The sequence below is a fragment of the Thamnophis sirtalis genome, unplaced genomic scaffold (genome assembly GCF_051295495.1).
Source record: "Thamnophis sirtalis isolate CommonGarterSnake01/CBP01778 unplaced genomic scaffold, rThaSir2_p1.2 scaffold_1, whole genome shotgun sequence".
Taxonomy (NCBI): Eukaryota; Metazoa; Chordata; class Lepidosauria; order Squamata; family Natricidae; genus Thamnophis; species Thamnophis sirtalis.
The window spans coordinates 169,418,765-169,490,853 of record NW_028261381.1 but is presented as its reverse complement, the minus strand read 5'-3'; the positions used below and the strand labels follow the sequence as shown (position 1 = coordinate 169,490,853).

The window sequence follows — 72,089 nt, the reverse complement described above, 5'->3', positions numbered from 1 at the left end:
ATTTTTGTAATTGTTTCCCTTCCCTTGGCTTTTGTTCAGCCGCCCTGAGTCCCTTCGGGGAATAGGGCGGCCTACAAATTGAATAAATTCCAATTCCAATTGCAATGACATCTCTAAAAAAATGGAAATTTGAGGAAACTCAAGACTTGGAGTCTTCTTTTGTTGGGGGCCTTACTTGGAACCCTGCCACAGGGTTGATTTTCTTTAGAATTGACTGTTTTGGTCATGGTTAGCATGTTTAGTTTTGCCTGGGAAGATCTGGTTAGTATAGATTTATGAGCGAGTTTAAGCCACCAGATCAACCTCAAGGTTAACGTGAAGATCAACTGGAGATGCCTCAAGGACTCACGGCTGAAATCCAGCAGGTTCTTACAGGTTCCGGAGAACCGGTAGCGGAAATTTTGAGTAGTTCAGAGAACCGGCAAAAACCACCTCTGTCTGGCCCCAGAGTGGGGTGGGGATGAGGATTTTGCAATATCCTTCCCCTAGGAGTGGCGAGGAAATGTGGATTTTGTAGTACCCTTCCCCCTGACCAAGCCACACCCACAGAACCGGTAGCAAATTTTTTTGAATTTCACCGCTGCCCAGGATGATCCCTCACCGTGGAGGCTCCGACGCAAGCAACTTCAAAACTGGTTCCATTGCACGTGTTGGCCATATTGCTGGACATGTTGGATGTTACGACATCATCCCTTTCGTGCAAAGAATAGGATGATAAGAAAACCCCATCTTCATGGCTTTCAACAGTGCAGGAAATGCTCGGGAGAATGAAATGAAGATAGCGGTTGGTCTTCTCAACGGGCTGCACTCCAGATGTCTCGGTCTCCAGGCAGGAGATATTTCCTCAAGCTGCAGCAGAATGAGGAAGAGATCGAACCATGAGATAGGAGGAAGCAGACCTAGTCCATTAGTCTCATCCACTCTCGGAGATAGTCCTCATGCAAACCCCCAGGGCTCCGGTTTCAAGTGCTGGTTTATATCTTCCTTTTTTAAAGTTCACTCTGCCAGGTTTTTCCCTTGTTGGGGGGCTGGGTGTCCTTGAGCTTTTGAAAACGGAGATGTTTTCATGGCTGGGGGACCCCAAAGGTTGAACTAAAATAAGTTCAGGCTTTAATGTATTGAAATTTGATGTCACTTTAATTTCACTCCTCTTTTCTCAGCCCAAAGAGGTTAGAAGGTGTAGCAGGACATATGTGTATATGTATGTATATGTATATGTTTGTGTATATATATATATACACACACATGGACACTATGTTTCCCTGAAAATAAGACCAGGTCTTATATTAATTTTTGCTCCAAAAAATGCATTATGTCTTATTTTCCAGTTAGGTTATAATTTTTGGGAGGTACTGAACAGCTGACAATCTTACCCGGGGCTTATTTTGGAGGGGGGCTTATTTTGGGGTGGGGCTTATTTTGGGGTGGGGCTTATTTTGGGGTAGGGGTAGTTACAAACGTCATACCAGCGCTTATTTTCCAGTTGTGTCTTATTTGTGAGGAAACAGGGTATACACACACGTACACGTACACACACACACTGTATGTACCCTGTTTTCCCAAAAATAAGACCTCCCTGGATAATAAGCCCAATCGAGCTTTTGAGCGCATGCACTAAAATAAGTCCTCCCCGAAAATATTGCAACACAGCTCACCGCCTCCTGCACCTCAAAAATAATAAGACCTAATAATAAGACCTCCCCGAAAATAAGGCCAAGCGCTTAAGAAAATACGACCCTGTCTTATTTTTCGGAAACATGGTATGTATGTATATAGGTAGGTAGGTATATGTATAAATGTATGTGTATGTATGTGTATGTGTCTATTTGTGTGTGTCTGTGTTCAGAAAAACAATAAATACAAGCTAATATAAAGGGGGAGGGAGAAGGGGAAGGGGTAAAAGGAAAATGTTAAAAAACTGACACCCCCCCCCCAAAAATACATAACCAACATATATACAAAAAGTGACCTTTGATATTTTTCAGCCCAGAGACAATGACGAAATACAAAGATACAACTAAATTTTGATCATGGTGATGCTGCGAGGATTGTAAGCGTGAAAAATAGTCCTGTCACTTTTTCGGTAACTTTGAACCGTCACTAAACAAATGGTTGTATGCCGAGGACTATCCTTGCAGCCGATGTTTCCTTTCCTCCCGTTCATCAGCTCACCCCTACAGGAAAGGTCCCGAAACGCTTACTGGATCCCCCACAGTGTGATCAAATTGAATAAATAAATTTATTTGATCAAATAAAATGCCATAGCACCAACCATCTTGGATCCCCTTTGATTCCTTTTTATTATTATTTAAGTATAAGTTTAATCTTTATTGTCATTGTACTTAAATGCCACGAAATTGGTTATTTATCTTTTAATATAAGAATTCCATCTTCAATTGAACAGTGTGTCATCCAGGTACAAATATGTTTCTAAAATAATGATCAATATTTACAATGATATTCATTACATTGGCATTAATTTTATAATATTAAAATGGTAACATCAAGCTTAATAATCGTAATATTTTCTTCCCTCTCTAGGATCACCTTTGATTCTTTTTTTAAAAATTATTTAAGTATCAGTCTAATAATCTTTATCATCATTGTACTTAAATACCACGAAATTGGTTGTTTATTTTTTAATATAAGAATTCTATCTTCAATTGAACAGTGTGTCATTCAGGTACAAATATGTTTCTAAAATAATCATCAATATTTACAACAATGTTCATTGCATTAGCATTAATTCTATAATATTGAAATGGTAATATCAAGCATAATAATCATAATATTTGCTTCCCTCTCTAGGATCACTTTGATTCTTGATGGGGGTCTGCTCCCCCCTCCACAAAAAAAAAAGAACAGAAGATGGGAAGTCTGTAGAGATTGTCAGTCCAGGTGACGGTTGGTCCACACAGGTGCTTTTTCAGGAGGCAACTGGACTTTCTTGTTTTTTTTCTTTTGAAGACATTTTGCTTCTCATCCAAGAAGCTTCCTCAGCTCTGACTGGATGGTGGGGAATGAAAGGATTGATACTCCTTGCAGACAGCTGGTCATTTGCATCCTTTTAGAAGGTGGTTGAAGCACTTGCAGATTTATCTGTGTCCTCACCTGTTCAGAGATGGGTTGCTCCTGATTCAGCCCCGTTTGGCTCTGCCCACCCACCCGAATGCTTCTGTGCATGCAAGAGTGCACACAACAGTGGTGGGATTCAGCCAGTTCACACCTATTCGAGAGAACCGCTTGTTAACTTTCTAAGCAGTTCAGAGAAACGGTTATTGGAAGAAATCTCATTTTGTTTTTCCCCACTTGACAGGGCTAACCCTGTAAGGAAGGCAGGAAGGAAACATTCTGGGGTTGTTTCTAGCCTAGTCTTTGTTGCCCTGCTTACAGAAACTGCCTCTCCGGTTAACCCTTGTGACATTATAACAGCTAAGGTGAAGCGCCCATCGACCTGAGTGATGTTGAGTTGGCCATGCCCAACCAGTCATATGACCACCGAGCCATGCCTACCCAGCTGGTCATTAGGACAGAGAACCGGGTGTTAGATTATTTGAATCCCACCACTGGCACACGAGCACAAACAAACCAGTAGTAAACTGTTAGCAACCCACCACTGGTCCAGTTGCCTCCTGAAAAAGCATCTTTGGGACAACCATGACCTGAATGACTGAGAATTTGTCTGAAACGCTATAGGGTTTTCCTGCCTAGGCAGGGGGTTGGACTAGAAGACCTCCAAGGTCCCTTCCGACTCTGCTGTTGTATTATTGTATTATTGTATCATAATATATTCTTGCTTCTTTCCAAATGGTAGACTCTCTACAAAACTTTTACCTATACAATTTGGGATGAACACACCCTTTGAATGGTGAGGGGAGAAGGAATGGAATTCCAGAGGGGAAAATTACAGATTAGAGGAACCAGGAGCACCACTCAGGTGACCCTGAGGACACAGAGAAACCTCTAAGTGCTCCAACAACCCTCTAAAACAGTGGCAGTCAACCTGGTCCCTACCCCTACCGCCCACTAGGGGGCATTCCAGCTTTCATGGTAAGCGGTAGGGGTTTGCTGTAACTCTGCTTTATAAATTTTATAAAGTAAAGTTACTTCCCTACTTTATCAATCACCCTTACTGTGGAACCGGTGGGCGGTTAGAAAATTTTACTACTAGCAGAGATACAAAAGTGGGCAGAAGGTATAAAAAGATTGACTACCCTTGCTCTAAAACAGTGTTTCTCAACCTTGGCAACTTGAAGATGTCCGGACTTCAACTCCCAGAATTCCCCAGCCAGCATTCGCTGGCCTAGAATGCAATGCAATGCAATACAATACAATACAATACAATAACAGAGTTGGAAGGGACCTTGGAGATCTTCTAGTCCAACCCTCAGCTTCAGCAAGAAACCCTACACCACTTCAGACAAATGGTTATCCAATCTCTTCTTAAAAACTTCCAGTGTTGGAGGATTCACAACCTCTGGAGACAAGTTGTTCCACTGGTTAATTGTTCTAACGGTCAGGAAATTTCTCCTTAGTTCTAAGTTGCTTCTCTCCTTGATTAGTTTCCACCCATTGCTTCTTGTCCTGCCCTCAGGTGCTTTGGAGAATAGCTTGGCTCCCTCTTCTTTGTGGCAACCCCTGAGATATTGGGACACTGCTATCATGTCTCCCCTAGTCCTTCTTTTCATTAAACTAGACATACCCAGTTCCTGCAACTGTTCTTCATATGTTTTGGCCTCCAATCTTGTAATTTCATCTTTATTACTCTTCTCTGCACTCTTTCTAGAAAATAACAGAGTTGGAAAGGACCTTGAAAATTGTCTAGTCCAACCCCCTGCTCAGGCAGGAAACTCTACATCACTTCAAACAAATAGTTGTCCAATCCTTCCTTAAAATCCTTCCAATGTTGGAGCACCCACACCTTCTGGAGACAAGTCATCCCGCTGATTAATTGTTCTAACTGTCAGGAAATTTCTCCTTAGCTCTAAGTTGCTTCTCTCCTTGATTAGTTTCCACCCATTGCTTCTTGTTCTACCCTCAGGTGCTTTGGAGAATAGCTTGACTCCCTCTTCTTTGTGGCAACTGCTCAAATATTGATACACAGCTATTATGTCCCCCCCCCCCCAGTCCTTCTTTTCACTAGAGTAGATATAGCCAATTCCTGCAACCGTTCTTCATATGTTTTAGCCTCCAATCTTGTAAGGTCATCTTTATTGCTCTTCTCTGCACTCTTTCTAGGGTCTCTGCATCATTTTTTTATATCAACCAAAATTGGATGCAATATTCATCCAATACCGAGAGAACTAGACCTGCCTTAGTTTCTCATGTGGCAAATCTTGGTCAATTGGATGCTTGGGGCAAGGTTGGACCGTGACCGGTCAAAACTGCGCTCGACTAAGCTGCGCCCGATTAAACCGCGTCGCTGACGTCATCAACAGGGCGACAACAGCCAGCGCGGAGAAAGAAGGGCGCTTTAAATAGCGCTTTGAAAGCAAGCCGATTCAACTTAAGGTATGGGTTAGGTTTAGGGTTAGGTTAAGGGTTAGGGTTAGGTTAAGGGTTAGGATTAGGTTTAGGGTTAGGGTTAGGGTTAGGGTTAGGGTTAGGGTTAGGGTTAGGTTAAGGGTTAGGGTTAGGGTTAGGTTTAGGATTAGGTTTAGGTTTAGGGTTAGGGTTAGGGTTAGGTTAAGAGTTAGGTTTAGGGTTAGGTTTAGGGTTAGGTTAAGGGTTAGGGTTAGGGTTAGGGTTAGGTTTAGGATTAGGTTTAGGGTTAGGGTTAGGGTTAGGGTTAGGATTAGGATTAGGATTAGGTTTAGGGTTAGGTTTAGGATTAGGTTAAGGGTTAGGGTTAGGGTTAGGTTTAGGATTAGGGTTAGGGTTAGGGTTAGGGTTAGGGTTAGGTTAAGGGTTAGGGTTAGGATTAGGATTAGGGTTAGGGTTAGGGTTAGGGTTAGGGTTACGGTTAGGTTAAGGGTTAGGATTAGGTTTAGGGTTAGGTTTAGGGGGGTTAGGTTTAGGTTTAAGCGTTATTTTTAGGTTTAGCGTTTACAGCGTGCTTCTGTCTCCGCGCTGTTGTCTCCAATGCAGCCGAAATGACTCATCCTATTTTGAAAAAAGTCCGATATCGCAAGACCCCGTGGGATAAACTCCTGCGTGCCACAGCTGTCCAGATCAAAGTTCTTGCATCATGAAGGGAGAAGTAGAGGTGGCTTATCTACCCCGATCCTTCCTTGATGAAAATTGTAAATGCAGCTTTGGGGCAGTGGCTTCTTCCTCTTTACCCTAAGCCTTTTAGGGAAGGGGTTACCCAAAGAAACCACACCGGCTAACTGCTTGAATAACTCTCTCGGGCAGTTGTAGCAGACCCCCATCAGGCTACCATCCCGTGGCATGACACACGCCAGCCCCACCCCCCCTCAAAGGATTTGCTGCTATAAGCGTGTTCCAAAAACCGAAGGCGGCTTCCTTTATTTCATTTCTTCATTGGGAAACACGCCGCTTCTTTAAGGCTGAAGAGGCTCACAGATTTGTTCTCCGGGTCTCAAAAGATGGGGAGAGCAAGCTTACAACTCCTGAACCCCTGGCTGGTATTTTGGGTTTTGCTCCAGGCAGGTAAAGCTAACATTTCTTCTCATTAGATTCAGAATATCAGTTATTTTATTCCTTGTATGTATGCGTCTCCCGCCTTTATTCTTATATATCTCCAGGCAATGAACATATCCGATATACCTTCCTCCTCCTATTTCCCTCAGAACAACAATCCTGTGAGGTGGGTTGGGCTGAGAGAGAGAAGGACTTGGCCCAAAGCCACCCAGGCTGGCTTTCGTGACTAAGGCAGGATTTGAACTCAAGGTCTCCCGCTTTCTGGCCTGCTGCCTTTAACCAAACTGTTTTATATTATCTGAACCGTATTGCTAACATTTCATTTAAAAAAAAAAAAAAAATAGATGTGGATTTCAACTTACAAAATTTCCCAGCCAACCCTACTAAAGAACCTATCGGGACCTTGGCTAACATTTCATTTTTAAAAATGAAGAAAACCTGATGGGCTCTTTAGTAGGATTGGCTGGGAAATTTTGTAAGTTGAAATTCACATCTTCCCAACTTTTTCTTAAAGACTTCCAGTGTTGGGGCATTAAACAACTTCTGGAGACAAGCTGTTCCACTGATTAATTGTTCTCACTGTCAGGAAATTTCTCCTCAGTTCTCAGTTGCTTCTCTCCTTGATTAGTTTCCACCCATTGCTTCTTGTTCTACCCTCAGGTGCCTTGGAGAATAGTTTGACTCCCTCTTCTTTGTGGCAACCCCTGAGATATTGGAAGGCTGCTATCATGTCTCCCCTAGTCCTTCTTTTCATTAAACTAGACATACCCAGTTCCTGCAACTGTTCTTCATCTGTTTTAGCCTCCAGTCCCCTAATCCTCTTTGCTGCTCTTCTCTGCACTCTTTCTAGAGTCTCCACATCTTTTCTACATCGTGGTGACCAAAACTGAATGCAGTATTCCAAGTGTGGCCTTACCAAGGCATTATAAAGTGGTATTAACACTTCACATGATTTTGATTCTATCCCTGTTTATGCAGCCTAGAACTGTGTTGGCTTTTTTGGCAGCTGCTGCACACGGCTGGCTCCTATTTAAATGGTTGTCCACTAGGACTCCAACATCCCTCTCACAGTTGCTACTGTTGAGCAAGGTACCACTTTGGAGATTCAGCTTTAGTAATACATTAAAAAAAAAAAACAATTTAGGTTTCCCCACAAATCACAAATTCAACTGTGAGGAAGCCACCTGATGCAATTGCTTAAAAAAATAGTCTTAGATTGCCCAAATAGATGAGTGGTAAACATTTTGATTGTGAGGAGGGATCCATTCTCTTCTGTGCCAAAATATTGCGGGCTTATCTGGAGCATTTTGTACAGGAAGTCCTCAACTGACAAGAATTCGTTCAGTGACTGTTTAAAATTACAAAGGGATTGAAAAAAGTGACTGATCAGCAGATTTTACTCATCCCCCACGGTCAAGGGATCAAAATTCAGGCGCTTATCAACTGGCATGTATTTACGACAGTTGCACTATCCTGGGATGTGATCCCCATTTGTGACCTTCCCAGATGGCTACCGACAAGCAAAGTCAATTGGGGGGGGGGAGCCAGTTTCACTTAACGACTGCACAATCCACTTCACAACTGCAGTGATTTGCTCTATGCAGTATACATTTTTTTTATCAGAACTTTTTTTATTTTTCTTTAAAAAAAAACACAAATATGTCATCATTTGTCAATCATTAAAACATTGAAGTACAATTTTTTTGTGTGTGTGTACCCCTCCCTCCCTCCACCCCCCCACCCCCCCTCCTCCTTCCCCCCCCCCCCCGACTTCCCAGAACCCGTACACGGTATAGAATTTTAACTAACACAGTCTAAAATCTATTGAGAAAAAAGAAATAAAGAAATTAATGACATTCTAGATTGACCTTAGCTTCTTCTTACTGAACTAACTTTAAACAATTTAAATCATTTCTGATCTTAAGCATAGGCTAACTGGAATTTCTTAGTCCCGTATTTATTTTGTGTATAGTCAATCCATTTTTTCCAGTCTCGTTTATATCTCTCATTTGAATGATCTTTGAGATATGCCGATATTTTAGCCATTTCAGCTAAGTTTGTTACTTTCAATGTCCATTCTTGAATTGTAGGCAAGTCTTCCTTCTTCCAATATTGCGCCACCAACAGTCTTGCTGCAGTTATCAGGTGCAGAGTCAAATTGGTCTCTACCACTGTAAAGTCAGTACATATACCTAGTAAAAATCAGCTTTCATATCTTTTCTTAAGTATACAACTATACCATTCTTCTTTTCCATAGCAGAAGCTGCAAAATGTTGACCAAGTTTTGAGTTGATCAAATATTTTTGATCAGTTGACTTGATATGAGTTTCTTGCAAACAAATTACATCGTTCTTAAACTGTTTGAGATAATGAAATATTTTCTTCCTCTTCTGTGGAGAGTTCAGTCCATTGACATTCCATGTTAAAATCTTAGTTGTCATTTTTGGTTGGTTGAAGCATTTTTAGAGCTTCCTGCACGGCCTGTTTAACCTTAGGTCTAGCTCCTCCCATTGCTTCCAGATTTGTTGTTGTAGATCCTTGATCGATGGCCGATGATTGTTGATGCTGTTGCTTTTTAGCTTGTTTCTCCATACGTCTAGTAGTCATGCGGCTAGGTCTTGGTTCCATAGCACCTTGCACTTCTAGAGAAGAAAGATGCTCCATCTTGTCTGATGGTTGTGTAGTTTGCTGTCTATCCTGTCTTTCTTGTGGTCTTTCTCTGGGTCCAGATGGTGCAGGGTGTCCGGCCTTCAATATATTATAATAAAAATCTCGGGCTTTCCATACAGAGTTGAGGCGGTACCTTTGCTTATCAAATGTAAATATGATGCCAAATGGTGCATCCCATCTATACTGTATCTGACGATTTCTGAGTTCTTCGACCAAAAAAGCGTAGTCTCTCCTGGCTCTTAACATTGGAGGTGGTATCTCTTTCAAAACAACCAGGTCTTGACCGCCAATTTGAAGCTTAGTGTTATAAGATGCTTGCAGTACCATATTTCTAAACTCTCTTGTAGTAAAATATATAACGATGTCTCGAGGAAGCTGCTTCTGCTTTGCCAGCCAGGAGTTGACGCGGTAAGCTTTGTCAATTTGCCAGCCTTGATTGGTCCCTGGTCTTCCCATCAGGCGGTCAAAAGCTTCCGATAGGATCTGTTTCAGGTTCTCCTGTTTCTCCTCACGCAGCCCCCTTACTCTTAATGCGAACTCCATTTGTCGGTACTGTATCATAATAATTTCTTTTTCAGCATTTTCCACTTTTTGTTCCACCACCTCTGTTTTCAATGTCAAGTTAGCATTGGCATCATTAAGAACCTCTAAAGTATCTTCCACTCCAGAAATATGTTCTGTTAATACAGTTACAAGACTCAGCATGTCGTCTCTAATTTTATCAACCTTAGCCTCAAATTTCTCATACAACTCCTGTTTAAGTCCTTTTATTTCACTTTTAATTTCATTTTTAATTTCTTCTTTCATTTCTTTTATTTCCTCTTTTCTCTCCTCTCTATTATCTCTAAATTTATCTTCCATTTTAATTGTCTGTGCATTAAGAGCCTCGCTTAGATTACTCAGAAAAAATTCTTTCGTTAACACATCCCCAGCAGGGGGCGTAGGAAGCGGAGGCTGCAGCTTTGTGCCAGGCACTGAGGATGTGCCCCTGGAAGTAGAGGGTGACGACTTCAAGTTAATATTTGGTTTTGAGGCCATTTCAAAATTTATCTGCCTGCAGTTAATAAAACTCTATTGCCTAAATAAGCAGCTTTAAAAAAAGAGGCTTTTATTTTGAAGTTTAAGGCTTGGCAAAACTTTCAGTGAGTAAACATTGTAACAAGACCATTCAGCAGATTCATCACCATTTAACTTCCAAATAAGCAAGGTTAATAAAGGAGTAAAATTCTTCTATTGTGAAACCAAAACAAATGATAAGCAATCTCTTTTGTTTTGAATTCTTTTGAGGATTTGCATTGTCTAGCAAAAAGTGTTCGTTATTACCGGAGAAACCAGGCTGCTCGGCGCCATTTTAGAAGCCTCTGAGTAAATAATTTTTCGGAGGAGAAAAAGAAAAGAAGCTAAAATGTTGATAAGCAATTAATGTCCACAGTGAACGGATCCAGCTCGTGATAAGAATAAATCAAACAAAACTTTGATCAGAGTGGGAGAGACCTACTTTGTCCTGCACAAGGCAGTTTGAAGTTCCCAGCACGGACAGCCGTTCTGCCTTGGGCTAGCCCCCCTTTCCTTGCAAGCACAAAAGCTGCAAAAATCGAAGAGCATTTGCCAGCAAAACAGTTTCTTCTTTCCTTCTTGCCTGAAGGATAAGAAAACCTGATAAGACGTCAGATGGAAGATCCTCTAAACAGGTACGTAGCCAGGAATTCGGAGGCAGCTGATTTTTTGCTGCTTCCACCAGTAGGCTCCTCCCAGGAAGTCCTATGCAGTATACATTTGAGTCAGCACAATCTTTGTTCAAAGTCAATTAGATGATGGAAATAGCAAATTTGGGGCAAATAGCAAATTTGGGGCAATGTTTAGCTTTTTAATGTATGGTTATCCGAGGTGGCGCAGTGGTTAGGGTGCAGCACTGCAGGCTACTTCAGCTGACTGCAGTTCTGTAGTTTGGCTGTTCAAATCTCACCGGCTCAAGGTTGACTCAGCCTTCCATCCTTCCGAGGTGGGTAAAATGAGGACCTGGATTGTTGTTGGGGGCAATATGCTGACTCTGTAAACCACTTAGAGAGGGCTGAAAGCCCTATGAAGCGGTATATAAGTCTAACTGCTATTGCTATTGCTATTATCATAGTCTTCCTGACAAAGGGGAGAGACACTTGGTGGCTGCCGATAAGGAATGTCCCAAAAAATCAAGATGGCTCCAACAATGATATAATAGAAGCTCCGCTTGGTTTTTATGATGGATGCAGCCACCATCTTGAATTTTTTGCCGTACTCTGCAACGCAGCTGGATAATTATTGAATTTCTGCTAGCTTTGAATGTTTATGCTAGGGGTATTCAGGATGTGGGTGTGGGTGGGTGTATGTGTGTGAAAAATCAAGAAGAATTTTGTTGAAAAACAAAAGGAAGGCTTTGATTGTGTAGTCATCAGAGATGGATTCCAGAGGTGGGTTCCTGCCAGTTCTAACCTCTTCTATAGAAGAGATTCCACAAATCTACCATGCCGTTTAGAACCGGTTCCAGCTCCCTCCCCCCCACCAGTCCACACATCATCAAGATGAAGAGCGAGAGGAGGAATTCTGGGAGTTGAAGTCCACAAATCTTAAAGCTGTCAAGTTTGAACACCCCTGGAGTTTTTTTTTTCTAAAGGGTTAGGGGTGCAAGGGTCTTGTAACTTGACAGCTTTAAGACTTGCGTGCTTCAAACGCCAGTTTCTGAGCCAACATTTTGGTTGCTAAGTAAGAGCGTTGTTAAGTGAGTTTCACCACATTTTACAAGTTGGCCACGCCCACCCAGTCACATGGCCGGCAAGCCACTCCCACCCAGTCACATGGCTGGCAAACCACTCCCACAAAGCAGGCTACACCTACAGAAGAGGTTCTAAAAATTTTTGAAACCCACCACTGGTGGATTCCTACTGGTTCGGACTGGTTCAGCCGAGTAGGTAGTAACTCAGTCGGCCACGCCCCTGAACTGGTTCTATCGGCAGTGCCATAGGGGCCGCCATCTTGTTTTTCGCTTCTGCACATGCACAGAAACTGTTTTTTTATTTACTGCGCATGCACTCATAGCACGCATAAAGCATGCAGTGCCCAAAGCACGCCCCTGAGCCAACCAACTATAGAAGAAGCTGGAACCCACCCCTGGCAGTCATAGCTACCATCATGACTTTTCACACAGACACACACCCACCCACCCACCCACACCCACACACAGAGTGTGTGCAATTATTGTCCCCAAAACTGGTCTCTTGCTTGGTATCAAAGCCGATAAGTCACCGGACACAAGGTGTGATGTAGAATTATACTTTTATTTTGGTACCAAGATATAAGGACCCCGGTTTGAAAAGCTAACCAAGGGCCAAGACTAGTATCTTACAGCAGTTTTTATGGTCAAGGGATGGTCGCGTCCAACCCTTTGCCCTTCCCCTAATAATGCATGCATAACAGATAATATTGATTGGTTATTTGGATGTCACACACACACACACACCAAACCCTTATGCTTGTTATGTTAAATAGCTAAATAGCTTACAGTTTGGGTTGGTGGGGGGTGTTTTCTTATAAGCAAGCTATTCTTGTTCCTAACATCCTGGCTAGTGGTTTTAAGCTGCAAATTTCTGTCTTGCTGTTAATATGCAGCCCCCCCCCCTTTCTATTGCAGAGCAGAATAAAAGAACTAAGAGTTTTATCTGAGGCAGCTACCCGGGAAACCCCCCCCCCCTCTTCAGTGAGAGACAGGAAAGGAGCAAAGTTCTTAATTGTCAAGGCAAAGAAATGAAGACAAGAGAAAATGTTTTATCAGGATTCATATTCCTCACTCTCATGTCCATTCCATCCAGACCTGGGTCTTATCGCCACATATGACCCTTCCTCTGATCTCCAGGGCCTCATCTGGATATACATTCCATCATCTGATCCTTCATAATGACTTCAATGAGGAAAAAAGCCATCAATTCTAGACAGGACATTTGCCCCCCCCCCTTTTTACAACCCTTTCATCCCTTTATTTGGGATGGGGGTTGGGTCAATTGAATAGAGCTGAGCATTTATCGGCTGGATGCCCTTCCTGATGTCTACGTCTAGTTCACAGCAGATGTTTTCTCTTTGGGCCCTGATAGAGAAACATCTGTCGCTGCCTAGGATTGAACTCTCCAACACTCCTTGTGGGAAGTGAGCATCTTCACTTCTAGGCCACTGCGCCACTCAGACAGGACACGAAAATAATATTTATATAATGAAGCAATATTTCTAATCTTTTTTTTTTCAAAAAAAAAATTTTTAAATTATTTTTGAACATTAAAAAAAAAAAAATACAAAAATTCTCATCCATTACATACAGCATGTTGTTTCGTTACCAGTATTTTTGCATCCATATTCTCAATTACATTTACAATCACAGATTTTCCATCTAATATAACTAAATACCTCACTTTCATTGTACAACGTATATTCAATTACAATTAATATTTTTTTTCTTTTCAATAAACCTAATTCCCTTACATTCTTGATAGTCTGTTTAATAACAAGATACCTTCATGTAATCACTTATCCCATTCTGAATATTTTTACAATATAAAAAGGATTTACCATCTATTTATATTTGTATATCACTGTTTTCAATTATGTCTAATCTCACCGATCATCTAGCAATATTTCTAATCTTGATGCATTCAGATCATAGCAATGTGAACTAAATATGGCAATAGCAATAGCACCTAGACAGATACCGCTTCACGGTGCATTACAGCCCTCTTTAAGCGGTTTACAGGGTCAGCCTATTGACTCCCCACAACCTGGGTCCCCATTTTACAGACTTAGAGAAGGATAGAAAACGGAGTCAACTTTGAGCCTGGTGAGACACAAACTGCCGAAATGCTGGCAGTCGGCAGTCAATAATATTAATCTACACAATACTGCATTCTAATCACTGCACCACCATGGCTCTAGACAGGACATGTTTTCTTCTTATGACTGTTTAATCCCTTTATTTGGAGACTAAGTACCGTATTTTCTGGCATATAAGACAACTTTTTAACACCCCCCCCAAAATATTTCAAAAATCATCTTATACGCCGGGTATAAGAAAGGCCATACCAAAAAAAAAAAAAAAAAAAGCAACGCCAGCAAGCAAAAAGCCGTACCGCCACCAGCGCTGACGCCGGCCTTTCAATCGATAACCTCGGCGCTCCTTGCCTGGGCACATGGATGGATGAGCGCTGGGATGGCTTAGTAAGGTCTGGCTGGCGGTGTGGAGGAGGAAGGTGCTGAACTCAAACTACGAAAGCCCGACAGCGCGGAGGCCTTCAGCAGGCTCACGGGCACCTGAAATTAGGGGGTCGTCTTATACGCCCAGTCGCCTTATACTCCGGAATGTACGGTAGCTTAGTCCTTGACAATCATTTCCTCCCATTGTGCTTCTTTGTGTAGGTCTTTGTTTTGCGGCTGGGAACCGAAAAATGTGGGTTATTGGCGGCAAGGAAGTGAAACCCCATTCTCGGCCCTTTATGGCCTCCATCCAAGAGGAGAACAGACACGTCTGCGGTGGGTTCTTGGTGGCACGGAAATGGGTGATGACAGCAGCGCATTGTCAGATTCCCAAGTAAGTGAGAACTTACCCCATTCCCCCCTCTAGCACTGATGATCTTACCTAGTTGGCTCATGAAACATCTGCAGGCCAACAACCAAGCTCAGAGAGCACCAAGGACCCCACAGCTTAACCCTGAGCTACAAATATTGCCGTCTATTGATAAGTAAGTAAGGGACACGGTGACTCAGTGGCTAAGACGCGGAGCTTGTTGATCAGAAAGGTCGGCAGTTTGAATCCCTACCGTCGCGTAATGGAGTGAGCTCCCATTACTTGTCTCAAGTTCTGCCAACCTAACAGTTTGGAAGCACATAAAAATGCAAGTGGAAAAAATAGGAACCACCTTTGGTGGGAAGGTAAAATAGTGTTCCGTCCACCTTTGGTGTTCAGTCATGCCGGGCACATGACCACGGAGACATCTTCGGACAGCGCTGGCTCTTTGGCTTTGAAATGGAGATGGGCACCGCCCCCTAGAGTCGGGAACGACTAGCACATATGTGCAAGGGAAACCTTTACCTTCATTGGTAAGTAACAGCCACTGTGTGTGATGTGTGTTGCAACTAGAGGACAAACAGATCAACTGATTCCCTCTCAAGGGCATTGAAGTGAATCACTGCAGGAGTTAAATTAGAAACTTGGCTGTTAAAGCGAATCTGGCTTTCCCATTGACTTTGCTTGTCAGAAGGTCCCAAAATGCAACCGTCATAAAGAGGAACCAGTTGCCAAGCGTGTAAATTTTGATCCTGTGACTAGGGGGACGCTGCAACTGTCGTAAGTGTGAAAAACTGTCATAAGTCATTGAATGGTCATTGTACATTAAAGATCACATTTAATTTCATTGTATAAGGTGCAATGACAATAAAGTAAACTAAACTAAGTCACTTTTTTTCACTGCCGTTGTAACTTTGAAAGGTCACTAAGTGAACGATTGTAAGTCGAGGGTGTTAGGAATATACTCTAACGGTTGAGTTGGCAATAGATAAATCATGTAACAATGTTGTACCTGTTTTTTTAAATCATACTGTAAAATGTGATTGGTTGCTGTTTCCTCAATCGGCCATAAGAGGGAGCCAGAATTACTGTTAGCTCTCTATTTTGTTAGATACTGGGCTGATTTGATCTGAGTGTTTTGGAAGCTGGCTGTTAGAAAGTGCCGTGAGCTATTGTAAGTTTTTGCAACTGCTAGCAAACTTTGAGTACTGAACTGATTATATGATACTGGACTATGTTATTTGGATTATCCCTTAACTGAAAGACGTTGATGACTGACTGTCTTATCCATGTATGACTTGGACTGTTTGATGGACTCTGATACCTCTATTTCCACAAAAGTAAAAGCCTATTTAAACTGCAGTGTCTCTGTATGCTGGTTTGTGTGTTCTCCAACACAACTCTCACAACGCTTCTCTGAACGTACTCGCTCTCCAAACGGGGAGCTTACCTAACAGAGGGTTACCTGTACAAAGGAATCCTCCACTTTTTAAAGGGGACTCTTGAAATGCCCTCCTTGCTTGGGTACATAAATATAGTAGATTTTTAGAATCCGAATCGGATTCTGTTTGGGTAAAGCAAACCAGGCTGATGGATCCGCCGACATTTATGGCTAACATAACTGTGAGTTCACTAAAGGACCGAACTCCAGGTTGTATGCAGATATACAAGTAATCCTCGACTTACAACAATTCGTTTAGTGACTGTTCAAAGTTACAACAGCAGTGAAAAATGTGGCTTATGACCATTTTTCACACTTACGACCTTTGCAGCATCCTCAACAGAGGTGGGTTCCTACCGGTTCGGACCGGTTCCGTCGAGTAGGTAGTAACTCGGCTTGCCATACCCCAAACCGGTTCTATTATCAGCGGCGCCATCTTGATTTTCGATTCTGCGCATGCGCAGAACAACCATCATTACAAATCCCCCCCCTTTTCTAATGTGCGCATGCACAGACCATTTCAAGTGCAGATGCGCACACGGGTGGAGCATTTGCACGCTGTACCGGCAGTAATGCCGGCAGGAACCTACCCCTGATCCTCAAGATCATGTGATCGAAATTCAGATGCTTGGCAACTGCCTCATATTTATGACCGTTGCTGTGTCCCAAGATCAGGTGATTCCCTTTTGCAACCTTCTCAGAAGCGAAGTCAATGGGGAAGCCAGATTCCCTTAACATAAGTTACTAACGTATCCACTGCAGTGAGTCACTTGACAACTGTGGCAAGAAAGGTTGTAAAATGGGGCAAAACTCACTTAACAGCGGAAGTTCTGGGCTCAATTGTGGTCGTAGGTCGGGGATTGTATTGCCGTGTTTCCCGAAAGCTGAGTTTCACTTGAGGAGAGGAGATGTTTCTTCTTCTTGTGGAAATTGTCTTACGCTGTAGGGATGGATATTGCCACTTCTAACTTTTCCCAATGTATCCTGGCAGGGGGTCCGCCCGGTTTCGTGTCATCCTCGGTGCCCATTCGCTCAAGACCCAGGAGGCCTCCCAGCAGATCTTTGGCATCAAGGACTCCATTGCTCACCCGCTCTTCAATCCCGAGACAGTGAAAAACGACATCCGTTTACTGAAAGTGAGTGTGGGGAGAGAAGCGGGCATCCGTCTGTGTATTACAATGGGGGGAAGAAGAATAGCATCATATTATTTCGCCACCTCAGTCATGTTGCAAAGGAACCTGTTTTCTGATGGCCTCAAAGGATATTAATCTTTTGTGCAAGATCCTAAAGCCAGGCTTTCCTCCTCCCTCCTTCCCTCCCTCCTTCCCTTCCCCTTCCTTCCTTCCCTCCCTCTCTCCCTCCTTCCTCTCCCTCCCCCCTCCCCCTTCCTTCCCCCCTCCTTCCCTCCCTCCTTCCCTTCCCCTTCCTTCCCTCCCTCTCTCCCTCCTTCCTCTCCCTCCCCCCTCCCCCCTTCCTTCCCTCCCTCCTTCCCTCCTTCATTCCCTTCCCTTCCCTCCCTCCCTCCTTCACTTTCCTTCCACTCCCCTTCCCTCCCTCCCTCCTTCCTTCCCTTTCCTTCCATTCCCCCTCCCTCCCTCCTTCCTTCACTTTCCTTCCACTCCCCTTCCCTCCCTCCCTCCCTCCTTCCCTTTCCTTCCATTCCCCCTCCCTCCCTCCTTCCTTCCCTCCCTCCTTTCCTTCCCCTTCCTTCCTTCCCTCCCTCCTTCCCTTCCCCTTCCTTCCCTCCTGCCTCCTTCCTTCCTCTCCCTCCCTCCCCCTCCCTCCCTCCTTCCTTCCTTCCCTCCTTCCTTTCCTTCCCCTTCCTTCCCTCCCTCCCTCCTTCCCTCCCTCCCTCCTTCCCTTTCCTTCCATTCCCCCTCCCTCCCTCCTTCCTTCACTTTCCTTCCACTCCCCTTCCCTCCCTCCCTCCCTCCTTCCCTTTCCTTCCATTCCCCCTCCCTCCCTCCTTCCTTCCCTCCCTCCTTTCCTTCCCCTTCCTTCCTTCCCTCCCTCCTTCCCTTCCCCTTCCTTCCCTCCTGCCTCCTTCCTTCCCTCCCTCCCTCCTTCCTTCCCTTTCCTTCCACTCCCCTTCCCTCCCTCTCTCCTTCCTTCCTCTCCCTCCCCCTCCCTCATTCCTTCCTTCCCTCCCTGCTTCCCCTTCCTTCCTTCCTTCCTTCCCTCCCTCCTTCCTTTCCTTCCCCTTCCTTCCCTCCCTCCCTCCCTCCTTCCCTTCCTCCCTCCTTCCCTTTCCTTCCACTCCCCCTCCCTCCCTCCTTCCTTCCCTCCCTCCTTTCCTTCCCTCCCTCCCTCCTTCCCTTTCCTTCCACTCCCCTTCCCTCCCTCCCTCCTTCCTCCCTCTCCCTACTTCCTTCCCTGCCTCCCTCCTTCCCTTCCCCTTCCTTCCTCCCTCCCTCCCTCTCCCCTCCCTCCTTCCTTTCCCCCTTCCCTTCCCCTCCCATTCTTTCCCTCCCTCCCCCCCTCCTTCCTTCCCTCCCTCCTTCCCTCCCTCCTTCCTTCCCTCCCTCCCTCCTTCCTTCCTTCCCTCCTTCCCTTTCCTTCTGCTCCCCTTCCCTCCCTCCCTCCTTCCTCCCTCTCCCTCCTTCCTTCCCTGCCTCCCTCCTTCCCTTCCCCTTGCTTGCCTCCCTCCTTCCTTCCCCTTCCTTCCTCCCTCCCTCCCTCTCCCCTCTCTCCTTCCTTTCCCCCCTTCCCCTCCCATTCTTTCCCTCCCTCCCCCCCTCCCTGTTGAATACTAGCGCGGGAAAATACAAGCGCGGGAACAAAGGACTCCCTCCTGATTGGTTCCCGGGCGGAGCCGGTTCAATCCTCGCCCTGATTGGTCGAGCTACTCGACGCCCCATTGGCTCCTCGTTCAAACCCGGAGGTATAAATGTTTGGCGCGAACCACGCCACGTTGAATCGTAGTCACTCTGTTCTCAATAAAGGTTGCTGTTTGCATACCCGCTTGTCGCGTCCCTTCCCTTCGCTCCAAGATGCAAAATTGGCGACGAAGGTGGGATTCCGATTCCCGCGACCACGGAGAAGAACAAGCCAGCTGCCACCGCGTCTGAACCAGCACGAACGCTATCCTCAGGCTGAGAACTCCGGCAGCGAACACAAAATTTTCTCCGCCCTCTTCCTCCCCCTCTCTGGCTCCACACCACGATGGCATCAGCGCTTCCTCCTTTCGCGCCATTCGGATCCGCCGGAGAATCATGGGACGGCTTCATGGAGCGTTTCGAGTGCTACTTAATCGCATCTAGGAACCAGGCACAGACCGACGAGGAGAAATGCAGCTTCTTCTTGTCCTGCTGTGAGCCTTCCATGTTCGCCTCTGCGAGAGCCCTGGCCGCCCCGAGGCCAGCCTACAAACTTGGGTGGGACGAGCTGATGTCCAGACTGAGGAACCACTACGCTCCCTCACCCTCTCTGATCGCACGCCGCTTCACCTTCCGCCGCCGAGTGCAGAAGCCCAACGAGTCCATCAGTCAGTTTCTAGAGGCTTTGCGCACAGTGGCCGCCCAGTGCGATTTTGCAGACCTGGAGGAGAACCTCGTGGAGCAGTTTGTATGCGGGGTCCGCGATGTGCATTTGCGCAGCCGCATGCTCCGGAACCACAAAATCACCTTAGTGCAAGCCGTGGAGACCGCGCGAGCAGCGGAGCTCTCCGAACAATCCACGGCCGACATCGAACGCCTCCAGCTGAAAACCCCCGCGCAAACCGCCGCGGGGCCTTCCACCCAGACGAACCTCGTCGATGACCTCTCTCCTGCTGAAGACGAGGAGGAGGAAATCGTCGGACAAATGAGGACGCAGCCGAAGCGGAGGCCACACCAGCAACCACCGACGCCCGCTCAGCCAGTCTCAAACGCACCTTGCCGCGGATGCGGCGGCCGCCACAGCCGCGCATCCTGCCCGTTCCGTTCCGCCATCTGCCGCCGCTGCCGAGGAGAAGGACACCTCGCCAGGGTCTGCCGGGCTCTCGTGCCAGCCCCATCGTTCATGCAGCCCAGCGACCAGCGCCAGGCACCGCAACGCCGCCAACAGCCACGTCCTGCGAGGCGAGCTGAGGACTGCCACTCAACCTACCAGCCCTCCAGCGCCGACTGCGTGGTCTACCAGGCCTCCCACGTTCCCGCCGGCGATCGCAAAATCAGCACCGCCGTCCGACTCGAAGGTCAGCTTTGTCGAATGGAGGTGGACTCCGGGTCTTCCCGTTCTCTCCTATCTTGGGCCCTGTTTTCCCGCCTTTGCCCCGGGGTTTCCCAGAGCCAATTGCGCCCCGTCGGGGTCTCCCTCCTAGACTACCAGGGAAATGGGATTCCCACGGCAGGAATATTCCACATCCAGGTGGAATACGGAAACTTTAAGGGGAAACTCCCAGTCCTAATCGTCAGGAACGATCTGCCCGCTCTCCTTGGGTTGGATTGGTTTCCCGCCTTGGGCCTCACCATAGAGGGGGTGCACAGGGTAGTCCCCCTCACCGTAGATAGCGTTCTAGATGAGTTCGCAGATGTGTTCGATGGGAAATTGGGTTGTTATAAGGGCACCCCCATTTCCCTCTGCCTCGATCCCCAGGTCGCTCCCATTAGGCTGAAGGCACGCAGGGTCCCCTTCGCATTGAGAGCAAAGGTAGACGCTGAACTTGATAAGCTTATAGAGCAGGGGGTAATCGAGCCCGTAGATCACGCCCGTTGGGAAACCCCCATAGTCCTCCCGGTCAAACCCGACGGATCGGTGAGAATATGTGCCGACTATAAGTCGACCATCAATTTGGCCCTGCAGGCAAATCCATACCCGGTTCCCGTAGTGCAACACCTACTCCACTCCTTAGGGCAAGGCCGCATTTTCGCCAAGCTAGATATGGCACAGGCCTACCAGCAGCTTCCCGTAGACGACGATGCGGCTACAGCCCAGACCATCGTCACCCACCGCGGGGCCTTCCGTTGCCGCCGCCTCCAATTCGGCGTTTCGGTTGCCCCGGGGATTTTTCAGAGCCTCATGGAGCGGTTGCTCCACGGGCTCCCAGGCGTCGTTCCCTACTTCGACGACGTCCTGGTCGCAGCCCCCAGCCACTCGGAACTCCTGAAAATACTGCGGGAGGTTCTCACACGTTTTAGGGAGGCAGGACTGAAACTAAAGCGCAGCAAATGCGAAATTGCTGTTCCCAAAGTAGAATTCTTGGGGTTCCTCATTGATGCCCAAGGCATCCACCCCACTCCTTCCAAAGTCGCCGCCATCAAAAACGCACCTGCACCCACCTCTAGGGCGGAACTGCAGGCGTTCCTGGGGCTCTTAAACTTCTACGCCCCTTTTATTCCCCACAAGGCGTCGCTAGCTGAGCCGCTACACCGACTGCTTGACCGGTCAGCGGCCTGGCAATGGGGTAGCCGTGAAGCGCACGCGTTCGCAGCTATAAAAGACATTTTGACCTCGTCGGCAGTCCTAATTCAATATAGCGATAGGATGCCCCTAGTTCTGACTTGCGACGCCTCTCCCTATGGCATAGGGGCGGTCCTGAGCCATGCCCTCCCGAACGGCTCAGAGGCCCCCATAGCTTTCTATTCCCGGACACTCTCCTCCACGGAGCGGAACTACAGCCAAATCGATAAAGAAGCCCTGGCTGCAGTGTCCGGCATTAAGCGGTTCCATGACTACCTCTATGGTAGGAATTTCACCCTTGTCACGGATCACAAGCCGCTCCTGGGGCTACTGGCAGGCGACAAGCCAACCCCCCCCCATTTTGTCTCCCCGCATGACACGCTGGACGGAGTTCCTAACGGCGTATTCGTATACGCTGTTATACCGTCCGGGTAAGCAGCTAGGGCACGCAGACGCCCTGAGCCGTTGCCCTTTGCCAGAGACGGACACAGCCCACGTGCCCGCTCTCTCTATTTTGTCCATCGCCGAATCCGACCTCCCCGTCTCTGCCGCGGATGTCGCAGCTTGCACAAAGGCTGACCCCGTCCTATCCCAAGTAGCTTCATGGGTTTTGAGGGGTTGGCCCGCGGAAAAGGTAGCGGAAGGATTCCGACCATTTAAAGCACGACAAGCCGAACTCGCCCTTCACGGGGGTTGTCTTGTCTGGGGGGATAGGGTAGTGATCCCCACAGCCCTGCGGGCACGAATCCTGCCCGCACTCCACAAAAACCACCCAGGCATAGCGCGAATGAAAGCCTTAGCCCGTAGCTATGTGTGGTGGCCCTTGCTAGATTCGGAAATTGCAGACTACGTAGGCCGATGCAGGATCTGCCAAAACTCTAGGCAGAATCCCCCCACAGCCGCCCCTCGTGAGTGGGAAATCCCTAGAGGCCCATGGTCCCGTTTACACATTGACTTTGCCGGCCCCTTCCACGGCCGAAACTTCATGATAGTAGTCGATGCTTACTCCAAGTGGGTGGAGCTGGTAATCATGACCTCCACCACTGCAGAGAGTACAGTGAGGGCTCTTCGTAAGATGTTCGCCACCCATGGGTTACCGGATGTGATAGTCTCAGATAATGGGCCCCAGTTTACCTCCACCACGTTCCAAGAATTCCTGGCCGAACAAGGAATCAGACACGCAGCCACAGCCCCTTATCACCCAGCTAGTAACGGCCGGGCGGAGCGCGCAGTTCGCTCAGCCAAAGAAGCTTTGGGCCGCATGGACCAGGGCGACTGGCAAGAAAGAGTGGCGGCTTACCTCTTGAGCCAACACTCCATACCCTGCCCAATGACTAATAAAAGTCCCGCGGAGCTCTTGATGGGTAGGAGATTGCGAACCTCCCTAGACAGGCTCCATCCACTTTACGCAGGGGATCTGCCGAGCAACCTGGGGGCCCTCCCTTCCCACGCGTTTAAGTTAGGGGATCCTGTATGGGCCCGCTCCTTTTCTGGGGATCCACGGTGGGTTCCCGCAACCATCACAGCCCTGACTGGCCCCTGTTCCTTCAGGGTCGGCCTGGCCGACGGAACACAATGGAGGCGCCACGTGGACCAGTTAAGGCGACGCCTCCCCGCGGAAACAGACGGCCCGAGCCTCTCAGACACCCGCTCTCAGCATGAACCACCCTCGATGACCTTTCCCCCAACGGACCGCCTCCACCCGGGGAACGGGGGACAAGCCGATGCGAACTTTTCGGACAAACGCGCCTCACCCGGCTACTCCCCTCCTCGAAGCCCTTATCGAGACTCTGAACCTACACCCCAACCAGACCGCACGGGGCCACTGTCGGACACTCCGGTTGCCACGGAGACGCCACCCCGAACAAATGGACATCGGGCACGGGGCACGGGGCCAGCGCCATCTCACGAGGCCGCGTCGCAGATTCACCGCCCCGCCACGGACACACCTCCGCCGGCGGTCCCCCCCCCCGACGACAACCGCCGGGGAACCACGAAGGTCGGGACGAGAACGTCACCGTCCCACCTACTTACAAGACTATGTTTGCCCTTCCTAAGGGAACTCTTTGACTAGGGGGGGAGGGGTGTTGAATACTAGCGCGGGAAAATACAAGCGCGGGAACAAAGGACTCCCTCCTGATTGGTTCCCGGGCGGAGCCGGTTCAATCCTCGCCCTGATTGGTCGAGCTACTCGACGCCCCATTGGCTCCTCGTTCAAACCCGGAGGTATAAATGTTTGGCGCGAACCACGCCACGTTGAATCGTAGTCACTCTGTTCTCAATAAAGGTTGCTGTTTGCATACCCGCTTGTCGCGTCCCTTCCCTTCGCTCCAAGATGCAAAACTCCCTCCTTCCCTCCCTCCTTCCCTCCCTCCTTCCTTCCCTCCTTCCCTTTCCTTCCGCTCCCCTTCCCTCCCTCCCTCCTTCCTTCCTCTCCCTCCCTCCTTCCCTCCTTCCTTCCTTCCCTCCCTCCTTCCTTCCCTTCCCCTTCCTTCCCTCCTTCCTTCCTTGGTGGAAGGAAGAGTTGTGGAGGTGCAGGGGTTAGTATGCAGTATTGCAAGCTAATTCCGCCAACTGCCAGCAGTTCAGTCCTGCTTGGCTCATGGTTGACTCAGCCTTCCATCCTTCCGAGGTCAGAAAAATGAGGACCCAGATTTTTGGGGTGACTGTAAACCACTTAGAGAGGCCTGTAAAGCACTGTAAAGCAGCATGTAAGTCTATGTGCTATTGCTATTACTTCCTTCCTTCTTTCTTCCTTCCTGCCTTCCTCCTTTCTTCCCCCTTCCCTTCTCCTCTCTCTCCTCCTTCTCCTCCTTCTCTTCCCTTCCCTTCCCTTCCTTTTCTTTCCTTGCTTCCTGTTTTAAATTTAGGCAGGGTTTTGCACAACCTATTCAGACAGATTAGTTATAAACCTTGCTCTTCATCTGCAAAAGTGATGCTTTTAAAAAGGTTTCACTAAGTGGTTTGCGCTAATAAAAATGTGCTCTTTTGCGGAACTGTTATTTGCTGCTGCAAAATAAAGTAAGATTCCGGTTCCTTAGTGGAGTCAGAATAAATGGCAAATTTTAAAAAGCATCTAAGAAACTACCTTATACCAAATCAGCCAACTAATCTATCTACGTTCTGTTGTCTTCTGGGCTTGATTGGGGGAAAATGCTTCAGATTTCAGACAATCGGGGGCTGAAATACTAGCTGTTCATCAATGCAAGATATATTTTTCTGTCTCTCAATTCCCAAACCCCCACAACACCATTCTTAACACACTACCATGACCCCAAATAATTCATCAATACCCGGGGGTCTGTTTTCCATTGTTCTGTGTATTAAATATTAAACACTAGGGGGCGATCCTGGCTTCCGCAAGGAAGAAATAATTGGAGGCAAAATGTGTGATATAATTCAGTTCCAGCAGGGTGGAAGTGGCTAATGGCTTCACAGATCAGGACACGTCAGAGAGATGGCCAAACATCTGGATGGTGTGGCAGTGGCACGACATTTGGTTGTTTTGAAACAGCTTCTGAAATGCTCCCCCTCAACATTTCTCTCTGGACCTCCCAATCCTTTTGGATCACTCGGCATGAACCAAACCGCTGGCCATAAAATGCTGGAAATAAAACTTATGTAACTTTGCGGGGAAAATAACCCTTAAAGAATAATGCAGAAAAGTGTGCTCCGATGGTTTGGGAGGAGGGATTGACATAAGCAACTTGGTGAGGAAAGTGTTTGAATCGGTGGGACTACATGGAGCAGGGGTGTCAAACTCAGGGGTGGGTTCCGGCCACCATTACTACCGGTTCGGCGCCTGAAAATTTTCGCCACCTTAAAAAAGGAATGAAAATTACATCTTTTCAATGAAGATTGTTCTGCGCATTGGCAGAACAGAAAATCAAGATGGCGCCGCCGAGGATAGAACCAGTTCAATCACGTATCCACCAGAGTTACTACCTATTCGGCCGAACCGGACTGAATAGGTAGGAATCCACCTCTGGTCAAACTGGATTTCTCCGAGGGCTGGATCAGCATTGTAGTTCTCCGCTGGCCGGCGGGGGACAGGAAGCGGGGGACAGGGGAGACGGGATGGACGCCTCCTGCAGCAACTTGCCAGTCAAAACGGGGCACATGGAGATGCCGCGAGGCCCCCACGTATCCCGTTTTTGGCCTGAATGGCCTCCCACAGCACTCTGCAGCCAAGAACGGACCACGCAGAGGCCACGCGAAGCCCGTTTTGGCCAACAGAAGCACCGTAGGCTGGACTTTTGATATTTCCAGGCTGGCCCCGCTGGCCAGATTTACACACGCTGCAGGCCAGATCCAGCCTTGAATTTAACACCCCTGACATAGACAAATCCATACAGGTAGTCCTCGGCTTACAACCACTCATTTAATGACCGTTCAAAATTACAACAGTACCAAAAAAAAGTGACTTTGACCGATTTTCATACTTAGGGTGGTTGCAGCATCCCCATGGTCACACGATCCAAATTGGGGCGCTTGGCAACTGACAGTTGCACTATCACGGGATCACGGGATCTCCTTTTGTGACCTCCTGAATGGGGAAGCCAGATTCACTTAGCAACCGTGTTACTAGCTTAACAACTGCAGTGCTTCACTTAACAACCGTGGCAAGAAAGGTCGTTAAACAAGAAGCTATGGGTGGAAACTAATCAAGGAGAGAAGCAACTTAGAACTGAGGAGAAATTTCCTGACAGTTAGAACAATTAATCAGTGGAACAGAAGTTGCCTCCAGAAGTTGTGAAAGCCCCAACACTGGAAGTCTTTAAGAAGATGTTGGATAGCCATTTGTCTGAAACGGTATAGGATTTCCTGCCTAGGCAGGGGGTTGGACTAGAAGACCTCCAAGGTCTCTTCCAACTCTGCTATTTTATTGTATTTTATTGTATTGTAAATGGGACAAAAGTCACTTAAACACCGGTCTCGCTTAGCAACAGAAATGTTGGGCTCCGTTGTGGCTGTAGGTCAAGGACTACTTGTGTGACCTAGGATTATTGGAACATACCTGTGGACATACCTGGACATGGGAGTCAAAAAAAGTCCAGATGGTGGCACCCTACAAGTAAAAACAGGCTGGGTTTCATTCACACAACAATGGTTCCCATTTTGATATTTTGAAATGCTTCCTGTGCATACGGCTGAATAACAGAGTTGGAAGGGACTGTTGTGGCCCGCCAATGGCTAGCAGAGCTGGTAGCATATTCGGAGAGTGAGGAGGTTGGGGAGGAACCTGGGCCAGTCCTGGAGTCTGGGGAAGGCTCTGATGAGGGCTCTGTGTCGGAGGAAGAGAGGGGGCCAGAGCCGTCTGACAGTTATCAGCTGCCTTCAGTGAGGCAGAAGAACAGGTGGAGCCTGTTCCCAGTGTGCGCATGCACAGAGTTGCCAGACGAAGGGAACAGCTAAGGAAGAGGGTCGACTTGGGAATAAGGCCACAGGTGGACTGTTAGGTAAGCTCCCCGTTGGGAGAGCGAGTACGTTCAGAGAAGCATTGTGAGAGTTGTGTTGGATGACACACAAACCAGCATACGGAGACACTGCAGTTTAAATAGGCTTTTACTTTCGTGGAAATAGAGGTATCAGAGTCCGTCAAACAGTCCAAGTCATACACGGATAAGACAGTCAGTCGTCAATGTCTTTCAGTTAAGGGTTAATCCAAATAACATAGTCCATAATCATACAAACAGTCCGGTACTCAAAGTTTGCTAGCAGTTGCAAAACTTACAATAGCTCACGGCACTTTTTAACAGCCAGCTTCCAAAACACTCAGATCAGATCAGCCCAGCATCTAACAAACAGATAGCTAACAGTCATTCTGGCTCCCTCTTATGGCCGATCAAGGAAAACAGCAACCAATCACATTTTTACAGTATGTTTTAAAGAAACAGGTATAACATTGTTACATAATTTGTATATTGCCAACCCAACCGATTATATTCCTAACATGATGAATGGCCCCTCTCAGAGGAAATAAAAGAGGAGCAAAAGGGGAGTGGAGTTTGCAGGAGAAAATTAATTCCCTTAATTGGTTCGTGACTCTCCAAGACTCCTTGCCAAATTTTGCAGATATCGGCCTGTCAGCTCTCCAAGCCAGATAAGGTTTGTGACTGTAAATCCTCCCTTGAAAGACTTCGCTGGATGTGCATGAGCAGAATTCACAGCCAATTAATAAAAAGGTTTTTTTGTTGGGACAAGGAGTTTGTTTCATGCTCTTGGGAAGCCTCGGTCAGAACTGGGACCTTGGAGGTCTTCTAGCCCAACCCCCTGCTCAAGCAGGAGATCCTATTTCCATTTTGGCAGTGTCTATGGAGATTGTCAGTCATCCAGGTCGTGGATGTCCCAAAAGTGTTTTTTTCAAGAGGCAACTGGATTTTCTGAAGAAGCTCCTTGGATGAGAAGCGAAATGTCTTCAATGAAAAACCAGAAAATCCCGTTGCCCCTTGAAAAGGCATCTTTGGGACATTTTGGCAGCGGCTTCCTCTCTAAGCTTTGTGCCAATTTAGTTTCTGAACATTTCGTTATCAGGCTAGGTAAAATCGTCAGCAGGATTTTCTTCTCCTATTCCTCTTTAGCTTATACAATGTCTTGTGTGCCAGGGTGGTCAGCCGGTTGTGTGATTTGTTGTTTGTTTGGAGCAAGAGGAATAGGAGAAGAAATTCCTGCTGCTGATGTACCAAGTCTGGTAACAAAAGGTCCGGAAACTAAATTGAAACAACGCTGGAAAGTAAGCCAATGCCAAAATCTAAAACCCGAGCTACAAGTATTTTTTTTATTATTATTTCACCTCTATATCATATTAGACAAATGTCTGTCCGACCTCATAAGATGAAAATAGTTTCATCTTATGCTTCAGTCAATATTTATTCATTTATTGGTAAAGTTTATACATAAGAGGATGCTGCAAAAATGGAGTTGGGAGAAATAACAGAAAAATAGAGTTGGAAGGGACCTTGGAGGTCTTCTAGTCCAACCCCCTGCTTAGGCAGGAAACCCTACACCCCTGCAGACAAATTGTTGTCCAACTTCTTAAAAACTTCTAGTGTTGGGGCATTCACAACTTCTGGAGGCAAGTGGTTCCCCTGATTAATGGTTCTTACTGTCTGGAACTTACTTTTTAGTTCTAGGTTGCTTCTCTCCTTGATTAGTTTCCATCCATTGCTGCTTGTTCCTGCCTTCAGGTGCTTTCAGGTTGACCCTCTCTTCTTTGCGACTCATGCTTTGCAGATGAATCATTGCTGAAAGAGACATGGTGCTCAAGGGGCTAAGATGCCGAGCTTGTCGATCTGCAGTTCGGCGGTTCGAATCGTTAGCGCCGTGTAACGGACTGAGCTCCTGTTACTTGTCCCAGCTTCTGCCAACCTAGCAGTTCGAAAGCGTGTAAAAAATGCAAGTAGAAAAAATGGTGGGAAGGTAACAGTGTTCCATGAGCCTTCGGCGTTTAGTCATGCCAGCCACATGACCACGGAGACGTCTTCGGACAGCGCTGGCTCTTCGGCTTTGAAGCTGAGATGAGCACCGCCCCCTAGAGTTGGGAATACTAGCGGATACGTGTGAGGAGAACCTTTACCTTTTACGTTGCACTGCTGAAAACGTGACACTGGCCTTATCAGCCCATCTGTTCTTTTCTCTCTGTCTGCAGTTGGACCGATCCGCCATTTTCAACAAGAATGTCCGGAAGATCAAGTTACCTCACGCCTACACTGATCTTTGCCCCGGAGTCGCCTGCCATGTTATCGGCTGGGGGGACATCTCCAATTATGCAACCATCCCCACCGAACTCATGGAAGCCAACACGACCATTGTGGACAGGAAGGCTTGTAATGCATCGTGGCAAGGACACGTCTTCAAAGGCATGATCTGCGCAGCCAGCACCAGTGCCGTCCTGCGTGGTTTCTGCTCGGTGAGCCTGGGGTGGCTTTCCCAAAATAGAAACTCAGCTAAGGAGTTTCAGATGCCGTGTTTGGTCAGAGACTGAACACAGCGAGGGGGAAATTGTGAAGTTGAGACAGTGCTTGACAAAAAGATTCATGCTGTCATCCATCACCCCTTTGGGTTGATGGATTTAAACCAGGGGTGTTAAACTCAAGGCCTGTGGGCTGCATCCAACCTGCGGTTTGGTTAGATCTGGCCTATGGGGCCGCCCTGGAAACAGCAACGGACTGGCCCACGGTACCTCGGTGTTTGGCCCTCCCGAGCTCCGTTTTCACTGGCAGAGGGTTGCAGGAGGCCGTGGCAGCCGAAAAGGGAGCTCGGGAGCCTGTTTTTGCTGGCAAAATGCTTGCGCCAGTGGTGGGTTCTGGGCGGTCCAGTCCGGGCATACCGGTGGTAGCTGGGAGCAGCAGCCACTGTACAGGACGGTGTTTTTTTTGTGCCACCCACCCGCCCGTGTTCCTTACCTCTTTTTGAGGGAAACGGGCCAATTGCGCATGCGCGTACAGCGTATGGCGCCTGCGTGACCTTGCTGAGGGTCGCAGGGTGGTGGCGTGTGCATGCGCGCTTGCCCGAGATGGACGTCTGGCCCCATCTCAGCGTACCGGTTGCAACGGGATCCGGAACCCACCACTGGCTTAGACCACCACAGTTGACCCCAAGATGAGTGACATCTGGCCACACCCACTCTGGCCACATCCCCCCAGCCCCCCCTGAGGTCAAACACCTGATGGGGCCTCAATGAAATCGTGTTTAACACCCCTGATTTTAACTGATTATTTATTAACCATCCCTATGGACCATGTACCACAAAGTATGAAAACAAACCGAAAATAATACAGGTGGACCTCATCTTACCATCACGATTGAGCCCAGCATTTTTGCTGCTAAGCGAAACATTTGTTAAGTGAGTTTCGCCCCATTTTGCAACATTTCTTGCCACACCTGTTAAGTGAATCCCTGCAGGAGTTAAGTTAGTAACACGGTTGTTCAGTGAATCTGGATTTCCCCGAGGGCTGCAAAATGGGATCCCATGACCCCGGGACACTGAAACCGTCATAAATAGAAGTCTCCAAGCGTCTGAATTTTGATCATGTGACCATGGGGACGATGGAACAGTCATAAGTGTGAAAAATGATCATAAGTCGCTTTTTTCAGAGCCGTTGTAACTTTGAATGGTCACTAAATGAACTGTTGTAAGTCGAGGACTACCTGTATAAACATGATGAATGAATGAATGAATGAATGAATGAGTGAGTGAGTGACTTTGAAAGATTTAATCTACCCACGTTGATCATTACCTCTCTACCATCTGATTTTTAAAATTCTTTTCCCTTGAATCCTACTGTCCTTGGGTGTTACCAGGGGTGGGTTCCTGCCAGTTCTACCCTCTTCTATAGAAGACGTTCCACAAATCTACAGTGCCGTGTAGAACTGGTTCCAGCTCCCTCCCCCCGCCCGTCCGCACATCATCAAGATGAAGAGCGAGAGGAGGATTCTGGGAGTTGAAGTCCACAAGTCTTAAAGCTGTCAAGTTTTGAACACTCCTAGGTTTTTTTTTCCTAAAGGGTTAGGGGTGCAAGGGTCTTGCAACTTGACAGCTTTAAGACTTGCGTGCTCAAATGCCAGAGTGTCTGAGCCAACATTTTGGTTGCTAAGCAACAGCGTTGTTAAGTGAGTTTCACCACATTTTACAAGTTGACCATGCCCACCCAGTCACATGGCTGGTGAGCCCTCCCACCTGGTCACACGGCCAGCAAGCCACTCCCACAAAGCAGGCCACACCTACAGAAGAGGTTCTAAAAAATTTTGAAACCCAGCACTGGGTGTTACCTAATCTATAATTATGGTTGGCCACACAGACAGACAGATGTGTAGACTGGATTTGATATTTTTGTCCTTATTAATATTATTATTTGATATTTAATGCCATGTTATTGCAATGGTGGGCATGGTGATGGTGCTTGAACCCATCTGCCCAAGGGCATTACTGAGTCCCTATACTTGACCCCTTTCTTCCTTCTTTTGTAAGGGTGACTCAGGTGGCCCCTTAGTGTGCGGGAAAAATGTCCAGGGCATCGTCTCCTTCAACGGGAAGAGATGTGGCGATCGTGGTTCCCGGATGTCTATACCCGCATTGCCAATTACATCACCTGGACCCGTTTCGTACTGCAGACCTTTTGATTGGTGTCTTGGGAGACTGGGGGTGGGTGGGGTTTCTCTAAAAAAGCTGACCTCTTTTGTGGGAGAGGAGAAACAGATTTACTCAGCTTTGTCCACGTCTACAACTCCCCAAATTTCCAAGCCATTACCCAGCCATATTGATGGGATGTTTTGGATGATGTATTCATCATCACACATCTGGAAAAATAGAAGGTTGATGTTTCACTGACCAATTGGATAGATCTCCTCCTCCTCCTCTTCTTCTTCCCTCCTCCTCCTCTCCCTCCCCTTCTCCTCCTTCCTCTTCTTCCTCCTCTTCTTCCTCTTCCTTCTCCTCTTCCTCCTTCCATGTCTTCCTCCTCCTCTTCCCATACATTTTATTATCACTCTCTTCTTCCTCTTCCTCCTTCTTCCATGTCTTCCTCCTCCTCCTTTTCTCATACATTTTATTATCACTCTCTTATTCTTATTCTTCTTCCTCCTCCTCTTCTTCCTTCTTCCATGTCTTCTTCTTCCTCCGCTTTTCATACATTTTATCACTCTCTTCTTCTTTTTCCTCCTCCTCCTCTTCCTTTTCTTCTTCCTCCTCCTCTTCTCATACATTTTAGTATCACTCTCTTCTTCTTCTTCTTCTTCTTCTTCTTCTTCTCCTCCTCCTCCTCCTCCTCCTTTTCCTCCTCCTCCTCCTCCTTCTTGAGAGACCGCTTACTGCCAATTACCTCCAATAGACCGATCAGATCCCACAGATTGGGCCTCCTCCGAATTCCATCCGCTGGCCAATGCCGACTGGCGACTACCCGGAGGAGGGCCTTCTCTGTGGCTGCTCCGACCCTCTGGAACGAGCTCCCCATGGAGATTCGAACCCTCACCACCCTCCAGGCCTTCCGCAAAGCCCTTAAAACCTGGCTGTTTCGACAGGCCTGGGGCTAAAGAGTTTTTGCCCCCCTTCTCGAATGGTATGGTTGTTGTGTGTTTTTTAAATTTTTGTACTGTTATGTCTCGTCTTTTTTATTCCCTTGTCTGTACCCCCTTCCCTGATTGAATTGTGAGCCGCCCTGAGTCCCCTTCGGGGAAAAGGGCGGCATACAAATGTAATAAATCAATCAATCAATTCTTCTTTCTTCTTCTTCTTCTCCTTCTCCTTCTCCTTCTCCTTCTCCTCCTCCTCCTCCTCCTCCCTGGAGTGTACTACAAACCACTCACCCACTTACAATCAGTAACGAATCAGTTAGGAATCTCGGAACAATTGAGTAAAGTTCAAGTCCTTCGCTGCCTAATTCCTGGCCTGGTGACCTCATGCTTTCTTCATTCCAGCTGTACAAGTTGGAATGTTCCCCTGAGTTCCCATCCCACCCCGGAGTTGAGGGTGGGGAACATTCATCTTGCTATCGCAATCACCGAACAATTAAAAAAAATCCTCGCAGAGCTGGAGCTGATTATCCCGACATCCAGCAGTTTCCCTGCATCACCACATCCCTTTTTCACAGGCCTTTCCCTCATGTCCTTGAGTTTTCACTCTGTGGGATGGGAGGAAGTGGAGACTTTTCATGGCACAATTTCATGTCTTTGTGGGCTCAAATTAACAAGGAATGTTACTCTCTTCTTTTCCTCTTAAAACCAAAATTCCCCAGGCACACACAAAATTGGCTAAAAAATAAATAAATGACCTGCTTTTTTTCTAAGGAGTCTTCATTACATAATGTGACAGTAATAAAGAAGCCAGCCTCCGCAGGATTTTGCTACTTTTGACTTAATTGAAATGTACATTTCATTAAAAGCTATGTTCAACAGCCTTAGTAGGATGATTCCTCGTGCATTTATAACACTTCCCTTCCGTGGTATTAAAAAAAAAGAGTATTCGGGGATTAATGGGGAAAGATGGAGGTGGGGGAAACTGGGGAGAGATACTAAAACAACAAAATTAAAAAGGAGAAAAAAGAAAAAAGAAAAAAGAAAGAAAAAATACAGGAATTTTAAGATCAAGAAAAAGAAAAAGCTAGGCAAATGGGTGGAGAGAAGAGAATATAAGAGAAATGAAGTTCCTGAGAGTCTAAGAGAAAATGGCTGAAAGCAGGAAAGAAACTAAAGGAATTACTAGTAGAATAGAATGAAATTTAGTAAATAGAGCCAACGGTATATATTCAGTGCAATGTAAGGGATATAGATTAAAATTATTACTTGTGGATAACTAACTAAATGAAATGCTTACTACATAAAATTTAAATTGGAGTGTAGGAAGCTATTACCCAGCCCTCTCCCAGAAAAATGAAATATCCTAGGAAATATTGAAAAGGCAGAATATTTCTCTGGATGTGGGAAAAAAAAGAAACATGTTTTAAAAGACAGAATAGCTGCCTGTAGCTTCCTGCCCTTCCCCACTTTGTTAATGGGCCATTAAGAAGGCCAAGCTAGTCCACTTTACATAATAAAGAGCTCTCCACTTCAGCTACAGGAAAGCATGATAATATTGGCCCCAGCTGACCACATGGCATCTGAGAACTCAACCAAACCTGGATTCAAAACACAGTCATTTAGTGACCGTTCAAATTTACAATGGCACTGAAAAAAGTGACTTATGACATTTTTCACACTTAAGACCATTACAGCCTAGAGAGTTGCCCCTGCATGGCCCCATGGGAGTCTGACAACCAATCAGAATACATTTCTTACACAGGAACAGGAAACAGAGATGGGACTGAACAGGTTATAAAAAGCCTAGCAAGCCCCTTCCTCAGCTCTTCTCTTCTTCTTCACCAACATTGAAGCATGTGATCCACCTTTTCTGTTTAGGAGCTCAAGCCATGTGGCCCTGTCCAACAATAAACCATCTTTCCAAGTAGCCTCCATGTCTCCGGTGTCTTTTCCCCCACTTGGAGCCGAACTTAGAAGGACATTTCTTTCATCAGAGGATATATGTTATTAATAGTAAAACAGAATAATATATGGAGATGATATGTTAAATTTGATTAATTTTGAGAGGCAAATAATGATATCGCCAAATATATTAGGAAGAAATTAAAACTAAGCGTGAGGATATGGAATAAAAATAAGATGACTGAAATGTAAAATGGAAATAGGATGTACTACACATTATAGAAGATGTAAAGGGGGGGGGGGGGAGACCAGGACAACACTTTGTTTATAAAAGAAGTTAAAATATGTAACAAGAAATAAAAAACTTGGTTAAAAAAAAAGAGTATTCAGAGGCAATTGGAGCAGGCTCTTTTTTTTTTTAACCAAGTTTTTTATTTGGGCCCTCAGGTTTTGCAAATGCCATATTAGGAAGTTAAATCCTAAAGTGCAACCAAAAATGGCGTTTAGCACGCAATTTTCTTCACCCAGCCCAAATCTTGCTCCACTGAACAACAGGACAAATCTGCTTTCCATATGAAAGCCTTTGAGATATTTGAAGATTGCTATCAGGTCTTTGCTTAAAACTCAACATCTGCACCTAATGCCTCTTAAAAATAAAAAATAAAAATCCAGTGTGGGTCTGCAGTCAGGCGTTAATGACATTGCGCTGTTTTCCTTTCATATTCCTATAAAAATTGGCTTGGCTGTACAGAGATCCTCATATTTAGAGTAGTTTCTTGGCTGTGGTTAAAGCTGATTATTCCTAAACTTTTCCATTTTAAAAATAGATGGTTGGGCATGTATTGATGCCCTCCCGTACCAATTGATGATGGGTTTTTCTCCTCCTGCAACTTGCTAGCGTCCACGACTTACAGCCACAATTGAGACGTTGCTAAGTGAGACATTTGTTAAAAGAGAGTTTTGCACTTAAAAGGTTGCAATGTACAATCTGTTTTGCCCCAGTTGCTAAGTGAATCATTGCAGTTGTTAAGTTACTACTAAGGTGGCTCAGTGGCTAAGACACTGAGCTTGTCGACCAGAAGGTCGGCAGTTTGGCAGTTCGAATCCCTAGCGCTGCATAATGGAGTGAGCTCCCGTTACTTGTCCCAGTTTCTGCCAACCTAGCAGTTCGAAGCCACGGTGAAAATGGAAGTAGAAAAATAGGGACCGCCTTTGGTGGGAAGGTAACAGCGTTCCGTGCGCCTTTGGCGTTCAGTCATGCCAGCCACATGACCACGTAGACGTCTTCGGACAGTGCTGGCTCTTCGGCTTTGAAGCGGAGATGAGCACCGCCCCCTAGAGTCAGGAACGAGTAGCACATATGTGCAGGGGGAACCTTTACCTTTACCTTTAATTTACTACTAACATGGTTGTAAAGTGAATTTGGCTTTCCCCCATTGACTTTGCTTGCCAGAAGTGATCACATAATTCTGGGCCACCATCATAAATATGAACCAATTGCCAAGACTCCAAATTTTGATCACGTGACTAGGGAGAAGCTGCAATGGCCTTAAGTGTGAAAAATGTCATAAGTCACTTTTTTCAGTGCCATTGTAAATTTGAACGGTCACTAAATGAACAATTGTAAGTTGAAGACTACCTGTTCTATTCCTAGAAAAAAATTATTATCTATATGTATTCAGAGATTCTTTCCATTTTTTTAAGCATTGTAATAGTTTAAAAGAAGTCCAAATTGATTGTTTTACTAACCATAGTACTAAAAGAAGAGATTTATAACCATAAGTGGTATACACTTATCTTCCCTATTGGTTTGTAAATGTGAGCGCATGGGCTATCTATGTGCATGCCAGAGGTGGGTTCCTACCAGTTCGCACCTATTCGATAGAACCGGTTCGTCAAATCTACCGAACCGGTTAGAAGAGGTTCCACCAGTGGACCCGGAAAGCAGGCCACACCTACAGAAGAGGTTCCAAATTTTTTTGAAACCCACCACTGGTCCTTGGATATGATTATTCTACACTATCATGCTCATATTTATAAAACTCAGGGCCTCTGTGAAAGTTAAGGATGACTACTGCGTTTGTGGTGCAATCAGAACATTGCGTGTATTGGAGTTGTTTTAACGCAAACCAAAGTTTGCATCATATTCTTATGCAGGCCAGGGCTGTGTGTGAGGTAATTTAAGGTGGTTCTGACAAGTGTCGTCGGCATCTTCATATCCGGCCACATGTGCGGCAAGCCACTCCCATCCGGTCACATGGGTGGCAAGCCACTCCCACAAAGGAGGCCACACCCACAGAGTAGGTTCGAACAATTTTTGAAACCCACCACTGGTGCATGCGCAAATCCTTCTGTGCATGAACTTTTGGTGAAAAAGGGGCCTAAATGGGTTGCCATAGAGCCAGATGTGGGTGGGCCGAGCCAGCCGCAATTTCCATTACCGGTTTGGGCGATCTAGTCTGAACCAGTAAAATACCACTTCTGTATGACCATTTTTTATACTTATAATCGTCGAGGACTACCTGTATGTGAAATCTTGGATTGACCAAAGGTGTAATGGATGACAGGATCCATGGACTATATGGTGACGGAAGATTGCTACTTGGAAGACGGGAGCAAGAAATGCTAAAAAATGATGAATTAAATTACAGGCACTCTTTGATTTAAAAGCATTCATTTAACAACACTCCGAAGTTACAGCAGCACTAAAAAAAAGGTGACTTAGGACCAGTCCTTGCACTTATGACAATTTTAGCATCCCCATAGTCACATGATCAAAATTGGGGCCCTTGGCAACTGCTATGCATTTAGACGGTTGCAACATCCCGGGGTCATGTCATCACCATTTGAGACCTTCCCAACTGGTTTTCAACAATCCAAGATCAGTGGTGGGTTTCAAATTTTTTTAGAACCTCTTTTGTAGGCGTGGCCTGCTTTGTGGGAGTGGCTTGCTGGCCATGTGACTGGGTGGGAGTGGCTTGTCAGCCATGGGACTGGGTGGGAGTGGCCATCTTGTAAAATGTGGTGAAACTCACTTAACAACACTCTTGCTTAGCAACCAAAATGTTGGCTCAGGAACTCTGGCATTGAAGTGTGCAAGTCTTAAAGCTGTCAAGTTACAAGACCCTCGCATCCCTAACCCTTTAGAAAAAAAAACCCCAGGGGTGTTCAAACTTGACAGCTTTAAGACTTTGTTTAGATAGGACTCTTAGAGGCGGCGGGGTGATTGGTGAGCCAGCCAATCAGTGAGTGGTGGGCGGGGCAAGCATGGTGCGGATGGGTGGAGGGAGGGAGCTGGAACCGGTTCTAAACGGCACGGTAGATTTGTGGAACCTCTTCTATAGAAGAGGTCAGAACTGGCAGGAACCCACCCCTGTGGAAGACAGATTTCGCTTAACAACCACATGATTCACTTAACAACTGCAGTGATTCGCTTAACAAGTGTGGCAAAAAAGTGTTGTAAAATTGAATGCGACTCACAGCTGTCTCGCTTAACAACAGAAATTCTGATCCCAATTGTGGTCATAATTGAGGGGTCTAAACAAAAATAGATAAATACTGTGTCTGGGGAACTAAGCAAAGGGAGAAGGATGTTATAACTCTAATTGAAGATAGTATAATCTTGTGGTATAGAATTAATGAAAACATGGAGGGAGTTAAGGTGCAATTTAAACTATGAAATAAATGGGCTAAAACATATGCTAGAGAGTATAAATTACTATTTTCTATGTTATTCTGAGTATATTTGACAGCAGAAACATACATTGGAAATAGTCTCATCTTATGCTTCAGGCAATATTTATTTATTTATTTGTAAAATTTATACATAAGAGGATGCTGCAAAAACAGAGTTGGGAGAAATAATAGAAAAACAGAGTTAGAAGGGACCTTGGAGGTCTTCTAGTCCAACCCCCTGCCTAGACAGGAAACCCTACACTACTACAGACAAATGGTTGTCCATTTCCTAGGAAATATTGAAAAGGCAGAATATTTCTCTGGATGTGAAAAGAAGCATGTTTTAAAAGACAAAATAGTTGCCTGTAGCTTGCAGAATATTTCCCCTAAAAGGGAGGCAGAAACTAATCCCCTCATACCTTTGTCAGTGGGTCATTAAGTCCTGAGCCAGTCTACTCTACATAACAAAGATCTGCATCCTTCAGGCAGAGCCATAATAAAAAGCCCTTTCATTACAACATCACCCAGCAACAGCTGAACCAAGCTTGGCACTCAAGAGACAGACAGCCAACAAAGTTAGCAAAGACCCCCGTCTCTTGGGAGTCTGACCACCAATTAGAATACATTACATACGCAGGAACAGGAAGCTCCAAGGCGGGGCCCAAGAGAGAGTATAAAACTCAGGCTCTCTCAGCATCTCTTCCCTTTTTTCTTCAAGATCTTCAAGGCAAGTGATCCCCCTTTTCCCCCAGGACTTCAAATCACGTGGTCCTGTCCACCATTAGAAATCATCTTTCCAAGCAGTCTCCGTATTTCCGGTGTCTTTCTCCCCACTTGGAACTGAACCCAGATGGGCATTTCTTCCAACAAGTGGAAGGGGCTTTGACTTTCCTTTGGGTGGGGAAAACCTGGTGGCCTTTCAGATTTGGGTTTCCCCAAATGGGCCAAGATGACTTCTCTAATAAAATGGAACTTTGAGGAAGATGCTTGCCTTGGAGATTTATTTCTGTTGGGGGTTCCACTTGGAACCCTGACAAAAAAAAATCTAATCAGTAAATAAATATGTTGCTTGAGGTTGTGAATGTACACGTAGGTCAATGTATATATAGAAAATGCCGTGTTTTAGGCTAGGAAAGAAATGTTTTGCAGCGTCTGAGATGCAGCAAACGAAGGTCCAGGGTTTCCTTCTTTTCTGAGCCAACTTGATGCCGTTAAAACAGAAATTTCACAAAATAGCATCTTCCGGGTACGGAAGCAGATGTAATTTGTTTAGGTTTATTTTTGAAGCGACTGTCAGCACCTCTTCATTGAGTAATTAGGAAAGAAGACCACGAGACTCCATAGGTAGAAATCAAGTGTACTTTTACTAATTATAAATGATTAGAGGCGTAGCAAAGCGAAGACTGATTATTTAGGCGCAAAAGCGATTGATATATAAAATAACCCATTCCCCACCCCTTGGCATCCCAGTTGCAGTCCAATCATAATTCTCCTAAGTGTCAGGTGTGAGATAACTTCGAAAGGCATCAGCAAGATGGAATGTCGGTGCCGTTAGCCTTGGCGGGAACCTCCTCCGCATGCGTAGTCCGACAGGCAGCAGAACTCCAGAATCTTCCTCCAGCACAATTAGTAACCCCTCCCAAATACCATGCCCTCCCTCCCCGTTTCAATGGCAGCCGAAGCAGCAGCAAAGCAGAGGCTGACAGCGACACTTACTATAGATGTACAATATGTATATGAACCAGTGGTGGGTTTCAAATTTTTTTAGAACCTCTTCTGTAGGTGTGGCCTGCTTTATGGGAGTGGCTTGCCAGCCATGTGACCGGGTGGGAGTATTCCTCCTCCAGTCATGTTGACTCAGGAACTCTGGCATTGAAGCACGCAAGTCTTAAAGCTGTCAATTTACAAGACCCTTGCACCGCTAACCCTTTAGAAAAAACCCCAGGGGTTTTCAAACTTGACAGCTTTAAGACTTGTGGACTTCAACTCCCAGAATTCCTCCTCCAGTCATGTTGGCTCAGGAACTCTGGCATTGAAGTGTGCAAGTCTTAAAGCTGTCAAGTTACAAGACCCTTGCACTCCTAACCCTTTAGAAAAAACCCCAGGGGTGTTCAAACTTGATAGCTTTAAGACTTGTGGACTTCAACTCCCAGAATTCCTCCTCTCGCTCTTCATCTTGATGATGTGCGGCTGGGCGGGGGGAGGGAACTGGAACCGGTTCTAAACGGCACTGTAGATTTGTGGAACCTCTTCTATAGAAGAGGTTAGAACTGGCAGGAACCCACCCCTGATATGAACAGAAGGTTAATGATATATCACAATTGGCATTTGCAAGGTCTTGCAGCACAACTTGCTAATCACAAACCGAGGGAGGGAGGGAGGGAGGGAGAGAGAGAGAGAGAGAGAGATTGCTACAGAAATGCTGGTGGATTTCACAATGTGCAACTTTGTACGGAAAATCTGCTTGCAACACTTGTACAGTAAGTAAAGAAATATAAATAAATTTGGAAGCAAAATGCACACCCGAAGACCTCTCTCTCTTTTTTTTTTGTCCGTGTGTGAACTTTTTATATTAAATTTTATTCTGAAATAATCCTCCAGTTTGCTGGAGCAAAACCGTTCCTATTTGCAAAATGAGAAACTGAGGTGGGGAGGGGAGGGAATTGCCAGCCCTTACTTTGCACTAATTCACTAAGCAACGCAAACTAAACGCCCGTCCTCATCGTGTTGTTGTTGTTGTTTTTTTTAATTGCAATTCTGAACTGTGATTTCTTCTTTAAACGTGTCTGCTCGCTGACCTGGCTCGGGTCCAGACTGGTTTCTTTAAACAACGCTCTGAGGCAGCAGTCCACACGTATTCCAAGCTCAGTAAGAGCTTTTAATTAAGCCTTAACAAGGGGGTCTGGGAAGATAATGCTTCTTCAGCTGCCCCAGACATAACCTTTGCAGCAATTCCTTCCATTTTCCAACAGCGTTCCACCAAGCACGGTCTCTGTTATTTGCACATTTTGTAAATCATCTCTGAGCTCTGGTTAGTTCCTTGTTTCTCTTAACAGAATAGAACATAATTCTTTATTGGCCAAGAGTGATTGGACACACCAGGAATTTGCCTTTGGTTCATATGCTCTCAGTGTACGTAAAAGAAAAGATACAAGGAGGGAAGGAAGGAGGGAAGGAAGGAGAGAAGGAGAGAAGAAAGGAGGGAAGGAAGGAGGGAAAAAAGGAGAGAAGAAAGGAGGGAAGGAAGAAGGGAAGGAAGGAGGGAATGTAGGAGAGAAGGAAGGGGGGAAGGAAGGAGGAAAGGAAGGGGGAAAGGGAGGAGAGAAGGAGAAAAGAAAGGAGGGAAGGAAGGAGGGAAGGAGAGAAGGAGGGAGGGAAGGAAGGGGAGTAGGAGAGAAGAAACGAGGGAAGGAAAGGGAGGGAGGGAAGAAGATGACTGTAGTTTTTGATGTTTAAAATGATTTTGTCATTATGGAAATGCCTCGAAATGTAGTCAAATGTAAAGCAAAACAGATGTTGATGTTGTATCGTTTTTGCAATCTGTTGGCTGTTGTATCATTGTTACTAATAAAAATTAAAAAATTAAAAAAAGAAAAAAGAAAAGATACATTCGTCACGAATCTAAAGGCACAACACTTAATGATAGCCATAGGATACAAATAAGCAATCAAATCATACTAGGAAACAATCAACATAAATCGGAAAAAGTACAAGCAACTGTGGGAAGTTATCATCCAGCCCTCTCCCAGAAAAATGAAATATCCTAGGAAATATGAAAAAGGCAGAATATTTCTCTGGATGTGAAAAGAAGCATGTTTTAAAAGACAGAATAGTTGCCTGTAGCTTCTTGCCCACCCCCACTTTGTCAATAGGCCCATTAAGACTAGCCAGGCTAGCCCACTTTACATAATAAAGACTTCCCCACTGCAGCTGTAGGGGGGGAAGGGATATTACTCAACTCTCCCCATGGCATCTGAGAACTCATCTATGGATTCAAAACAACCTAGAGAGTAGCCCCCTGCATGGCACCATGGGAGCCTGACAACCAATCAGAATACATTTCTTACACAGGAACAGGAAACAGAGAGGTGGGACCGAACAGGGTATAAAAAGCCTAGCAAGGCCTTTCCTCAGGCCTTCTCTTCTTCTCCACCTACATTGAAACATGTGATCACCTTTTCTGTACAGGGCTCAAGCCATGTGGCCCTGTCCAACAATAGACCATCTTTCCAAGCAGCCTCCATGTCTCCAGTGTCTTCTTCCCCACTTGGAGCTGAACCCAGAAGGACATTTCTTTCAACACAACAAAGTTACAGTCATACAGTCATAAGTGGGAGGAGCAAAGGTGGGTTCCTACCAGTTCGCACCAGTTCGATAGAACCGGTTCGTCAAATCTACCGAACCAGTTAGAAGAGGTTCCACCAGTGGACCCGGAAAGCAGGCCACACCTACAGAAGGGGTTCCAACAATTTTTTGAAACCCACCACTGGGGAGGAGGTGGGTGATAGGAACGACAAGAAGACTAATAGTAATAGTAATGCAGACTTAGTAAATAGTTTGACAGTGTTGAGGGAATTAGTTGTTTAGCAGAGATGGTGTTTGGGGAAAAACTGTTCTTGTGTTTAGTTGTTCTGGTGTGCCGTGCCTTATAGCATCATTTTGAGGGGAGGAGTTGAAACAATTTTTGTTCAGGATGCGAAGGGTCTGTAAATATTTTCCGTGGCACGACAAAACCGCGCTCGACTAAGCCGCGCCCGATTAAACCGCGTCGCTGATGTCATCAACAGGGCGACAACAGTGAGCGCGGAGAAAGAAGGGCGCTTTAAATAGTGCTTTGAAAGCAAGCCGATTCAACTTAAGGTAAGGGTTAGATTTAGGGTTAGCTTTAGGGTTAGGTTAAGGGTTAGGGTTAGGTTAAGGGTTAGGGTTAGGGTTAGGTTTAGGGTTAGGTTAAGGGTTCGGTTTAGGGTTAGGTTTAGGATTAGGTTTAGGGGGGTTAGGTTTAGGTTTAGGGGTTAATTTTAGGTTTAGCGTTTACAGCGTGCTTCTGTCTCCGCGCTGTTGTCGCCCTGTTGATGACGTCAGCTACGCGGTTTAGTCGACCGCGGTTTAGTCGACCGCGGTTTTGTGGTGGAACCAATATTTTCATGACCCTTTTTTTGAGTCGTGCAGTGTACAGGTCCTCAATGGAAGGCAGGTTGGTAGCAATTGTTTTTTCTGCAGTTCTGATTATCCATTGAAGTCCGTGTCTGTCTTGTTGGGTTGCGGAGCCAAACCAGACAGTTATAGAGGTGCAGATGACAGACTCAACAATTCCTCTGTAGAACAGGGTCAGCAGCTCCTTGTGCTGTTTCAGCTTTCTTAAGTTGTGTCTCCCCAAAGATCATGAGCACATTTATTCTTGCTCCACTATCTTGTCATCAATCCGACACGTAGCCTATCATCTCGCATTGGGTTTTAGCAATTTTCAAATCCTGCATCTTCTGACCTAGCTTTAGCTAAGTGGAGAAATCAGAGGAGGCGCCGAAGGTTTTTGTTAATGTTCCTCGCCGATTTATGTGTGTATGTGTGTGAGATCCACACAGCTGCTCCCAAACAGTGTTGCCAAGTTAAAGTTTCTAATATGACATTATGACACAGGTTGCTGTAATCCTAGGGTATAATATTTCATTTCATTTTCATTTCCCTTTATTTGTATGCCGCCCTTTTCCCTGGGGGGACTCAGGGCGGCTCACAGTTCAAAAAGGGGAGGGGGGAAGGACAAACAATTTTCAGCAATATACAAGCAATCCTTGATTTACGGCCATAACTGGGACCAGAGTTTCCATTGCTAAGCAAGGTTATTGTTAAGCGAGTCATTCTTGATTTGACAACCTTTCTGGGGCAGTTGTTAAGCAACTCACTGCAGTTGTTAAGTGAATCATGAGGTCATTAAGCAAATCCAGCTTCCCCATTGACTTTGCTTGTCAGAGGCTGGCTGGGAAGGTCACAAATGGTGACCATAACTGTTGTAGATACACGGCAGTTGCTGAAAGCCCAAATATGGATCATATGTCCATGGTGATGCTGTGATGGTTATAAGTGTGAGGACCAGTCATAAGTCACTCTTTTCAGTGCCATCGCAAGTACAAACAGACATTAAACTAATGGTTGTAACTTGAGGACTAGCTGTAAGTAGTTCAAGACATCAATGAGATGCTGAGCTATTTTCCAAAATATGGCATTAGGGCATTTTACAAAGAACTAGAGTTTTGAAGAATCAGGAATCAGCAAAGAGAGCAATTTTATATCAATGGAAAGAAATTTAATTTCCCAACATTAAAAAGCGTTTACCAGAGATTGGAAGTGGGGGGGGGTTAATCAGTTTTCGCAATATTTTAGTTTCTAAAAATGCAATGGAGCAATATGTTTTTAGATTTAGCATCTTAAAAGACTGGACAATGTTTTAGATTAAAATTATATGGACCTTTTTTCTTTATCTCCCCATCTTATCTTTTAGTTCATTTTAATCACTATTATCCGTTATTGTGTTATTGTCATGTGTCGCTGCTATCATACTTTTTCATACTTCCCCCCTTTTCCCCCCTCCCTTTTCATGAATTAAATGGTACAGGAAAAAAGTTAGTAGATGGCAGATAAAAAAATTACTTTACTAAAAGAGCAAATGATTAGCTATTCGATATCCAAAGCATTGTTCACCTACTTTCTTTTACATTTAATACAAGCAAACAAAGTAATAGCCAAAAGCCAACATGGGTTTGTCAAAAACAGATCATGCCAGACTAATCTTATTGCATTCTTTGATAATGTGACAAAATTAGTGGACCAGAGGAATGCCGTCGACATAGTTTACTTGGACTTGAGTAAGGCAAATTATTTGATAAGGTAGACCATAACCTACTACTAGATAAAGTAGAAGAATGTGGGTTAGACCAGTGTTTTTCAACCTTTTTTGTGCAAAGGCACACTTTTTTCATGAAAAAAATCACGAGGCACACCACCATTAGAAAATGTTAAAAAAATTTAACTCTGTGCCTATATTGACTATATATAAAGTAATTTTCCCACGGCACACCTTACACTATGTCACGGCACACTAGTGTGCCGCGGCACAGTGGTTGAAAAACACTGGGTTAGACAACATCACCACCAGATGGATTCATAACTGGCTGACCAACCGCACTCAACGTGTAATCCTCAATGGAAGTGCATCTACATGGAGGGAAGTATGCAGTGGAGTACCCCAAGGCTCTGTTTTGGGCTCAGTACTCTTCAAAATCTTCATCAATGATTTGGATGAGGGAATAGATGGGGAACTCATCAAATTTGGAGATGACACCAAGTTGGCAGGAATAGCCAACTCTCCAGAAGACAGGTTCAAGATACAGAAGGATCTTGACAAACTTGAACATTGGGCACTATCTAATAAAATGAAATTCAATGGTGAAAAGAGTAAGGTTCTACATTTAGGCAAGAAAAACAAGATGCACAGATACAGTATAGGTGGCACCTTGCTCAATAGTAGTAACTGTGAGAGGGATCTTGGAGTTCTAGTGGACAACCATTTCAATAGGAGCCAGCTGTGTGCAGCAGCTGCCAAAAAAGCCAACACAGTTCTAGGCTGCATAAACAGAGGGATAGAATCAAGATTATGTGAAGTGTTAATACCACTTTATAATGCCTTGGCAAGGCCACGCTTGGAATACGGCATTCAGTTTTGGTCGCCATGATGTAGAAAAGATGTGGACACTCTAGAAAGAGTGCAGAGAAGAGCAACAAAGAGGATTAGGGGACTGGAGACTAAAACATATGAAGAACAGTTGCAGGAACTGGATATGTTTAGTTTAATGAAAAGAAGGACTAGGGGAGACATGATAGCAGTCTTCCAATATCTCAGGGGCTGCCAAAGAAGAGGGAGTCAAACTATTCTCCAAGGCACCTGAGGGTAGAACAAGAAGCAATGGGTGGAAACTCATCAAGGAGAGAAGCAACTTAGAACTGAGGAGAAATTTCCTGACAGAACAATTAATCAGTGGAACAACTTGCCTCCAGAAGTTGTGAATGCCCCAACACTGGAAGTCTTTAAGAAGATGCTGAATTGCCATTTGTCTGAAACGGTATAGGGTTTCCTGCCTAGGCAGGGGGTTGGACTAGAAGACCTCCAAGATCCCTTCCAACTCTGCTATTGTAATGTATTGTATTGTATTGTGTTGTATTGAAGTGGAAATAAAAGAGAAACAAAGCGGGCTTAGGTCTCAATTCCTTCTCTGAACTGTGCAGTTTTTGGAGTTTAATCAAAAGAATTTCCTTCAGCCCCAAGATCACCGAAAATACTGTTTTTCTTCCAGCTCTGCTCCTTTCGCTAATTAGTTTATCGTGGTTCATTGCACAGTCAGCCAGGTGTTCAGACTGGAATTGGCATTTTTACCTACCTATCAAGTCCTTCCAAAAGACATGGGATATGTAGATGTTGATGGTTGATGGTTTTAAAAGTATCATCATTACTGTTATGGCTGGGGAATTCTGGGACTTGAAGTCCACAAAATTTAGTTGCCAAGCTTGGACATCCATGATTTAGAACATTATCCTATCATTCCTTCAGGAGGTGAAGCCACATAGTCCTCCCTCCCTTAGTTTTGTTCCAGAAACTACTACAGGTATGCTAGTTTTCAATTTAAAACCATAATGAAGTCTGCCCATCACAGTCATCGGAAGTGGCAATCATAAAACCAGTCATGTTCACATGACCAACCTGATTTTATGAACTGTTTGCAGTGGTCGTTAAATGAATATCATGGTTGTTAAGCGAACCAATGGTTTGTTAGGGATGTGCAAGTGATTACTACTGGTTTTTGGCAAAACTGTTATAAAATACAGCCGCAGGACCATGCAATGCTGCAAACAGCTGCAAATTTGTTGGTTGCTGAACATGCAACAGTTCAGTCATGTGACCATGGGGCGGGGTGACAAACTTCAAATCCAGGTTATAGGTAGCCCCAAAGCAAGTCTGTCATAACTTTGAACCGTCACTAAGCAACTGGTCTTAAATCAAGCATCTACAGTATCTGTAAGTGACTCTTTACCACACCAATTTATATATATAAATATGGCTGTGTGTGTGTGTATGTGTATCAGTGGTGGGTTCTGGCAGCCGCTATTCCCGTTTCGCTCAGGAATGCGCCACGCTTTGGTTTGATGCTTGATGCGTGCTGTGCGCGCATGTGCAGTACAATGAAAATTGTTCTGTGCATGCGCAAAAGCAAAAAATAACATAACGGCGCCTATGGTGCCCCGGGGAAACCGGTTCGGAGGCATGGCAGGCCTGGGTTGCTGCCTGTTCCAGCAACCCAGACCACCAAGCTACTACCGGTTCAGCCAAACCGGTCTGAACCGGTAGGAACCCACCACTGGCATGTATGTTCCAGCATAAATCTGGAACACCTTGAGCAATTTCAACCAAACTTGGACCCCTCGGAGCGTCTGTTCTGTTAAGATACAGCCTGTTGTACTTAAAATGGCTTCTACCGTACTGCCATAAAATGGCTTCTACTGTGCAGCGCCATGGAATTGCCATGGTAACAGCTTCACAGTACTCCACACGGGGCTCCCTCTGAAAGGGGGAAAATACAACATTAGAAATTGCAGCGACGTTCGTAGAAGGAGGGTTGGGATAAATAAATATCAGGCAGCGCCAGGTTATCAGATAGCATGCAAATTTTTTTTTAAAAAAAATAGATGTAACCAAAGCTTATATCTTTATTTGCCTCGCATATACCAGGAGGATGGCTGGGATATTAGCTGGAGTAGAGGAGCAAATAAAATGTTGGAATGCTTATTATTAAATTTCTTAATTATGGAATAGAGTTGACTTTGTAAGAGTTATTCTCTAGCATGGAAAATCTTTGTATTCCATCATACTTAGTGCAGTATAACCATCATTATAAATCAGTGTAAATCACTTTTCCACTCTTATAATGATTGGCCAAGAAGGGTTTTCCCTTTAAACACAAATAATCCTCAACTTACGACTACCTGTTCTAAGTTACAACAGCACTGAATTTTCTTTTAAAAAAAAGATTTTTAAAAAAAGTAAAAGAAAAAAGCTCATATTTATGATGATTGCAGTCTCCTGGGTCACCTGATCTTTTGCAATCTTCTGACAAGGAAAATCAATAGGGAAGCCAGATTCACTTAATAACTGTGTTACTAACTTCATTTAAAGGGACGCAGTGGCTCAGTAGCTAAGATACTGAGCGTGTCGATCAGAAGGTCGGCAGTTCACCGGTTCGAATCCCTAGTGCCACATAATGGAGTGAGCTCTTGTTTGTTGTCCCAGCTTCTGCCAACCTAACAGTTTGAAAGCATGTAACAATGCAAGTAGAAAAATAAGAACCACCTTTGGTGGGAAGGTAACAGCGGTCTGTGCACCTTCGGCATTTAGTCATGCCAGCCACATGACCACGGAGACGTCTTCGGACAACGCTGGCTCTTCGGCTCTGAAACAGAGATGAGCACCGCCCCCTAGAGTCGGGGAACGACTAGTGTGAGGGGAACCTTTACCTTTAACTTCATTTCTGCAGTGATTCACTTGTCACAGTTGTTGGCAAAAAAGATTGTAAAAATGGGGCAAAACTCACTTGACAACTGTCTTGCTTAGCAATGGAAATGTTGTGCTCAACTGTTGTCATAACTCGAGGACTAGTTGTATTAGCCCAGATAAAAATGGGGTTCATCCATAAGCATGTTTATAATTTTGGCCGCAGCAATATATAACAAGTTTTGTCCAGGAGAAAACTATTCTTCCCACATGAATCAAATGATTATCTTTCGGATAAGTATCTGGAGTGCTTTTTGGGAACTAATTTGTAAATCTTGGAGCCAGCAAGAAATTTAAAAAATATTTACAAAAGGAGGAGGAGAAGGGGCGGGGGAGGAGGAAGGAGAAGGATATTTTCCGCCAAAACCTTCATTGAATGCAGTTTTGCTCATGTTTTATTTTCTGACAGGTTACAAAAAAAAAAGGAAGTTGGCCATAATTAGAAGGCATAAAAACACAATCCAACATTCATTTAAGATTTTTTTTTTAAAGAAATAAAGTCTCCTTGATGTCTAGTCTCTCTCTTTAAATTTTTACTGCAGTTGGATGTTGAAGAGACCCCAACACCCTTAGGCATTTGCAAATGAAATTCGAAGATGGCGCAAGACAAATGTTTTGTGCCCTTTATGATTATGTGGACATTCCGTTCAGGCCGCTTTCTTGTTTGTGTTCACTGCTTTTTCTGATTCAAAGTGTCATTTCACCAATTCCTGAGAATCCCACTTCCAGGAGGCTCTGATTTTTTTCTAGTAACAGGGAAAAAGAGAACCTATGGACCCACTTAACAGGAAAGAGATGAGAATTTTCCAAAGTTTAAATTCTGCGACTGGTGTGCCATGAAAGGCAGTTTAGTTAGCCAAAGGTTGCCACGGATTAAGGAAGGCAGAGGAAAAAGCTGCAAAATGGGACGGAGACTCTCCCTGCAGAGTGTTACATGCACTTATCTGATGTGTTGATCCTAAGCATTGTTGATTCATGCTCAGAGCATCAGCAGGGAAGGGTAAGAAACAAAAAGTATTCAAAATAGTGGTTTTGATTGGGCAATTGCTTAGCATACACACTGTCTGGTGCAGAATCGAAAAACGTTAATTATTGCAGGATTCCTAACACAGGCAAGTCCTTAACTTACAACTATTCATTTATGAGCCAAGGTGGCGCAGTGGTTAGGGTGCAGTACTGCAGGCCACTTCAGCTGACTGTGATCTGCAGTTCAGTGGTTCAAATCTCACTGGCTCAAGGTCGACTCAGCCTTCCATCCTTCCGAGGTGGGTTAAATGAGGACCCGGACTGTGGGGGCAAGTTGTTGACTCAATTTGCTAAAAAATTTGTAAACCGCTTAGAGAGGGCTGAAAGCCCTATGAAGCGGTATATAAGTCTAATAAATAAATAAATAAATAAATTTAGTGACCGAAGTTACGATGACACTGAAAAAAGTTGCCTTATGACTGTTTTTCACATTCACGACAGTTGCAGCAACAGAGATTTTCAGCTCAATAATGGTCGTAAGTCAAGGACTGGATATGTCTGGGGATGAAAAAGCAATGGGGCAAGTTCTTGATAGTAGATTGCAAGGGGCAAGCAATCTTCTAGAATTTGGGTGAAAACTAGGAACTGTTGAAAAGTTTAAAAATTCGACTTTGAGAAAGTTGTCTATTCCAAATTAGAGAGGGAAGGAGGGAGGGAGGGAGGGAGGGAGGGAGGAAGGAAGGAAGGAAGGAAGGAAGGAAGGAAGGGAGAGTCTGTAGATAGCCCTGAACAATATACATAAATAATATACCAGTATTTAAAAAATAAATAAATTATTCTCCAAAATCAGTCCCAGAAAGCCGTACTTTTAAATTTTCTAGAAAGCTTTCCCTTTTCCGTATGCTTCTAATAGGTGAACTGTTGGAAGAAATGTCCATCTGGTTCCAAGTGAGAAGAAAGACACTGGAAACTGCTTGGAAAGATGGTTTAATGGTGGATAGGATCATATAGTTTGAGGTCCTGGCAAAATGAGCACACGGGTGAGAGAGAGAGAGAGAAAAAAAGAGAGATTTATACCCTCTCTTGCACCCCGCCTTGGAGCTTCCTGTTCCTGTATAAGACATGTACTCTGATTGGTTGTCAGGCTCCCATGGGGCCATGCAGAGAAATAACTTTGTAGGTTGTCTTGAGTCCCAGGCCTGGTTGAATCTTGCTGGGTGATGATGTAATGAAGGGGCTTTGGGCCATTCCTATTATGACTTAATGGCTTTGTTAATGGCTGGTTCGGACCTTGAGTGAGGGTTACTCCTATCATGTCCTGAGGGCCATGTCTTTTGTTTTGTAGATAAGCTGGCCCAACCGTGGTCTTGTAGATAGGTTTGTACCAAAATATCTGCTGGGGAGGGGCAGGTGCAGGGAGCTAACGCTCTGAGTTTGTCTTTAGAAACATGTTTCTCCTTTGGGGAAAATATAATATTCTGCCTTTTTAATATTTCCTAGAATATTTCATTTTCCTAGAAGAGAGGTGGGTGCTAACTTCCTACAGAACGAAAAGTCACGTGGTAATTTCTCCCATTTGTGTTACACCAGGATGGAGGAGAGACGTACTGAAATGGGGGTTATCAGGTTTATTCTCACTGGATGTTCCTGTAAAGACTTGGATTTGGAAAAGGTTGTTTTTGTTTTGATTCACGATTCCAGCTGAGCTTTCCAAACCTCTGATGGCTCTGGTTCTGGTGATGTCCCAAGTTGCACGCCGAAAGCGTCACAAAACCCAAACCTACGCAAGGCCTCAAGAATGCAAAGCGATTCTCTCCTTTTATAGTCTACACAATGAAAACTTCTGATGCAGGGATTAAGGGATTTGCACGCCAGTCTTTTCAACCCCGAAGAAAAACCCAGTCTGGATTGCAACAAAGGTTCATCTGATCTTTTGGCCCCAGCCGGGAAGCCAGAAATATCCAAAGCACTACGTGCAAACAGGCCCTTCTCTTTGCCTGGTTACAAGTAGTCCTCAACTTACAGCCATTCATTTAATGACCATTGAAAGTTACAACAGCACCGAAAAAAGAGACTTACGACTGTTTTTCTCATGACCGTTGCAGCATGTGGCATGACAAAACCGCGCTCGACTAAAGCGTGCCCGATTAAACCGCGTCGCTGACGTCATCAACAGGGCGACAACAGCGAGCGCGGAGAAAGAAGGGCGCTTTAAATAGCGCTTTGAAAGCAAGCCGATTCAAGTTAAGGTAAGGGTTAGGGTTAGGGTTAGGGTTAGGTTAAGGGTTAGGGTTAGGATTAGGGTTAGGTTTAGGGTTAGGTTTAGGGTTAGGTTAAAGGTTAGGTTTAGGATTAGGTTTAGGGGGGTTAGGTTTAGGTTTAGGGGTTAGTTTTAGGTTTAGCGTTTACAGCGTGCTTTTTTCTCTGCGCTGTTGTCGCACTGTGATGACGTCAGCTACGTGGTTTCGTCGAGCGCCCTTTAGTCGAACGCGGTTTTGTGGTGGAACCATTGCAGCATCCTCCACAGTGGCCCAGGGTCATATTATCACCTTTTGTGATATTCTGACGAATAAAATCAATGGGGAAGCCAGATTCACTTCTTAAAGCAGATTTTGTATTTTTTTTTTCCCATTTATAACATCTTACAATCATCACATTAACATTGTTATGTCGTCATACCTGTGTATATCAATCTTATATCGTTTCTATATTTATATACATTAATCTACAGTTGTGTACATTTCTCTATTGTTTCTCGGCTGAATTAACTTTATTCCTGTTATGCAACCATTTATACCAGTTATCCCAAATTTCATAGTATTCAGAAGCCATATTCACTTAACAACCACGTTGCTAACTTAACAAGTGCAGTGATTCACTTAACAATTGTGGCAAGACAGGTTGTAAAATGGGACCAAACTCACTCAACAACTGTCTCGCTTAGCAACATTAATTTTGAGATCAATTGTGATCATAAGCCGAGAACAACCTGTATTTTGGGATAGACTGCTTCGGAGGAGTGGAGGTTCCATTCAGTTTTGTCAGTAGCTCCTGGCTTTACCCACAATTGCTGGGTGATCTTTATGAGTTGGGAGTTCCTGAAGTTAATTAAATATTATAGAGAGAAACATTTCTAACCGCCAATTAATTCTTTTAGCAAATAGCTGATCTTGCTTCCATCCGCCCAAACATCTAAATTACTCTTCCACTTTCAAAGGTGTTTATGCTGCAATTTATCGCTGATTTCTTCCGGCTGCTAAAGATGCCTCTAGTTAGTTTGTACTTGGAAAGTTGTAATTTTGGCAGCACTAACAGGTATTTCAAAAAGTTTCCCTTAGAGAGAAGAATAAATTCTTTCAGCCCTGCTGAATATGCCATTTCAGAGGAGCATATTATTGCAAGGAAATATGTCTTTGGTAGAAGAGGTACATTTGGTGCCACCTCTGCAAATTAGCCATTGAGTCCTCCCCAAATGTGTTAATGGACATTCATTAATTGGAGACACGCCAAACATTTTGGACCAGAGGACACATTTATTATTTTAATCTTTGGTATGGGGTTCACTGACAACATGGCTGCCACTGCAGGACTTGCCGATTCACACAATGGCAGATTTTGTTGGGTTGGTCATTCACAAAATGGCTGCCATTACAGGACATGCCCAATCACAAAATGGCTGCCATTGCAGATAGAATTGGAGGAGTTGGCAAAATTCATTGTTTTGATTAAAGAGCAGAATTTATATAGTTGTGTTCCTACTTGAGAATCAGTTTTCAGACTTTTTGCTTGAAATTTTAAAAAATCCGTCGACTTTAGGGTTTGATGATTGCAATGATATTTGTTGTGTCCTCTGATTGGTTACCGAGTCCGTACCGGCTTGAGGAAACAGCCTAGTATTCCTATTGGTTGTCCGTCTGACAGATCGGGTATAAATAGCTGTCAGGCGGCTCCTGTTGTTGCTTGTTGTTTCTAACATTGGTTCGTTAATAAACGGTTCTATCGCAGCACGGCGTCTGTTTTACCTCAGCTTGCAAATAAAGCAATTAGCAAAGCCTGGAGTATCAACAATGGCTACCGCAAACGTTTTTGCAGAATTCAGACCAGAGAAGGAATTGTGGGAGGCATTCCTTGAACAATTTGAATGCTTTATTCATGCCAACGACTTAACTGGGCTTTCCCTTGAAAGGAAGAGAGGGGTCTTTCTAAGTTACCATGGCCCAGACATGTTCGCAACAGCCCGGGCGTTGGCAGCTCTGACTCCTGTGCATGCCATACCCTGGGATTCGTTGCTGTCTAAACTGAAAGGACACTATGCCCCTACGCCATGGCGTTTCGCCCGCAGACCTTTCCGTAAATGCACACAAGCTGAAGTTTGAGTCTATCAGCCGCTATATTGCCTCTCTGAGGGCTGCGGCCATTCACTGCGAATTTGTCGACCTGGACGAGGCGTTGCTGGAGCAATTTATCTGCAGTCTTAATTGTTAGGAATATAATTCTAACGGTTGGGTTGGCAATATATAAATCATGTAACAATGCTATACCTGTTTCTTTAAATCATACTGTAAAATGTGATTGGTTGCTGTTTTTCCTCAATCGGCCATAAGAAGGAGCCAGAATGACCGTTAGCTCTCTGTTTGTTAGATGCTGGGCTGATCTGATCTGAGTGTTTGCGAAGCTGGCTGTTAGAAAGTGCCGTGAGCTATTGTAAGTTTTGCAACTGCTAGCAAACTTTGTGTACCAGACTGTTTATATGATACTGGACTATGTTATTTGGATTATCCCTTAACTGAAAGACATTGATGACTGACTGTCTTATCCATGTATGACTTGGACTGTTTGATGGACTCTGCTACCTCTATTTCCACGAAACTAAAAGCCTATTTAAATTGCAGTGTCTCTGTATGCTGGTTTGTGTGTTCTCCAACAACACTCTCATAATGCTTCTCTGGACGTACTTGCTCTCCCAACGGGGAGCTTACCTAACATTAATGACATGCGCCTGCAATGCCTCCTCCTTGCAAGAGCTGAATTGACACTGAAAATTGCTGCTGATGAAGCGAGGGCGACCGAAATGGCTGAAAAATCAACCTCAGAGTTTCAGCGACACCATTTGGCTGCCAACATCGCTCCTCAATCATCGTCGGTCCACCACTAGAGCGAGAGTTTAAAGGATGATCCTGAAGCAGACATCGATGTCAGTTGCCTCAAACTAGTCACCAACCAGGGAACCGCACCTAAAGGAGATTGGAAAGGGTGTTTAAGCTGCGGTAGCAAACACCTGAGATCTCAGTGCAAATTCAAATCAGCCATGGGCCGGTGCTGCGTCAAAAAAAGCCACTTTGGCTAGCATTTGCTGGGCTTGGCTACCAGACAATAGGTCTATCGGGTCACTGTCTGTCAGCCGGCCAAACACTGCCAAAACCAGCATACACCAAACTAACTATGATTTTGTTGTTACAAAGGTTACATGTGAGAAATGTAAAGCAAAAGATTATGGTGATTCTTTTGGAGTCTTCTGCGTCAAAAAAATATGTCAGGCATTCCCCCATTCTTTGTTCCTTCTTTCTCTCTGCAGCCTTCATTTTTTTCCTCCTAGCTTCTTTTTCTACTTTTACCTCACGATAAAATTCCGAGGCATCAAAATGGCTGCCATTGCAGGATTGGTCATTCGCAACAAGGCTGCCAGGTGGCTTCATCATTCATAAAACATTCCTCAGAAGTCAAAACTCCAAGATAAACAAGGATTTCCGTTCTATCTACACGAAGTTTTCTCTGATTTTTTTCTCCGACTTTTTACTGGCAATTGGGCCACAGTCGTCAACTATTTGTACATTCTAAGAATGCCTATGAAATCATTGTGGAAGACTGATGCTGGGTTTTTCCACATCCCTTATACATCGTTTGAAAGAAATCAGGTGATTATCCAGGGTAGTATTTCACAATCTCAGCAACTTTAAAATGTGTGGACTTCAACTCTCAGAATTCCCCAGGCAGCATGTTGGGTGGGGCAAGGTGTTGTAGAGGGAGGGGCTGTGATTGAGAAAGGGTCCAGCCCCCTAAAGTCTCCAGGGGACTTTGGAGCATAATTTCCTTATTAAATTGTGTCTGTCAAGCAGGGTCTGCAAGATGATATATTGCACCAATAGCACTTAGACTTATATACCGCTTTACAGTGCTTTTACAGCCCTCTCTAAGCGGTTTATAGAGTCAATATGTTGCCCCCAACAATCCTTGGAAGCAGTGGTGGGTTTCAAAAATTGTTCGAACCTGCTCTGTGGGTGTGGCCTTCTTTGTGGGAGTGGCTTGCTGCCCATGTGACTAGATGGGAGTGGCTTGCCACCCATGTGACCTGATATGAAGATGCCGACGACACTTGTCAGAACCACCTTAAATTACCTCACACACAGCACTGGCCTGCATAAGAATATGATGTAAACTTGTTTTTTAAAAGGCATCTTTGGTTTGCGTTAAAACAACTTCAACACACGCAATGTTCTGATTGCACCACAAACGCAGTAGTCATCCTTACCTTTCACAGAGGCACTGAGTTTTATAAATATGAGCATGATAGTGTAGAATAATCATATCTAAGTTGGAAGGATGGAAGGCTGACTCAACCTTGAGCCTGGTGGGACTTGAACCGCCAAATTGCAGGCAGCCGGCAGGCAGCAGAAGTAGCCTGCAGTAATGCACTCTAACCACTGCACCACTGTTATATTGTGAAATATAAAGTAACTTATCCCAGTCTTCAAGGATTCTACATCGTGTAGGCTGAGGATTCTGGGAGTTGAAGTCCATCTATCTTAAAGTTGCCAAGGTTGAGAAACAACCACTTCGCAGTTTGGCAGTCCAGATGTGTTAGCCCCACCTTATATTAAATCACTAAGGGGCTGCCACAGAGAAGAGGGAATCAAGCTATTCTCCAAAGGACCTGAAGGCAGGGCAAGAAGCAATGGGTGGAAACTAATGAAGGAGAGAAGCCATCTGGAAATAAGGAGAAATTTCCTGACAGTTAGAATAATTAATCAGTAGAATGACTTCCCTCCAGATGTTGTTGGTGCTCCAACACTGGAAGTTTTAAAGAAGGAATTGGACACCCATTTGTCTGAAATACCATAGGGCAGTGATGGCGAACCTTTTTCGCCTTGGGTACCAAAAGCACACTTGGTTGTGTGCCCACACCCATAATTTAATTAGGGAAGCCTCCGGAGAACGAAAAATGGGTGAAAATCAAGGCCAACACCTCACGTGCCCTCAGAAATGGCTTTGTGTGCCACCTGTGAGTCTCCTGCTTGAGGAGGGGGCTGGACTAGAAGACCTCCAAGGTCTCTTCCAACTCTGTTATACTATTTAACAACTAAAAAAATATGCTTGAGAAACAGCGTGCATTAATCTCTGAAGACAATGGAGGCTGCTTGTTCCTTTAGTCTGCAAAATAGACAGAAGATAAATTTACACGGGATGGTGCTCTAAGCAAGAGGCTTGCAGGATACGGAGACAGTGACCGTGAAGGTTTATCTTTATTATGTCTGCAGACGTCTTTCTTCCTCCAGCCCCCAACTCAATAAAGTCAGATCCCAGCATAGCATCAAAGAAACAAGGAAGGAGGGCAAGGGAAATGTGGTCTGCCTCTGGGGATTGGTCAGGGGGAAACTGAAGCATAACTTCTGCACGGCGAAAGGGGAAGCAACCGTGTTTTTTGTTTAAACAAAAGATCATGTCTTTTGGGTTTTGCTTCTTCACAATTCTCATTTCCCCTGGGTCATTTTTTAAAACACCTGGGATTTCCAAGCATTCGTTTTCCCATTAAATGTAGTCCTTGACTTATGATCACAATTGGGACCAGAATTACCATTGCTAAGCAAGGTAGTTAAGTGAGATGCATCTGGTTTCACGATCATTTTTGCCACAATTGATCAGCGAATCACTGTTTCAAGCTGCCATGAAGTGACTCCAGCTGTTGATTTTGCTTGTCAGAAGCTGGCTGGGAAGGTCACAAATGGCAATCCCATGACTCCGGGACATTGCTACCATTGCAAATACATGCCTGTTGCCAAGCATCTAAATTTTACAATACAATACGATACAATAAGCAGAGCTGGAAGGGACCTTGGAGGTCTTCTAGTCCAACCCCCTGCCTAGGCAGGAAACCCTATACCGTTCCAGACAAATGGCTATCCAACATCTTCTTAAAGACTTCCAGTGTTGGGGCATTCACAACTTCTGGAGGCAAGTTGTTCCACTGATTAATTGTTCTAACAGTCAGGACATTTCTCCTCAGTTCTAAGTTGCTTCTCTCCTTGATTAGTTTCCACCCATTGCTTCTTGTCCTGCCCTCAGGTGCCTTGGAGAATAGTTTGACTCCCTCTTCTTTGTGGCAACCCCTGAGATATTGGAACACTGGTTCACCGACAAAACCCCGAAGCCCTTATCCGCGCCGACATAAGCGCGGAGGGCAAATCCGTGCCGTCCGAAGCGCTAAGGAAAAAGGCGACCCTAGCGCGACGACATAACCACGGAGGGCAAATCCGCGCCTTCCGAAGCACTCAGCACCCTAACCCTAAACCTAACCCTAAACCTAACCCTAAACCTAACCATAAATCAAACCCCTAAACCTAATCCTAACCCTTACCTTAATTTAAATTGGCTTTCTGCCGCCGCGCTGTTTTAAAGCGCCCTTCTGTCGCTGTGCTGTTGTCGCCGCGGTGATGATGTCGCGGCTTTAGCGACGGGGTTTTGTCGCCGCTATTTTTACGAGCGCGGTTTTGTCGGGCCACGTGGAACACTGCTATCATGTCTCCCCTAGTCCTTCTTTCTATTAAACTAGACATACCCAGTTTTGATCATAAGACACTTTTTTCAGTGCCATCGTAGCTTTGAATGGTCACTCAACAAATTTTGTGAATCAAGGAATGCATGTATACAGTCAGCATAACATGAACAGATGTCTACAGGATCCAGTTTTTTATTTTCCTTGCAGCCCAAGTCCAAATGATTATGAAGAATGACGCCCGCTGTCTGGAGGAGAGTGAGTGTGCCTGCTTGGCCAACCAACAGGGGTTCCTCACATACCAGATCTTCTGTTTCATCAGCAAGATAGTGAATGAACATAGAACAGGGCTCCCCACACTTAACAACTCTTAGATTTATGGACTTCAATTCCCAGAATTCCTCAGTTAGCCATTCCTCATGCTGGCTGAGGAATTCTGGAATTGGAGTCCAGAAGTCGTAATGTTGCAAAGTTTGGAGACGCCTGCTAGAGAACATAGAATCATAGTGATGACAGCAATAATGGGGTCTTTTTGAGTAACTCTTTTCAGTAACAAGGAGCACCTTTGCTTAATGTTTCTATTGCTTTAAAGTTGACAAGACAGGGCTGGAAGGGATCATGGATGTCTTCTAGTCCAACCTCCCTGCTCAAGGCAGAAGACTTACACCATCCCAGTCAAAAGATTGTCCAATCTATTTTTGAAGTCTAGTGATGGAGCACCCAAAATTTTGAGAGACAAGTTATTCCATTGATTAGTTGCCTTCACTGTCAGAAATTTAATCCTAGGTCAGATCTCTGTTTGATGAGCTTCTACCAGTGACGTGCGGTGACGTTTATGGCTGGTGAGGCACTGACACAGTGGTGGGTTTCAAATTTTTTTAGACTTGTGGACTTCAACTCCCAGAATTCCTCAGCCAGGCATGCTCAGTTCCGATTTAAAGCGACAGCATTTGTTTTTCTCCTTTGCGAAAAAGTTTCCTTCATTCTTTTTCTTCTCCCTCCCCCGCCTTCCTCCCTCCCTCCCTCTCTCCCTCCCCCCCTCTCTCAAACAGACACATGCGCTTGCAGGCTGGGGTGAGAGAAGAGGCAGAGAAGCCGGAAAAGAGAAGAGCCGATCCGAGGCTTTGATTGCAGGTGGAGCCACGTTGCCTTTTCAAACATATAATCAGTGAAGCTGGGCTTATATAGTTTTATCCAGGTGTGTGTGTGTGTGTGTGTGTGTGTGTGTGTGTGTTTGAAAAGGCAACGTGGCTCTGCCTGTAATCAAATTACACTTGGGGAGGGATCTACACTTGAGGATGAAGTTTGAATTCCTCCCCCTCCCTCTGACCCGCACATACCTTTTCCAGCTGTTTCAGAGAGGATTTCAACTCTGTTCTTGCCTGTCATCATGAAAAGAAAAAAAAATGTAAAAGGAAAAAGGCAAGAGCTGAGGTCAGGCTGAGCTAGTTGCTGCCAGAGTCACCGTGGATGTGGTGGCTAAAACATATGAAAAACGGTTGCAGGAAATGGGTATATCTAGTTTAATAAAAAGAAGGACATGATAGCAGCATTCCGATATTAAAGGGGCTGCCAAAAAGAAGGGGTCAACTTATTCTCCAAAGCACCTGAAAGCAGGAAAAGACACAATGGATGGAAACAAATCAACCAATCAAGAACTAAGGAGAAATTTCCTGACAGCCAGAACGATCAATCAATGGGACAACTTGCCTTCAGAAGTTGTGAACGCTCCATCACTTGAAGGTTTCAAGAAGAGATTGGACTAGAAGACCTCTGAAATCTCTTCCAACTCTATTCTGTTACTCTGTTAAAAACTGAAACAGCCACCTAAGAAGGAATTTGGGCTGGAAATGTTTGCATCCTCCTTACTGTATGCAAGAAAATCATTTGATGCAATTGTTCTTTCCTGCCTGTCCCCAATTATTCACACTTAATCTTGGTAAACTTAGCAAGATTTATGCATTTATGGCCTCCTTTCTTTATTGTTTGCTTCCAAGCATACCAATAGATCATAGGGGGAAAGAGGGAAGCTAGTGACTAGGCTAATGGTTTTCTGTGTGGTAAGAACAGATGTTTTTTATTCATGCAAATGCTTCCTAAGAAAAATGCTTAAGGGAGGGACATTCATCACAGATAGCCCTCGACTTACAACAGTTTGTTGAGTGACCGTTCAAAGTCACAACGGCATTGAAAAAGGAACTTAGGACCATTTCCCACACTTACGACTGTTGCAGCATCCCCATGGTCACATGATTAAAATTCAGAATCAGCTTGGCAACTGACTGGTATTTATGACAGTGTCCCAGGGTCATATCATCACCTTTTGCAAACTTCTGACAACCAAAGTCAATGGGGAAGCCCGATTCACTTAACAACCAAGTTACTAAATTAACACCTGCACCGATTCACTTAACAAGGGTGGCAAGGAAGCTAATAAAACAGGGCAAAACTTACTTATCTCTCACTTAGCAATGGAAATTTTGAACTCAACTCTGGTGGTAGGTATCTGTTACCACAGATCCTTTAAAGCAGATACTACTCCTTGAGTAACGGCCATAATAGGGTACTTGAGAGGCCGCCTGCTGCCAATTACCTCCAATAGACCGATTAGATCCCACAGACTAGGCTCCTCCGAATTCCATCCACCGGCCAATGCCGGCTGGTGACTACCCGGAGGAGAGCCTTCTCTGTGGCTGCTCCGACCCTTTGGAACGAGCTCCCTGTGGAGATTCGAACCCTCACCACCCTCCAGGCCTTCCGCAAAGCCCTTAAAACCTGGCTGTTCCGACAGGCCTGGGGCTAAAGAGCTTTTGCCCCCCCCCCCCTCGAATGGTATGGTTGTTGTGTGCTTTTAAATTGTGTATTGTTTTGTTTGTCTTTTTATCCCTTATCTGTATCCCCTTCCCTGACTTGGATTGTGAGCTGCCCTGAGTCCCCTCCGGGGAAAAGGGCGGCATATAAGTGCAATCAATTCAATTCAATTCATAATAGATCTTGCCCATCACAGTTGTAAGTCTTGATATGTCTTGATAAAAACAGGTTGGTATGTGACTGATTGGTTTTTATGATTTTTGTGGTCGTTGTTAAGCGAACACTGTGGTCATTAAGTGAACCGGTATTTCACTAAGGGCACAGATTTGCTGAACACCAGAAGTAAGGGTTTTGGGAAAACGGTCATAAGAAGCGATCAGTGACAATGGGAAGCTGTAAAAAGCCATAAACGCAGCCATGTTGCTGAGTGCCTGAAATTCAATCACACGGCTACTGGGCTGACCATCAGAACTCGAAATCTGGATTGTAATTAAACCCAAGGCAAATCCATCATAATCTGAGGACTACCTAGGCTCCTTCTGAAGGCCTCCTCCCTTGCCTATCTTAGCCAATCAAGGGAGCAGGCTAATTTAGGGAGAATTCAGATTGCGACAGTGGGAAAACATCAGTTCAATTCTAATCTTTATTACGGTCAAAGACCAGCCTAAGAAAACATCAATGAATATCATTTTAAAATCTTGAAAGCCCCTCTTGAATGAGATTTGTGTGTTAAGAGTCTCAGTAGTTTTGGGATTCCAAGGATGAGAGGCGTGTCTCTGGAACGGCACAGAGGAAAATTGGGCCGTGCAATGATGACAACACGTTGAATCAGGAATTCCAGAAATGACAGTGGGGGTAAGTAATAGTAACAATAGGAACGAGGAAGAAGAGGAGAGTAGAAAAAGAAAGAAGAAAAGAAGAAGAAAATGAAGGAGAAGAAAGCGTCTGGCCAGCCACTTCTTGTATTTCTCTTGCTCGAATGCATGTTTTCAAGCTGAAAAGCTAAAGTCCCAAATCCACTGCCCTGCAGTTGTAAAAAAGGATGGTTCCAACAATGATTTGGCTATAACCACATCCAGGCAGGCCTCAGAGAGACATACTCACAATACCCTCCCCTTGACACATTGCTGGCTGCTGCCCAGCACCGCCTTCTCTGGAGTTATGATTCAGACCGCGCAGACTTACACACACACACACACACACACACACACACACACACACACCACTTTATATAGAGGGTGAAGTTAAGCCTTTGGGGTGGGGGAAATCATCCTCTCTTAAGGAGCAGGCATCGAGGAAGCCCACTGGATTATTGCAAAGTAGATACGGCTTAGACAACTCTTAACTTACTCTGTCTTTTGCAGAAACTGCGCTCCCAGTAAAGTTGTGGAGATAGTAGGGAAAACCTTCTCATACATTTTATTATCACCTTCTTCTTCTTCTTCTTCTTCTTCTTCTTCTTCTTCTTCTTCTTCTTCTTCTTCTTCTTCTTCTTCTTCTTCTTCTTCTTCTGCTTCTGCTTCTGCTTCTGCTTCTGCTTCTGCTTCTGCTTCTGCTTCTGCTTCTCCTTCTCCTTCTCCTTCTCCTCCTTCTCCTCCTCCTTCTTCTCCTTCTCCTTCTTCTCCTCCTCCTCCTCCTCCTCCTCCTCCTCCTCCTCCTTCTCTGTTTTATTGTTTTGTTTTAGTATCGCATCATGAACACCTATCTTGTGCTTTCAAGTTTGCTGTACCTGGCATCAGGAGACACTAACACAGGTAAGAACTTTGGAGACTGAAATTTCCCTGCTTCTCTCTTTTTCTCTTTCTGAGTGTCAAGGACACCAAGGATACTGGGGAATTTCCCAAGTCTCCCTCTTTGTCCCCAAGTCTTCAAATTATTGGATCTTGAAGGGGATCAGGGAAAAAGAGGACACACGAGCATGTGCCGAGGGCAGAATTCCCATATCAAGTGAAAATCAGAAGAGCTAGGTAATTCCGGCTTGCTGCAGAAAAGGCATGGGTGCCCTTAAAAACTGCACTAATAAGTGAAAATTGAACGGACTTTAAATAAAGCTTTAACTGTAGAGGGACAGGGGATAGAACTATATTTTTTAAGAGTTGAAATCTGTCTTAAATCCTGGCACGGTTGGGTTTGAAGAAGACAATTTTTATATAACATCTCTTTCTTATTAGGAATGAGTAGGGGTTAGCTCTTGGGGTGCTTTTAAAATTAAAAACTGTCTTCCTCTAAATGCTGCCGGTTCTGGACTGCAAAGTCTAGATGACCTCTAGTTTTCCCTGTTTCTCTGCTGCTTGACTAGTGATTGTCTGGAATATCGAGAACCCAATATGTATATACAGTAAAATAAGCTACGGCAATGTTTTTTCAAGTAGGCAACTTGAAGATGTGTGGGCATTAACTCCCCAGATTCCCCAGCTAGCATGATTTGAGTTCAAAGTTTACTATAGTGATGCACAAATTTATACTCATGTGTGTACAACTTCTACTCTGTAACTCTGCACTAGATTTTGTACGTTTCTAAAGAGCCTGAAAAACATATCCAGAAGGTTCTTACTAGCAAAAGGTTTATTTAACTCCCTCCCCTCTTTTTGCCACCACTTTCTTTTCATGTCCCGAATACAAAGGTATTTGGCTGTATTCACATGATATGCTGTGCCTAATTCGATAATCACATTAAATACATTGCACTATAATACAGTATTAAGTCTAGTTGCCTGGCCATAAATGCATCTTCCTCTCTAGGACATCTTGTCTTGTTGTAGATTCTCACATTCTCAAACTGGCCAGAGATGAAAAGAGCTACGGCGTTGGGATACAACATTGGGATTTAGGAAGAGGAGAACTATCTTAGTCTACGGTGGCAAAAAATTAAGACTTTGCTGGCACGTTTTCCAATGTTATTAAAAGACCTAATCGTTTAGATCTTTTAATAACTGGGCACTTCAGTTCACTTCATCAAGTGCATAAATTGGCTACCCAGATGAAGGAAGTAGCCAATTCTGACCAGTTTAAATCCTCCATCCCTCTATTCTAGCCTCTCTTAAGCATTTGGTGAAGTGAACTGCAGCCCTGCAAAGCTTAGGCCTTTTAATAAAATTGATTATTTTGGTGTTATCAGAGCTATCCTGGCTGCAAGAGGGCTTAATGGTTCTGTGTGGGGGGTTTTAGCAGAGTGAGGGATCACCATCCCATATAACCTGGACTTTAATTTCAAGAGATGCTGTGAAAGGAGGAATATTATTTTTTAAAACATTTTAATATATTTACATCCTGCCTTTATTTTATTTTTTTATAAATAACTCAAGCTGGCGAACATCTCCAACACACCTTCCTCATCCTATCTGCCGCACAAAGGCAATGCTGTGAAGTTGATCGGGCTGAGAGATCATCCAAGATCATCCAGCTGGGTTTCATAGCTAAGACAGGATTAGAACCCAAAGTCTTTCACTTTTCTAACCTGGTGCTTGAACCACTAGACCAAAAGCAGTTCTTGAAGGAAACGGAGGGATGAAGCACTAGTCTGGATGTGCAGAATGCACACATTTCAATCTTTGTATTTCCATGTTAAAAAAAAAAAAGATTACGGAGTGGCGTGTGGGAGTCAGCTCCTTAGAACAATATTTCTCAGCCTTGGAGCAACAAAGCAACAAAGATGATTAGGAGACTGGAGACTAAAACATATGAAGAACGGTTGCTGGAACTGGGCATGTCTAGTTTAATGAAAAGAAGGACTAGGGGAGACATGATAGCAGTCTTCCAATATCTCAGGCACTGCCATAAAAAAGAGGGAGTCAAACTATTTTCAAAGGCACCTGAGGGTAGAACAAGAAGCAATGGGTGGAAACTAATCAAGGAGAGAAGCAACTTAGAACTGAGGAGAAACTTCCTGACAGTTAGAACAATTAATCAGTGGAACAACTTGCCTCCAGAAGTTGTGAATGCCCCAACACTGGAAGTCTTTAAGAAGATGTTGGATAGCCATTTGTCTGAAGTGGTATAGGGTTTCCTGCCTAGACAGGGGGTTGGACTAGAAGACCTCCAAGGTCCCTTTCAACTCTGCTATTGTATTATTGTATTGATGGCTGCTTTGGGATATGTGTTGTAGTCCTACTCCCAAGGGAATTCTGGGAGTTGAAGTCCACACATCTGGAAGTGGTCAAAGTTGAGAAACACTAAAGAACAGCAACACTGGACCCAAAGGTCTCTCTTGTTATAAAGAGGAAAAGACAGGTAGGCCTCAACTTATGACCATTTGTTTAATGATCATTCAAAGTTATGGCGGCGTTGAAAACAATGTGACTTATCCCCAATCCTTACACTTATGACCATCACAGAAAGACCCATGGTCATGTGATCACGATTTGCCATGTCAATGACATCTATGACCTTCCTAGCCGGGTTTTGACAAGCAAATCAATGAGGTAGCCATATTCACTTAACAATCTTGGCAATGTATGTATGTATGTATGTGTGTATGTATGTATGTATGTATGTATGTATATGTAGATAGGTAGGTAGGTAGGTAGGTAGGTAGGTAGGTAGGTAGGTAGGTAGATAGATAGATAGATAGATAGATAGACAGACAGACAGACAGACAGACAGATAGATAGATAGATAGATAGATAGATAGATAGATAGATTGATTGATTCGTGTGACTCTCCTAATGACCGCTTTACTTAGTGACAAATTCTACAGTCCTGATTGTGGTTCAGTGGAGGTTTCCTACCGGTTCGACTGAACCAGTAGTGGTTTGGCGGCCTGGGTCGCTGGAACCGGCACCGACCCAGGCCTACCATGCCCCCGAACCAGTTCTCTGGGCAGCGCCATAGGCACCGCCATCTTGTTTTTAGGTTCTGCGCATGGGCAGAACAATTTTTATTGCTCTGTGTATGCACCCGCAGTGCTTTCACAAACGAACCGGTAGTAGCAACTGCCAGAACCCACCCCTGTTGTGGTTATAAGCTGAGGATTACCTGTAAAGGAAAAATCTTCAAGGATTTCTTGAAGAATGCCATATTTGGTTTCCTAGTGTAAAAATGGTTTGCCATTGCTTCTTTATGAGATGGTTTCTCCCCCAGCTCCAGCTCCTGGGTAATCTCCATTTACTACTAACCATTTAGTACTAACCACGTCTAACTCTGTTCACCAACCAGGTGCTGCCCCCTGCTGAGACATTTTGCTTGGAGTCTCTTTATTCTTTTTTTAATTAGTTTACAATATCAAATACAAAAATGAAAATAGTAGGAAAATATGGCAGGGAGAAGGGAAGAGAAAAATGTAGGGAAAGGAGGGGTAGGAAAGAAAAAGCATTTCTTTTTATTTTGATATAATGGTATAAACTGGCCATTTCTATAACAGCAAACCTATCTAATTGATAAAAACAAAAATCAAAGTTTCATTTTTTTTCCACCTCAAGAACAAAGTCCGGAAGCAGTTTCCAAATAGAAAGAAAAGTAATTGGTTTTTTCCCCCCCTTTAATCAAAGCAGTCAATTTAGCTGTCTCTGCTTACTTGGAATCTCTTTATTCTTATCCATGAGGGCTAGGAACTTAGGCCTAAGAAAAGGGCATCATAGGGGCAAAGGCATTTGTTTCTCTATGTAAAAGGCCACAGTTTCAGTTCTAAATATCTATAGCAGCCTTTGCCAACCTTGGCAATTTTGAGGTATGTGGACTTCAACTCCACAAATTCCCCATCCAGTAGAGCTTTCCTGTTTCACATAAACCAGTCCATGACTGTCAGAGAAGAAAGATGGCTGGGGTCTTTCTGGACAATCTCAAAATGCATTGTGGAGGGCATCGTGTGGTAAGTCAGTAAGTACCAGGCCAATCCAGCCTCAAGATAACTCTTTCTACCATCATCATTTTCTTTTAATGACCCCATAATCCCTTGCTGGGTGGAGTCTCGGCAACTGAATGGAGCTAGCAGAATGTTTTAATGGCCAGATGCCCTTCCTGTCGCCAATGCGGAGTTTTGTTCAGTAGACATAGCCTCATTGTGCCCAGAGGGAGAAATATTTGCCTCTACCAAGGATCGAACTCACAGCCTCCTCTAGGCCACCGCACCACTCCTAATAACTCTCCATATACCAGGAAAAATAAATTAAATTGCTCCAGACTCTTTTTGGGAGTCTGAAATGTTTAACCCCAGAAGAGGATGCCCATCGTATCTCTGGATGATGTAGCGTCCTAATATTTTCTCCATCTAATCCAACTTGAAGGTGGGTGGATTTCAGTTCCTAGAATCCCCCAACCAGCATTTTGGGAATTGAAGTCCACCCATTTTCAAGGTGCCAAGATTGAGAGATTCCAACTCAGTATATCTCTGTTGTACATCCATACTTGGATTGGAAGATTCTGGAGCAATCTGATATATTCAGCTATCTCACTTCCTTCCTTCCTTCCTCTCGCCCATGTTGCTAAGGTGGCTAAAGGCTAAAATGCTGCTTAAATCACAGCAGATGGATCATCTGGAATCTCCTGGTGCTTTTCTGCATGATGAATTGCTCTGAACTTTTTCTTCCTGGTCAATTTTGGCCAGAGACCGATCCTGTCTGCTTCCCTTGCCTCAAATTTTCTTGGTTCCTTCTAGCTTTCAACGAGATCCACCAAAATAGAGATTTTCCTATTCCTAGCTGAATTATTTCAGTGGGTCCTTTCAAATTGTACTGGAGGGTAGAATTTGCCCACTGAATGAATAATCTTAACACAAACTTTGAAATATCAATGGGATTGGAGAAAAAAAATTAGATTTTTCTGAAGGATGTCTTAAATCAGTGTTACTTTTCAGAGGCTTTTATATCAAATCTGTCCACAAACCAAGGTGATATAGTGGTCTGTGATTTATGAACAATTGTTTTGTGTCCGTTTCAAATTACGAGGGACCTAATTTGGGGCTACTTACAACAAGTTTCAAAATTCTGACATTGCCGCCCCCTCCTCCCCCGGCCACATGACCAAACTTTTGGCATTCGGCAACATGGCTGCATTTATAGTCAATATATGACTGGTGAATGCCGAAAATCGGTATTTTCTTCTGGTCATAGTTGTCCTAAAGGTTCTTTTAAAAAAAAAACGCCTTTGGGACAATCATGATGGACAGGTTCCATTATAGTCATAAATCCAGGATTAGCTGTAGTGTCTAGTCACACAAGAAGTGCCTGTGAGAATTAATGCTTTTGTTACATCATAGAATAGAATAGAACTTAACGGAACAAAACAGAATAACAGAGTTGGAAGTGACCTTGGATGTCTTCTAGTCCACACACCCACCCACCCCTGCTTAGGCAGGAAACCCTACACCACTTCAGACAAATGGTTATCCAACATCTTCAAAATTTCCAGTGTTGGAGCATTCACAACTTCTAGAGGCAAGTTGTTCCATTGATTAATTGTTCTAACTGTCAGGAAATTTCTCCTTAGTTCTAAGTTGCTTCTCTCCTTGATTAGTTTCCACCCATTGCTTCTTGTTCTACCCTCAGGTGCCTTGGAGAATAGCTGGACTCCCTCTTCTTTGTGGCAGCCCCTGAGATATTGGAAGACTGCTATCATGTCTCCCCTAGTCCTTCTTTTTATTAAACTAGACATACCCAGTTCCTGCAACCAAGATGTTTTCTCTATTTAGGACTAATCTTGGTTTGGATACAAACTACCTTACAGGAGGCACATTTTGATGCTACTAAAGGGCAGGAGATTGATGGCTTTTAAAAAAAAAAAACTTAATTATAACAAGGACTTTCCATAAGGGATGAGAGAATTCTGAGCCAAAATTTGAAATTCAGCCGTGCTGTGCAGATTTCAACACTGCTTGTTTTGGATGTTTGAGTGAAAATGTATTCCTCTCACCTCCCTTCCCGCCCACAGCCCACCAAACTAACAATATATTTTTTGGGGTAAAAAAAAAAAAATTATCTGCCTGAGACAGCATTCAAACTCCCAAACCAGGTGCAGCCTTCAAAAGAAAAGGCCCCCTTTGAAGTCCAGGTTTTTTAATCTCTCTGCATAACTTCTGTCTGTGAGCATTTTTTTGCAAAGCGTTGCGCAAAAACTTGCCTCTTTGAAGGGAAGGTGGCAAATGAGCCGTCAACCCTGGCTTCCAGATGCTTCTTTTATTTTTTTGTGGTGGGGGGATTGCGTTTGTATTTTTCTTCTTCTCTGCAACAACTCTAAAATTACAAATACTCTTGGCTCGGAGCCTTGTGTCTGCTGCAGTCGAAGAGTTTTGTTTCAAAGGCACCCAGGTGTTCAATTTCCCCCCCTGCAAAGTTTAGAAGTCAAGGAGAATGGATGAATGAGAAGGCGAAAGGCTGATGGAATATTTCAGAGAAGCATAAAGAATGGAAAATATCAAATTTAATGACAGTTCTCCGGCCAAGAGAGAGCTTTGGAGACCACATCTTGATGCCTCCTGGAATCCAGCTGCCTAACTTTACAAGCGTGACATTTCCTCTTTTGCTTAAAAACAAATTAAGGACCATGTTAGGGAGGTTAACTTCTAGCTAGCTGGTTTAACAAGACTATTTTGGATCTGTTTTTTTAAAAAAAACTCTTATAAAAACCGGAGCAAGAATTCCAGTTTCTTCTACCCAAAGTAATATCCCAGCCCTCGCTTCCTTTATCTAGCAAGAAAAGTTGATAACTTCACTGGACAAAGGATCAAATAAATATATAACCACAAGGAATATTATCTTGGAAAACAAGACAAAAACATCTGCGATCCTTAGCTATTTTCTTTTCAAATAAAAGACAAATATTAAGGTAGGTTCACCATTATTGGTTAACACATACACAAATTGAACCTCCTTATTTAGAATCAATCCACTTCTGAATATCAGGGGCGGGCAATACAAATAGCCCTCGACTTATGACCACAATTGGGAGCAGAATTTCTGTTGCGAGTTTTTAAGTGAGTCATGTCCAATTTTATGACCTATTTGTCATAGTGGTTAAGTGAATCACTGCAATTGTTAAGTGACTCATGCAGTTGTTAAACAAACCCAGCTTCCCCCATTGACTTTGTTGGTCAGGATTTGGCTGGGGAGCTCGCAAATGGTGATCACATGACCCCCCCCCCCAAAGATGCTGGAATCATCCTAAATACATTCTGATTGTTACGTGCCCGAATCTTGATCTCATGAGTGTGGAGATGCTGTAATGGTTGTAAGTGCGAGGTGATAAGTCACCTTTTTCAATGCCTTTGGCACTTTAAACAGTCACTAAATGAATGGCTGTAAATCAAGGACTATCTATAAACAGGAGAGATCGGTAGAGGAGTGGAAAACTCGGTGTTGCAAACAGGAGGCAAGCATCTTCATCTACCAAGACTGTTTGTAGAGGATATTCTCTAATAAACTGTTAGTGCGGCATGCACAGCTCAAACTTATATGCTTGTCTGATTGTACAATACAGGGAAATAACTCACTTAAGGTGAGTTATTAATATGTAATTAATAAAAGTAATTAAGATATGTCTTAAGTTATGTCTCACTTAAGACATCCACAGACATATCAATTTACAACCACAATTCAGCCAAAAAATTCTGTTGCTAAACGAGGAGAATTTCGTTTTATGATCTTTCTTGCCACATTCGTTATGTGAATCACTCCAGTTATTAACTTAATACCACAATTGTTAGGTGAATCTGGCTTCCCCATTGACTTTGCTGGTCAGAGGGTTGCAAGAGATGATAGTCATAGCTCACTTTTTTCAATGTCGTTGTAAGTTTGAACAGTCACTAAATGAACTGTTGTAAGTCGAGGACCACCTGTAGCTCTGAATAGGTTACCCCGACTGGCAGTCAACTCTTCTTGGTCTCCTTTCCTTTCCTCTCCTCATCTCCCACCCCACCCCTTTTCTTTCCACCTGGAAAACAGAATAAAAATGCAAAAGTGTTGAGGTTTTTTTAGTTCCCAGAATTTGGTTCTTTTGCTGAAACCATTTCACCACCAAACTAAGTAACAACATCAAGATGCACTGTAGTGATGACAACAGCTAGAGAACATTACAGGAAGACTACCAGATTAGTAGTCTATGATGGTGAAAAAAATCAGGAGGAATCTGGTAGCACCTTTCCTGACTAACACATTTCATTGCCTCATCAACTTTTATAAGCAGCAGTTCACTTCATCTAATGCATTAAAAAATTATACTTTTTTATCAGGGGTGAAATGTTCCCGATTCAGGCTGGTTCGGCCGAACCAGTAGTAAAAAATGCTACCGTTCGCCTGAACCAGTTGTAAAGATGCTTTAAAAAGTTTTTTTTTAATTCCGATGATCACCTGTGCGACAATCAGCAATGCCTCTCAAACTTTTTAAAAACTTTTTTTAAATTTTATTTTTACTACCGATCAGCTGTGCGACAGTCACAGCCCTCAATTGTCAGTGAGGTTCCTGCTTGTTGCAGGGGCCACTTTGTGTGAAGTCCAAGGGCTTTTACATTGTGTGCGAGTCAATTGTGCAGCTTTTGTGGGTTTTTTGTGTGTGTGTAAAGTGTGATAGTTGGTTTTTGAGCTCTCTGTGAGGTTCCTGCTTGTCGCAGGGGAGATTTTGTGTGAAGTCCAGTTGCTTTTGCATTGTGTGTGAGTCAGCTGTGCAGTCACGCACACCCGGTCACATGACCACCAAGCCACACCCACCAGGTCACATGACCACCAAGCCGTGCCCATAGAACCGGTAGGGAATTTTT

General features: G+C 44.5%; 1 protein-coding gene across 1 annotated transcript; it reads left to right on the top strand.

Moving 5' to 3' along the window:
* The first annotated feature begins 14,707 nt into the window (after nucleotides 1-14,707).
* On the top strand, nucleotides 14,708-31,793 carry LOC106553816 (serine protease 57-like). The gene is given in 5 exon segments (XM_087703151.1): nucleotides 14,708-14,875; nucleotides 17,284-17,428; nucleotides 29,320-29,580; nucleotides 31,642-31,720; nucleotides 31,723-31,793. Coding segments are annotated over 5 exon segments (699 nt in total). The 5' UTR covers nucleotides 14,708-14,732.
* The last annotated feature ends 40,296 nt before the right edge of the window (nucleotides 31,794-72,089 follow it).